A 72,089-nucleotide genomic window follows, 5' to 3' on the forward strand; every position below is an offset into this window, starting at 1 on the left:
TGTTGTGAGCATTCGGTCATGAATGGAAATGAGAGAAATGGTTGTTGTTTCATGTTCTTTTGATGAAAAATGGAGAATAGATGAAGTTGAGCCAAGCAAATGAGCATGCATGTGCCTTAGATGCTAAGGGGAAAATCGGCTAACATGTTGTGTGTATTATGGCCAAATGTGAACTTGGATAATATTGAGTAATGTTGTGCTTTAAAATGATGAAAAGAAGATTATGCTTAAGTGAAGTTATAGGTATGTGATGATTGATTTGTGATATGCATGTTTAAATAACATGCATGCAAAGTATGTGTGAAAGAGTGAATTGGTAATAAATCTGCTTGGGACAGCAGTAGTAACGTGATTTTGGAAAATCACCATAAATTGGGGGAGATGAGTTAGAAGCTGAATAAATTATGCAATTAAAGCTTAATGAGTCTAGTTTCTTATAAAAGAAACCGTGTAAGCAAAATAATTTCCGATGATGAGATATTTGAAGTGATGTGGGACAGGGTCAGAATGACTTCTAGATCCTCTGTTCTGTTTTTATAAAATCATTATAAATTGTACAAAAAATGGTTATAAGATGAAGTTTATATGCTTAGACTCCTTAATGAGTCTAGTTTCAAATAAAATAAACGAGAACATATTTTGAATTTTGTACAATGAGAAATTTTATTTGTAGTGAAGAGTGGTCAGATTAGTCAAACAGTGAAATAAGGGAAACTTTAAGAAAAATATGGTATTGATTTGCCAAACAAAAAATCCTGAAAATTTTATGAGTAAAATATATATGGGTCTATTTTCATATAAAATTAACGGAACTTGATTTGGAGTTTCGTAGCTCCAGCTATAAATGATTTAGTGACTGTTGCTCAGGAAGACAACTTGCAGTGAAATTATGATTATGTGGTAAACATTGACAAAAAATTGTTAATGAGTTACTTATTGATTTCTTATAAGCTTACTATGATCAGTAGGTGTGAAAGTTGAATATATATATATATATTATATTTTGAAAGTGATGCTTGAATAGTCGAATAATGACTAGTTTAAAATCTTTAAATTTTAAGCTCAAGAGCATAGAGGGGCAAATTCAGATAAAAGAAAAGAGCATAGAGCATAGAGGGGAAAAATCGAACAGCCGTTGTAATCATTCGGCGACATTCGAGTAAGTGTTTAAGCTTGATTCCTTTTTATATGCCCAAGAGTTAAATTAATATGGTAAAGGGAATGTAAATTTTATTTAGTTAATGTGCCGAATATGTAATGATTTAAGGCTATAAGCCCATTATGGCTGTTATGCTTAAGTTGAATTGGATTTGGAAATTTGATGCACTAAATGAGTGTTACAATGAATAAACTATGCCGTATATGTGCTGGTAGAGATATCACGATTTGTGGTTATTAAATACCTAAAGGAAACCATGATGTGTATAAAATTATTATTATTAGTCCTTTGTGATAGCCGAATATGGCTTGGCACTAAAGTGATTAAATGTGAACTTCGATGAGGTAAACCATTAAAAGTGTGGTGCTATAAGACTATGGGCTAATACGATATGTGGATTCATTCCGTAAAGTAAATTATTCAGGTATGCGATATGTACTTAGGCATGTTAAATCAATTGGAATTGAATCATGAATGTGAATTAAGAAGCATAGGTAAAAATGCCTATGACATATATGTGAGTAAGGGTAAAACCATCGTAAATTATCGATAAGGATGGGCTATGTGCGGAACCATCTTATAATTGCTAATTTGAAAGGTTGTGTGCGAATGAATGAGCAATATGTATATATTAGATGAATCGTGACCTTTTGGTTCTACTTGAACTAAGTTGCGCGATAAATAATTTATGCATATAACTTATAGTCGAATGGTCACTATGGGTTAGGTTTGAATGGTGAAATGGAAATGTGATATGTTGAATGAGATGTGTTAATATATAATTAAATATGCATGATATTTGATGTGTATCCGGCTTAAAGACCCGCAGCTTCGTCTTTGGTAAAATATCCGGTTAAATCCGCAGAGCTTCGTCTTTGGTATTATATCCGGATAAATCCATGAGCCTAGTGTTGGTATTATATTCGCCTTCGTGCCTAGCGTGCTTCGTGCGGTGATGTGTATTCGCCTTTGTGCCTAGCGGTCTTCGTCTTGGTGATGTATATTCGCCTTCGTGCCTAGCGTGCTTCGTGCCGATGATGTGTATTCGTGCCTTCGTGTTTCAGCGTGCTTCGTCTTGGTGATGTGTATTCGCCTTCGTGCCTAGCAGCGTAATGGGTGAAATGATATGTTTTGTGAATTCGGTGTTCCTTGTAAGATAAGGGTTTAGCGAATGTTAAAGATGAAATGATAGTGTATTGTATCATGCTTATATGGCCTAATGGCAAGTATAACATGTTGGTAAATATGCAATATGCTTTTATAATCGAATGATAAGTTTGAAATGAATGTGAGTGAAATGTTATGCATAAGCTATCAAATGTTAAGTGTGAAAATGAGATGAAAGAAAAGTGTTTGAGATGTATAATTATATATACGTTCGAATGATGTTAGTACTCAATTGATATGAATATGTTATATGGAACTTGTTGATTTGATTATTCGGGCCTTTGAGCTTAGCAGACTATAATATTGGTAAGATACTATTCGGGCTTTCGAGCCTAGCAGGCTGTAAAGCCGGTGAAATGATATCGGGCCTCGAGCCTAGCAAGCGAAATACCGGTGATTTGAGAAAAGCCTATGACTAAGGTTCCTCGTGCTAGATTGTCAAATGAATACATTTAATACGTAAAGTGGGCCAGGTACGCAGTATGTACTCATATGTGAGTTTGATTTGAAGTGAACCATAAGGGAGTAATGTGATACATACGTGAATAAATGTTAAAACTATACCTATGATCATGATACACCGGTCGAGGTGTGAAAGTATGTGAGGTATTTGATAAAAATATGTTATATGAATTGATTAAGTGTGATAAGAATGTTGAACGTGCATTATGTGCTTGTGTATATTCAATGATGGCAATATCCTAGAATTTGGCCTCTTAAGAAATTAAATAATCGAAGTATAATTGCGTTTATTTGTTTGCATTGCTTAAGACTTACTAAGCTTATGAAAGCTTACTCCGTTGTTACATTTATCTATTTTATAGATTGTTGACTTCAGTTACCTGCTCGGGTTAGAGTTCGCAGGAGATATTATCACACTGTCGAGCTCACGTTATCGGTGTAAGTAAATCCTAGTATTTCGAGTCTATGGCATGTATAGGATTTTAATGTTTTGGACCTCGTAAGCTCATATTTGGGATAGATTGCATGTGAAAAGAAAAGTTTTAAATTGATTGAAATTTTTCAGCACGGTTTTTGTGTGATTGACTGAGTTTAAGTCGGGTAACACCTCGAACCCTGTTCCGGTGAGGGATACGGGCGAGGGGTGTTACATAATGGTTCAACATATTTAATTATAGAAGGAGATTCATAACCAACATATATTCCCAACCTCCTTTGAAGACTCATCTTTGTGCGTTGTGATGGAGTAATTGGAACATATGCTGCACATCCAAAAATTCTAAAATGAGAAATATTTGGCTTTTGACTAAAATCCAATTGTAATAGGGAGTACTTATTATAACTTGTTGGCCTTAAGCGCACAAGTGCTGCTACATGCAAAATAGCATATCCACAAGATGTAACAGGGAGTTTTGTTCTCATAAGTGATGACCGAGCTATTAGTTGGAGACGTTTGATAAATGATTCAGCTAAACCGTTTTATGTGTGAACATGAGTTATAGGATGTTCAACTTTTATTCCAATTGACATACATTAATCATTAAAAGCATGGGATGTAAACTCAAAAACATTATTAAGACGAATAGTTTTGATTACATAATCTGGAAATTGTGCTCTTAATCGAATTATTTGAGAAAGTAGTCTCGTAAATGCTAGGTTGCGAGTCGATAATAAACACACAAGTGATCACCTACTAGATGCATCTATCAATACCATAAAATATATGAATGGACCCATATATATCACTTTGAATACGTTCTAGAAATATGGGAGATTCACTCCCAACTTTAACTGGTAATGGTCTAATAATCAATTTTCCTTGAGAACAAGCAACACAAGATAAATCCTTAAATTCAAGAATAATTTGATTTTTTAATGGGTGTCCAATTGAATTCTCGATGATTCTTCGTATCATAATAGATCCAGGATTGTAACACCTATAACCCTTATCCTTCGTCGGAACAGGATTATGAGGAATTACCGAATTTTACGGATAAATTACAGACATTTCACAATTTTTATTATTTATATAAAAAAAATAGTCATATAACACTCATATTGTTCCTTAGATGGGCCATCGAGGCCCAATATGCACCTTAGAAATGACTTGAGACTAAACCGGATACTCAGAAAAATTTTCGCAAAATTTAAATTTTTTTCTTAGGAGTAGGGGACACACGCCCGTGTGGTTGGTTGTGTGGCTCATATGGCCAAGAGACACACATGTGCCTTAGGCCATGTGAGCATTCGATGTGAGACACACGGCCGTGCTACAGCCCGTGTCCTTACCTGTATAACTCTCTGACTTAGGTCACATGGCCAATCACACGCTTGTGTGCTAGGCCGTGTGCAAAGTGAAGGAGTCACACGCCTATGTGCTAGGTTGTGTGTAAAAACCTGGGCATTCTGTTTTGAAATTTTAAGGTGTAGGAGACACACGACTAGACCACACGCCCATGTGACACACATCTGAGACACACGTCCGTGTCTCTGCTCGTGTTGATGAAAATAGGCCATTTTAAGGCCACTTTTCTTACCCTATTTTATTTAAACTTACACATAACATTTTAATACATCAGATAGCCCCAATCAAACAATCAACTCAAACCAAAAATCATGTTTTAAACATAATATATATCATCACAAGACTCAATTGGCTAAACTTACCAAAATAAATTCATTCATTGATTTACCAAAATCTACTACTAAATACATGCATACAAATATATATTTATATATAAGTCATTCACAACCATAATTCAAATTTAGCACTTTTCCAATCCAACCCTATACAAGCCATATAAACCATAAAGTGCATAACAAAATCTACTGGAGCAATCTGGATAGTGTGACTGATGTGTTGATCTGATCATTCGAACTTTTTGAAGATCTACAAAGAACATTAAATAATGCATTAAGCTTAATTCTAACACCCCCTACCTGTATCCGTCATCGGAACAGGGTACGAGGCATTACCAGAGCTTATCGAATCATTATTAATTAGGGGAAAAAGTAAAACAAAGTAAACATGTAATATTTAATAAATTCATATAACATGGTAATTAACTTATCGCTTCTCTATATTCAACATAATTATGCAAAGCATAATTATTCAAATTGATCATGAGCCCTAATACATATTCTTTTCACATTGTTAGTCACATAATTCATATAAATATCAAGAAACATGTATGGCTTCAACTTCCATTAAATTTCTCATATGCATATACTTTTACACATCATTTATTCACATAACTTATAACAATCATATCTATGTATTTTAAATACGCTTTCATAACAATTTGTCTTAATTTCAGACTGTCTCACATTGGAGATTTACCCATCAAATCATTTAAAATACTATCTTTATACAAATAGTACACTTGAGTTGCACAATTCTATAATTATGAACGAACACATTTATAAAATATATTCCATGTTCTTATATCGTAGTCTCATGTCTCCATATATCAAATATATAACCATCATTTTCTTATGTTTCAGATAAATACATATAACCATACATAAGCATGCCATTCACTATTTCTTCCTGTCTAACACAATTTCAAATGACAGATTCATGTGAATGAGCTCAATAATAACCATGAAAATACTTACCACATTCTTTCACACATATTCCACTCATAACATATTATTTTTATATTTGGCTTGATATTTACTAAGCAATATTAGATATTCATTTATTAGGCAATATCAAATATTCAAATTATTCTTTAACATATATAACATTTAATTCAAACATGAATTTATAACATTTTTCATTTCAACAAAGTTTAACATTTACCAAATATAATCGAGTATGTGATCAATTTATGCATAAGTCACTCACATATTTTCCTGCTCCTCCTCTCCACTCCACATACTTAATATATATAACAAACTTGTAAGTAACATTATCTATAATTTTTACTATTTACTTATATGAATATTTAAGCTATCTATCTGTGTCATAGTCACTAAATTATTTTTATCTTGAGCTACAGAACTCTGAATTAAGATCTGCTAGTTTTCCCTGAAACTAGACTCACGTATCTTCTTACCATAAAATTTTCAAAATTTTTGGTTTAACCGATAAGTACAGTTTATTTTTTAAATTCACCCATGTTCTGCTATCTAACAATTCCGCCCTTCTTCACTTAAAATTAATTATCTCCTCGTACGAGATTTGAATAATGTTCCCGTTTGTTTCTCTTGAAAATATACTCATTCAGAATTATAAAAATATAAATTTAAGAAACTAATTATTTTTTTTTAAATTTTTATAATTTTCCAAAGTTAGAATAGGGGAACCCGAAATTATTCTGACCTTATAAAATTTATTATATCTCATGATTTACAATTCTATTGCTTACATCGTTTCATCTATAAGAAACTAGACCCAATAAGATTTAATTTCATATTTCATTCATCCTCTAATTCGATTTCTACAATTTTTGGTGATTTTTCAAAGTTAGACTACTGCTGCTGTCTAAAACAGTTTTAATGTAAAATGTTGATTTCCATTTTACCCCAAATTTCATAGTTCATACAATTCAGTCCTTTCTCAATTAACCGCTCAATTGAGCTAATTAATACTTTATTCTATCATTTTAAACTACTTCATAACCCCTGAAAATCAAAACTTTAGCACTAGACCTTAATTCCGAACTCTTTCATAATTAGGTCCTAAAATCAATTTCCATCAATTTTACTTGATAAAATCATCATATATCAAAATTAAAAATTTAATTTTATATTTATTCATCATATGCTTCCAGCACTCATCCATAGAAACTTTAAAAATTAGCCATGGAATAAAAAACTAATGACATATTAAGTTTGACCCAATTGTAAAGTCCAGAATCTTAGAAATTTCAAAGAGAAAGCAAGAATTAAACTTATATGAAGCTAGAGTATGAAAACCAGCTTGAACCCTCTTCCATGGTTGTTTTTCAGCTGATGAAAATGAAGAGAAATGAAGATAATTAAAGATATACCAATTTGATCCCATTTTTATTTAGCTAATTTTGGCAATTTTCCAATTTTGCCCTTATTTCACCCATTTCTTGATTTTTCTCTGTTATTGCCGCCCAAAATATCTTCTTTGAGCTTTTTTGCACTTTAGGTCCTTTTTATGTAATTAATCACCCAAACGTCAAAATTTTCTAATGAAATTTTACTACTACCTTATTGGCACTCCGTAAATATTTATGGCTCGGTTTATAACACTGAGATCTTGATACCTTTTTTTTTCAATTTCTTGACCAAATAAATCTTTATAAAACATAATTTACTATTTCAAAAACCTTTTAAAAGCTACATTTGGCTCATAAATATTAAATAATATAATCTATGAGTTCTTTTTTCAGATTTGGTGGTCTTGAACCACTATTTCTGACATCGTTGAAATTTGGGCTATTACAACTCTCCCCTCTTTTAGAATTTTCGTCCTCGAAAATTCCTTCGGAGGAGAGGTTCAAATATTTTTTACTAACTAATAGTATCATCAATTTTCAAAGCTAAAACATTAACTGCCACTTCTAACTCATATATCAAGTAATTCTTTTCATATGATTTTTAATTGTTTAAAAGTGTAAACTATTACTTTGTCTTACTGCATCAAAACACAGTTTACCCACTCAATGATATATCACTGTAAATCACAACTTTCTTACCCGATTTAGGCTAAACCAGAACTGATGCTTCGATCAACAGAACTTTTATCTGGTCAAAATTTTGCTAACATTTACTAAACCATTCAAATCTTACATCTTTCTGTAATAACTGTATCATTAGTATAATTATCAATTATTAACACCGAAGCTTTAAATTTTTCGAAGTTGTAACCATCATACCAATTGAAACCATAGTACCATAATAAGGTCAACGTCTCAACCTTAGAAATAAAATAATACTTCAATATTAATAGTACTTCTCAAACAAAAAAGAAAAGACTAAAAATAGTCCCAATAACAACCAATGCAATAACATGATATCCACAATCTGTGATTCATATTACTAAACTTCCATATTCGAATCAAGAGTTATAACAGTAAATGTAATGGTCTCCGACTAATAAATATCTTTCTCGAATATATATTATATTATATTTACAATTCAGAGTTTCAATCAATAAAAGTAGAAAATAACATCATATGAATCTTTTATCAAATCTTCTCTCAAGTATAATTTATTAGAAAATCATAGAAGAGATAAGCAGTACCGCTCATACTTTAATCAGACTTTCAACAATTCCATTTAACATCATGATCAGCCTACCTTTCTATAAAATAGTAATCACATTTGAAAATGAACAATTACATAGATTTCTATATATATACAAATCATGTAGAATACCCAGAAAAGATCGTTGTAAGATATATAATCATAACAGTTCCCGTCAGATATCTTTTCCATTTTACCACTATGCAACTGACTACTAAAATCATCAATAATTCTACATTATACAGCTCACTAAAAGAACTAATTTAGAAGAAATTTCCAGTAAATTCGTTTTGTAGATACCATACCTGAATAAATCGATTACTCATGAATAACTTCTTTCTTAACAGTAACATTGCATATTCTGAATAATCCTCAAAAAATTGTCTGATATCTCAGTCATAATCATTTTTACTTACTAATCCATTCTCTATCCTTTCATTTCACAATTTATTTTTATTCAATCTGTTAAACACAAATCAAAGATAATATTTTACCTTGTAATGAAAATTGTTTACCTTTTTAACAGAGGCCCACTAGACTAAACAGAACACTTAGAGTATACGGAACTGATATAAAGGCGTATTATCATGCACTATTAAACAGATAGCACTAAAGTGTTATACAGATAGCACAGATGTGCTAAACGGAGAGCACTAACGTGCTAAACGGAGAGCACTAATGTGCTAATAATCAAAAAGCTCGCTAGAGTTCCCTAATGGCATGCCACTAATATTCTAGTAGTTCTAAATTCTGTCTACTTGAGCATTAAAATTGAATTTCATACATTTAAATACTTTACAATTTAATCATTGTACCAATAATCCGTATATTTATATATTCTCTATTTTTAATACATGTAATATATTTCAAAATTCACTAGTCATTTGTAATTTACTAATAATTCTTATCATGTATGTCATATATCACTATCCAATTCCAATTTCACTTTCAATTCATTGGCAACTCAATTTAATTTCACTTTCTCATCAATATAGATTTCAATACTAATATTTATCCATCACTCAATTCAATTTCCATTCAATTCAACACTAACACTTACCTCATACTTCACTTACCATGCACATAATTTAAATTTAACATTTAATAATAAATAATTTGAATTATAGTAATACAACCGTATCTTTGGGTATGTCTATACTTAGTGGTATTACAATAATTCAAATTATAAAACTATAATAAATAATAGACATCAAACATGTAACATTATAAGTTATATGTGTTAATTTATATTTAATTTCATATCTCAACAATAGTTTTCCATCAAAGGGCATCACATATCATCTATATTATCTTTAATCAATTCATGAACCTTTGGTTCAAGCTTTCAATCTTATATCTCAATTTCAATTCACATTTCAATTTCAATTCACATTTCAATTCATAATTCCACTTTTTCATACTTTCAATAGTTCAATCGATCAAATTCATTCGATTTTCTCATTTTATTTATTCAACCCTATTAACATAACTTGGACTCAGATGGATACACGGATCCAACCAAACACAGTAGTACGGCACATTGTGCCTAAAACGGTACATAGTACATGATTAGTATACGACACATAAGTGCCTAAAATGACACACGAGGTGCCTAAAATACGACCCATAAAGTGCCTGATATATCCCGTACTCTTCCAAATCCTATGGCATGCCAAGTATATCTGACTAGCCCGACAAGTTAATAGGGAATTCAATTCTCATTTCAATTTCACTTAATATTCATATTTACCCCTATTAATAAGACTCAAACTTTGGCAGATACACGGATCCAACCAACACACCATTATGACACTCAGTGCCTCATCGGCTTTCTTTGAAGTAAAACAAGATAAGATAAAGATGCGGTTTTCGGTACCTCATCGGATTAAACCAAAGTAATAAGATATGAGACGGCACACAAGGTGCCTCATCGACTCAAAGTCAAGTAATGTGATCGACACTTATAGTGCCTCATCGACTCAAGGTCGAAGTATCCCTGAACACTTCCAATCCTATGGCATGCCAACTATATCCAACTCAGCCCGACTAGTTAATAGGGTATTCGATTCACTTTCCAGTTTCTAATCAATATACATTTCAATTAATCACATATATTCTCAACTCAATATAATTCAATTCATTTTTCAATAACAAATATTCAAATTTCATTATTAATCACATATTCATATCAATTTCATCACATTCTCAATTAATAAAATTTTCAAATATAACATATATACAATATTCTATTTCCACATCAATCACATATATCCATACAAAGTCAATTCAATATTGATACTTACCTTAAAATTTTACTTACTATATACATAAATTTAAGTATAACATTTATCCATACCTTCATGAGTTTCGACTCATCATAATGAACTTTTACTCATACATTTGAGTATCATTTTCAACATTATTGGAATTAGCTCAGTTGAAAAAACATCTCTATCTTTAAGTAAAACAAATCACATCAGAGTCGGAAGATATCACATTATCACAGGTTATATAATGGCATGTATTTCTAGACTTCACATATGCTACGTTCGGTCTGAGAACCGACTAAACCATAGCTTTGATACCAATAAATGTAACACCACCTACCCGTATCCGTTATTAGAGCAGGGTACGAGGCATTACCGAAGCTTATTGAATCATTATTAATTAGGGGAAAAAGTAAAACAAAGTCAACATGTAATATTTAATAAACTTGTATAACATGGTAATTAACTTACCGCTTTTCTATATTTAACATAATTATGCAAAACATAATTATTCGAATTGATCATGAGCCCTAATACCTATTCTTATCACATTGTTAGTCACATAATTCATATAAATATCAAGAAACATGTATGGGCTCAACTTTCATTAAGGGTGTGTTTGTTTGCCCCTTGTGTTTGTTTGACTAAAAACTTTTTACATGGGGAAAATGTTTTCAAAATCACATGTAAAATGCCTATGCTTTTAGGAAAAATGTCTTACAGATTTTTTTTCCATAAGAGATTTTCCAACTCTCACCAGTCTTCCCCCTTGCGCCGTTCTTCATCTTCCTTCTTCTCCATCCAGGTACTTTCCTCCTACTTCTTCTATTAGGCTTTTCATTGACAATTACCATACTTCATCAATGATGGTTTTTGATGGGCAACAACAGAGAATTCATTTGTTTATCTTATGATCTGATTGGAAATGGGTATTTTCAGAAACTCACATTTGTAGTATTAATATATTCCATATGCTTTACCATAAACCAAGTGGGTGCTTCCATCCATGAATATCAAAACCAAAGCTTTTTTCGCTGTTCTAATTCTTTCTTCTTCCATGGTGGAAGCGAAGGCCTTTATGCTTCAAAGCTTCATGTTGATCCTGACAAAAAGCCTTCTCCTGAGGAAAATCATCTCAATGGCAAGTCTTTTATCAGGTCATCATTGTGTTTTTTTCCCCATTTTCTTGATCTATTTCTCTTTTCCTAGTTTCAGCTTTTCCTTTTAATGTTGCATTATAGGATAATTTTTTGTTTCAATTATGATTATCAGCTTAATACCCTTTTTAATCTAATTTGAACAGTGTTAATAATGTTATCAATTTTTTGGGGATTTTCCTTTTAGGGGGTTGGTTTCATTGCTCATTTCGTTATTAGGTTCTCTTTTAATGGATATAAATTACCATCAATTATATGCTGGATAATTGTAAGCTAACAAAGTGGTATTATATGCACTGTTCGCATTAGAAAAATTAAACAAGTTGCATGTTTTTGTACTGAGCATTTTATCATTTGTTTATCTTAGGATTTTGTCCATGTTGTACTTGAAGATTGTGGATCTTTTTAGGGGACCAATGTTGGCTTCATTTTGTTTTCTGTTGAGATTGTGTCAGGAGCAAACAAATTTACTTATGTTCTGTCATGTTTTATTGAATGAATAGATGTAAGAATGTTACATTGTGAAAACCATCCCATGATTTATTGACACTAATATCATGCAGTTGAAAACTCTGTTATTTAGTCAATTTATTCGGTTTGGCATGTCAAATGCATCAATGTTGCAATTTAGATTAATGAAGGCATTATTGTTCTGTAATTTCAAAAGGAAAATATACAGATGATTTTATCATTGGTTTGGTCGTGATATATTTCATCGTGTCAAGCTGAGTATATATATAGAAGCTGAATTTGGGTTTTGGGTGTTTGTTTTAATTTGCAGAATGTACAAAAGGCTTTGCTGCAATCAGATGTTCAATCCAAAACTGATAAAACTCCTCTAACAGTGCTGATTATGGTTTGTTTCTAAACTGCTACTTCCTCTTTGGTTCTTTCACCCAACATTACCAGTCTTTTAGTCCCCTTTAAGAAATATGCATCTTGGATTTGAAATGGGTTCCCATTTTTTTACCCTGATGATTTACTTGCTTCTTCCTTCTTGCTAGCATGTTACTAGGAATTTAGTTTTTCCTTCTTTTCACAATTTGTTATACTAGGGAATTTACAAAGTTGAATGATGTTTTCCTTCCTGCATTAAGCAAAAGTTTCTATTGGATGCAATGCTCTTTTGTCTTTTATTTTTACATTGTTTATCCCTAAAAGTTTCTAGGTTAAGTAATATATACTGTTCTTGGTCTCGTCATCTTTCAACTAAAGGGTGGCAGAAAAGAATCCTAAACTGATTACTAACATGTTGCCTTGACATTTTTATATTCTAAAATTGTCATCAGGCTCACAGGCAGTGGTTAGTTTTGTGCTGCAGCAGGAACTTCATGCTGAATTCTCATTAGTTGCCAAGGAGGTGAATCTCTGTACTTGTGAATAATAGTTTCAGCAGCATCCATCAGCCATCTTTCTTTTTAACATCATAGAATCCTTCTTTCCTTCTAAATAATGTTTGGTTTCTCTTTAGGATTCTAAAGATCTTCGCAAAGATGGTGCCCAAGAAATAATAAAGCGCATTACAAAACTTGTGAACGATTCTTTAACTAGTGATGGATCATACAATGTTACTTTATCACAGAAGACGTTCTCAAGGCCATTGACAGTAGCATATCTGAAGGTGGTTGCCAAGGTCGATATTGGGTTTTAGATCCTATAGATGGTACTAAAGGGTGAGCTCTGAAACTTTATATTTAACATAAGTGATTTTACTTTAGTCATAAAGAAGTTAGTGTCTGCTATAATAATGATTGATATCCACTGAGTGCTTGTTGTTTACGATATGCCTTATCCAACACGAGGTAGTAACTTTTATTTTCGGTCTTTAACTCAGCCATGACTGCTGCAGGGAGATGTTTAGATTTGCTTCCAATCTTTTGTTATTTAGTATAGAAGGATTGATTGGAGAGCAAAAAAAGTGGGCTACCTAAACAGTACTTCATGCAAGATAAACCACAAGTCTGTCTTGGTTTTGATATATGTTATATATGGATTTCTTTACAATTTGGTGTAAAAGAAGTTGGCTGCCTTTTCTTTGCTGAAGTTGGTGGTGGGACTTATATGCAGCCACTTGATGGTTCTTCGGTAGTGAAGGTTATAATGATTTTATAATTTATTATAATTTATTGTTATTAATCTGAGTACGTATTTGCAACTTGTACAATTTTATGGGATCCAGGTGCAAGTAAGTGTTGTTGAAAATCCTGAAGAAGCATCATTCTTTGAGCCATATGAAGCAGCACACTCCATGCATGATTTATCTAGTTTGATTGCCCAAGTACACCCCCTCTTTCTTTCTCTACACACACACACACAGAGACACATATAGACCAGCACTTGGATAATGCACTGAAAATGTTGAGATGTAAACAGAAACTTGGTGTCATAGCACTGCCGGTTAGAATTGACAGTCAGGCAAAAATATGGTGCCCTGTCCAGAGGAGATGGAGCCATATATCTGCGTTTTCCTTACAAAGGGTATCGAGAGAAAATATGGGATCATGCTGCTGGGTGTATTGTTGTAACTGATATGGACCAATTTCACTCCATCATTGGCTTTCTTTCAAAGTGCTAAGGATTAGTTGCCTGACATTGGTTTATTTTTCTGCCCTTTCACCTATTTGCAACTCATGGTTTGCAGAAGCTGGGGGTGTGGTTATAGATACTGCATGGCAGCCCTTGGATTTTTCCAAGGGAAAGCATCTTGATATGGACACAGGCATCATTGTCACTAACCAGAAGTTAATGCCATTACTGTTGAATGTAGTTAAAAAATCCCTGAAAGAGAAAGCTCCATCGTCATGATCTATTTTAAAGGCAGGCTTTATCCTTTCCTCTTAATTATACACTTGGACAATATTGTTGTTATTATGTAGTGTACTACTAATTATGCATTTGGATAATATTATTAATTTCTAGTATTAATTGTGATTTGGAAGTTAATTTATAATTATTCAATCCTTTTTTCATTTTATATCACAATTACAAATAATTTATTTGACTTTGGTTGTTTTCAATTTATGACGGTTAATATTCTAGCTTAATAATTGAGTATTATTATATATTTAACTTGATTTATTTATTTATAAATAAATCATTAAAATATATGTAAAAACAATTTAAAATATAAATTTATTAAAAACAATTTAAAATATAAATTTATTAATATATATAAATTTATTAATATATGTAAAAATAACTTTTCCGGAAAATATTTTCAGGTTATCTGCCAAACAACAGAAAATATTTTACACAGATTCATCCAAACACCAAAAAAGTAAATCATTTCCAGAAAAGTAAATTATTTTCCAGAAATCATTTTTCGGAAATCATTTTACTGGCAAACAAACGGAGCCTAAATTTCTCATATGCATATACTTTTACACATCATTTATTCACATAACTTATAACAATCACATCTATGCATTTTAAAAATGCTTTCGTAACAATTTGTCTTAATTTCAGACTATCTCACATTGGAGCTTTACCCATCAAGTCATTTGAAATACTATCTTTATACAAATAGTACACTTGAGTTGCACAATTCTATAATTATGAACGAACACATTTATAAAATATATTCCATGTTCATTTATCGTAGTCTCATGTCTCCGTATATCAAATATATAACCATCATTTTCTTATGTTTCAGATAAATACATATAACCATACATAAGCATGCCATTCACTATTTCTTCCTGTCTAACACAATTTCAAATGACAGATTCATGTGAATGAGCTCAACAATAATCATGAAAATACTTACCACATTTTTTCACACATATTCCACTCATAACATATTATTTTTATATTTGGCTTGATATTTACTAAGCAATATCAGATATTCATTTATTAGGCAATATCAAATATTCAAATTAATCTTTAACATATATATAACATTTAATTCAAACATGAATTTATAACATTTTTCATTTCAACAAAGTTTAACATTTACCAAATATAATCGAGTATGTGATCAATTTATGCATAAGTCACTCACATATTTTCCTGCTCCTCCTCTCCACTCCACATACTTAATATATAAAACAAACTTGTAAGTAACATTATCTATAATTTTTACTATTTACTTATATGAATATTCAAGCTATCTATCGTGTCATAGTCACTAAATTATTTTTATCTTGAGCTACGAACTCAAGTAAGATCTCGCTAGTTTTCCCGAAACTAGACTCACGTATCTTCTTACCATAAAATTTTCAAAATTTTTGGTTTAACCGATAAGTACAGTTTATTTTTAAATTCACCCATGTTTCGCTATCTAATGATTCGCCCTTCTTCACTAAAATTAATTATCTCCTCGTCACGAGATTTGAATAATGTTCCGTTTGTTTCTCTTGAAAATATACTCATTCAGAATTATAAAATATAAATTTAAGCAACTAATTATTTTTTTAAATTTTATAATTTTCCAAAGTTAGAATAGGGAACCCGAAATTATTCGACATTATAAAATTTATTATATCTCATGATTTACAATTTCATTGCTTACATCGTTTTGTCTATAAGAAATTAGACCCAATAAGCTTTAATTTCATATTTTATTCATCCTCTAATTCAATTTCTACAATTTTTGGTGATTTTTCAAAGTTAGACTACTGCTGCTGTCCAAAACAGTTTTAATGCAAAATGTTGATTTCCATTTTACCTCAAATTTCACAGTTCATACAATTCAGTCCTTTCTCAATTAACCCCTCAATTGGGCTAATTTTTTTCTCAATTAATACTTTAGTCTATCATTTTAAACTACTTCATAACCCTTAAAAATCAAAACTTTAGCACTAGACCTTAATTTCGAACTCTTTCATAATTAGGTCCTAAAGTCAATTTCCATCTATTTTACTTGATAAAATTATCATATATCAAAATTAAAAATTCAATTCTATATTTATTCGTTATATGCTTCCAGTACTCATCCATAGGAACTTTAAAAATTAGCCATGAAATCAAAAACTAATGACATATTAAGTTGGACCCAATTGTAAAAGTCCAAAATCTTAGAAATTTCAAGAAGAAAGCTAGAATTAAACTTACATGAAGTTAGAGTATGAAAACCAGCTTGAACCCTCTTCCATGGCTGTTTTTCAGCTGATGAAAATGAAAAGAAATGAAGAGAATTCTAGATATACCAATTTGGTCCCATTTTTATTTAGCTAATTTTGGCAATTTTCCAATTTTGCCCTTATTTCACCTATTTCCTGATTTTTCTCTGCTATTGTCGCCCAAAATATCTTCTTTGGGCTTATTTGCACTTTAGGTCCTTTTTATTTAATTAATCACCCAAACGTCAAAATTTTCTAATGAAATTTAAATACTACCTTATTCACACTCCGTAAATATTTATAAAAATATTTATGGCTCGGTTTATAACACCGAGATCTCGATACTTTTTTTTTCAATTTCTTAACCAAATAAATCTTTATAAAACACAATTTACTATTTCAAAAATCTTTTAAAAGCTACATTTGGCTCATAAATATTAAATAATATAATCTATGAGTTCATTTTTTGGATTTGGTGGTCTCGAACCATTATTTCCGACATCGCTGAAATTTGGGCTATTACATTAATGAAGCTCAGTAAGTTCGTTGGCTTTAATATAAATCTTACCGAACATATAATGACAATTTGTTTAAGTAAACCATTCAATATATTATTCCTGCCAATCACAACTTCACTCCATGAATTCACTTATTTGAGCTCAACATTAATAATAACTAAAATTCTTCCATATTAATTCTATATGACACTTACCAATCCTTGTCAAATCAGAGAATGTTTTACGGATTTGAGTACATCGTAAACAGAAGCCCGAAGGCTACACTGAAGCACATAAGTGCTAAACGGGAACCCATAAGGGTTAAACGGAAGCTCATAGGAGCTGAACGGAAACCCATAAGGGTTAATCTGAAACTCATATGAGTTGACTGAAACTAATGAGAGCTAAACAAAAAGAAAATACGAGAATTCACAACAAATGCTAAACCTCGATTTACTTGGGTACTTTACCATCAATTCCTCTTTTGCACTGAACGACTGTACTCAAACCTGCGTTTTGTTCCCTTTCAATACTTGATTCAATTTCATCATTTTAACACATAATTTTATTTTCAACAAATGTTACAAATAAATGCAAAATACCATTCATCAATTAGCATATAACATTAAAATTTAACAATACGAACTTACCTGAATTAAATTGTAAGTTTGTGGTAGTTAAGGACTATTCTGCTAATTTTTTTTCTCGTTAATCTACGGGCTCTTGATCTAAAATATAAAATTATTCATTCATTAGTACATATTTCAATTCTAATTCATTTCACAATTTTTACCTCTTAATTTTTGAAATTGCACAATTACCCCAACTTTTACAGTTTTTACAATTTAGTCCCTCACTAATTAGCCTATCAAATAAGCTAATTTTTTGCAATTAACATTTTATCTAAATATTCTACGCTATTACACAGAATTTGATAAATAGAATTTAATACAAAACCCTAAGTTTTAATCTTTTTATAATTTGATCCTAAAATAAATTTCTATTAAAATTACTTGATAAAATCATCATATAACAAAATTAAAACTTAAATTCTATGTTAATTGATCATAAAAATCTAGTGCTCATCAATGGTAACTTTCAAAATTACCCATAAAAGCAAAAACTAATGAAATAGAAAATTGGACCTAATTGTAAAAATCTTAAAAACATAAAAATTTCAAGAAAAGAGCAAGAATTGAACTCACTTGTAGAAAAATATGAAAAAGCAGCTTTTAGAGACCTTCTATGGTGTTTTTGGCTGAAGAAATATGAAGAAATGTCTAGATATTCCTTTAATTGCTATTTTATTTGTTTAATTTTGCAAAATTTCCAATTTTATCCTTAGTTCACATTATTTCTTAATATTTTCTACACTTATGTCATTTCAGCTTCTTCACTTAGGTTAAATTACTCATTAAGTCATTCCTAGTTACTATTTAAGCCATTTAATCACTATTTCTAGCAAGTTTTGTACCTTTTTCAATTTAGTCCTTTTTATTTAATTAACTATCAAAACATTAAATTTTTTAACAAAACTTTAATAATAACTTAATAACACTCCGTAAATATTTATAAAAATATTTACAGCTCGGTTTATGAAATTAAGGTCTCGATACCTCGTTTTCGAAACCACTTAACCTAATAAATTCTTTTAAAACACAAATCACTAATCCAAAAATCTTTCTAAAATCACACTTGACCCATAAATAATAAATAATAAAATTTTAAAACTCACTCATTGGATTTAGTGGTCTTGAACAACTGTTTTCGACACCACTGAAAATTGGGCTGTTACAAGGATAACCTAACCGGTCATCCATATAGTAAAAGTATGTGGTTCTACAAACTTCTTGTTTGTAGTAACATGTAACTCAATTGCACTAATATGTGTATAATATAAACTGATGAAAAAGCAAGTAACATTTCCAGAACATATTTATTTCCACATTCAACTTTTGTAATATATAGATATTCAATATTTTTCTTATGCATAGTCTCAATATGATATCCATTAAGACGAATATCTTTAAAACTCAATAAATTTCTTTGAGACTTAGTGGAATATAAAGCATCATCAATGACAAATTTTGTATCTTTAGGTAATAATATAATAGCTCTCCCGGAGCCTTTAATAAGTTTTGAACTACCTGATATTGTATTAACATGGACATTACTTATTGTCAAATAAAAAAATATTTTGAGTATTGTATGTGTTATAGCATTATCTGCAAGACACATGTCTCCATTGATTTTGGGTTCATCGAAATTTTGTTGAATATTCATATTTTTCATAAAAACAAACAAAATATAATATGAGAAACATTGCAAATATTTATTAAATATATAAATTATTTTTAGCAAGAAAATAAAGCATACTTAAAACAACATAAAAATGTCAAAATAACATCAATTTTTCTAATGATTCTCAAAGAAATCTGCCACATCTAGGTGAGTTATATTATTAAGGTCATTGAATTTATCACTTTCGTAGGCATGGTCAGTTTTAGAATTATAGTGAATATCTTCATCTTTTGCCTCAATTTTATCATTTTAGGATATAAAATTTGTCTCTATATGCTTTCCCTTCTTTTTAATGGATGATTGATAAAGTTTCACTAAATGCTTAAACGTACGATAGGTACGTGACCAATGCCCCTTCATACCACATTGGTTGCATATATTCTCAACAATATTTGAAGGATTATTTTGACCACTTCTTTCTTATTTTTCATTGTTATTCTTTTTTTGTTGGTTAGAAGTATCATTGTTATGACCCCCATGATAACGATTACTAATACGTCTTCAACCACGTCCCCCACTATGTCCACGACCATGGTCGCGACCTCTATATTTTCTATTTTCATAATTATTATGTACTACTACATTCATTTCAGGGAATAGTACAGAATCAGTGGGACGAATTCCATGATTTTTCATCAAAAGCTCATTATTCTATTCAGCCGCCAAAAGATATGAAATCAATTCAAAATACCTTTTAAAACCTTTTTCACGGTATTGCTGCTTGAGCACATTAGTAGTATGAAAGGTTGAAAATGTTTTCTCTAACAAGTCCTCATCAGTTATGTTTTCTCCACATAATTTTAGTTGAGAACTAATTTTGAAAAGTTCTAAATTGTATTTACTTACAGTCTTAAAATCTTGCAACCATAAGTGCATCCAATTATTATGAGCTTTAGGGAGAATCACTATTTTCTGATGGTCAAATCGTTCTTTCAAATTTTTCCACAACTTCAGAGGGTCTTTCACAGTGAAATATTCCGCTCTTAATCCTTCATGTAGATGATGACGGATGAAAATCATTGCTTTTGCCTTGTCTTGATTAGATGCTTCTTTGTTTGCTAATATAGTATTTCCTAGATGTAACACCCCTAACCCATATCTGTCGCCAGAATAGGGTTACGGAGCATTACTAGAGTTTACAGATCAAATAGATAAAAAATTTCAAACATTCATATCATATAATATTAAGATCAAAACCAATCAAACTCATACATATTGTCCCTAATTTGAGCCATCGAGTACCAAAATACGCATTAGAAACAAGTCGGGACTAATTCGGAAACTCAGGGAATTTTTTGAAATATATTAAAAATTTTCAAAGCTGCAGGGTTCATACGGTTATGTGACTAGGCCGTGTGACTAGGCCGTGTGACTCACACGGCTAGGAGACACGCTCGTGTCTTGGCCCATATGGGCATTCGAAATAGGGACACACGGTCAAGCAAAAGGCCCCTGTCCAAGACCGTATGCCCTTTCGAAATGGTCTTACATGCCCGTGTGTTAGTCGTGTGGGCTTAAAATGTACCTTAAACAATAAGTTTACCATTCCTTGTAAGCTTGGACATTAAGCAACTCAAAAATCATTCATTTAACCAATTCTAACACAATCAAGCACATCCAAAACATGTCAAAACAATCGTTCTAGGTATCTAACCAATGTACCCTCATTGCTACCACAATTATATCATCAAAGCATCAATTTGATCCAAATTTATAAACATACCAATTTCAATCCATTTTTTACTAAATCATGAACACCTAAACATCAATTAACATACTATAATAAGGCTTCAAAACACAAACACGTGCTTATAGGTATATGCCAACCAATATTAAACTTATAATCTCATTTAAAATAAATTCACAAAATAATTATTATTTAGCCACGCTAGGTACATGCCGACACAAAAGATAGACAACACCACATTTGAGTTTGGGATCGTTGTTGAATGCTAAATCAATGATAAAAAAGTTAAGTACCTAACCTGCGTATAGAAAACAAAATCCTACACTGAATAAACTCAGTGGTATTTCTATAATCTGAATAATTAAAGACAAAACAATATAATATGCACATATTAATTATAGGCATAATTGAATATTTAAAACCACATTTATTCATACAATGGCATTTGTAACACCCTTACCCATGCCTGACGCCGGAACAGGGTACGAGGCATTATCGGACTTAAATACACATTTATGCAAAAACCGAGCCATAAAATCTCTTTTAATTCAAAACCTTTAAAACACATGCATGTCATCCCTTATTTGGGTCTATTAAGCCCAAAACATTCATCGGAATCGATTCGGGACTAAACCGAGAACTTTAAGAAGTTTCAAGAAAACTTAAAAAAATTTCTCATGAAACAGGGTCACACGCCTGTGTGGACATAGGAACACACCCGTGTGCCTTTGGCACGCCCGTGTCCTCAGGCTGTGTAACTCTTTGTTTAAGACGTCAGCATGCATATCGAACCACACGGCCGAGCTACATGCCCGTGTCTCCAGGCCGTGTCCTTTACACGGTTGAGACACACGGTCATGTCTCAGCCCGTGTGGCCAGCACTTAGGCTATTTTCCAAGCCTTCATGTCACCCATAATCTTTTACAACCTTATGCACATCAAAATCGCAAATCATGACATCATTTTAGTGATTAAACACTCTTTATTAAGACACATCCTTAACATTAACATGTCTTCTTACAAGTAATGCATCTACTCATTCAATACTAAGTCTAGACTCCTTATTTCACATTCATAAGATTTGTCATTTTGATGACCACTTTTATCATTATACTATAGTTACCAACTTATTCATCAAGCACTCATGTTCAATCATTATAACCTTGTGTTTATAATGTGCAATTACTATATGGCTATGACCACCTCAGTTGGTCATAGAGCATACATCCAACACACATGTCATATTACTAACCATGCATGGCAAATAAATATAATCACATTATAAATATTAGACATGACATGAATAGCTAGGCTTACTAGCCATAATCAATATGAGCCACATCTCATGGCCATATACATATAACTCAATATAAGCCAACACATTTGGCCAAAGTAAAATAATACATGTCAATCAACTAGATCCCTATACATGCCACTCACTTGAAATTTCTAATATATGCTTCATTATTCCAAATATAGTGACTTGATAGTGTGATGCTGCCTCCGGCAATCTTCGACCCCGAGCTAACATGAAAACACTAAAGGAAAGGAAATGAAGGGAGTAAGCTTTATAGCTTAGTAAGACCGTATGAAAATAATAAGCAGTTTATCAACTTGCTTCTTATGGTAATACAACCCTATTTGCATTTTCACTCATGTTCCAGTCAAGCTATTTTATCGAGTCACAGTCACTAAATTATTTATATCTAGAGCTACGAAACTCCAAATTAAGTTCTGCTAATTTTCCTTAAAACTAGACTCACATATCTTCTTACCATAAAATTTTCAAAATTTTTGGTTCAGCCAATTAGTACAGTTTATTCCTTAAATTTACCCTTTTTCGCTGTCTGACAGTTCTGACCCCTCTTCACTTAAAATTAATTATCTCATAATACGGGACTCGGATGATGTTCCCGTCTATTTCTCTTGAAAATAGACTCATTAAGCATATAAATTATAACTCATAACTTTTTTTTTTTTTACAATTTTCAATGATTTTCTCAAATCAAAATAGGGCTCATTCTAACTCTGTCTCACAACAATTAAAATATTTCATAATATGAAACTCTTTTGCTTACACCATTTCTTCCATGTGAAACTAGACTCATTAGGCTTTAATTTCATATTTTATTCAGCCTCTTACTCAATTTCCACAATATTTGGTAGATTTTTAAAGCCGGACTATGGCTGCTGTCCAAAATTGTTTTAGTGTAAATTAACAATACTACGTTTATCATACCATATTAATTCATTTTCACCACATTGGTAAGGTTACATATTCATACATCATAAGTATAGACCTATAATCACAAGATCATCATAAAATCATTCTCATAAGCATGAATTACCTATTTAAATCTTCACTAAATGTGCATCATAAACTGAAATCATTTCTCATGAGCTTGGCATACATACCTGTGTTACTCAACATGCTTGTATTCATTCCTTACTAATCATATAACATGAATTGAATTCACATCTCATCAATTTCATGTAAGTACCTGTACCACTCACAATATGGTCATAACCTTTCTCATTTAGCTTAAACCGTAACTCTCACTGTTGAACCATTCGGAAAGCTATCGGATATTCACTAAGCTTTTAAACATAGGGTATAATGCCGATGCCATGTCCCAAACATGGTCTTACACTGGCTCATCTATCAAATCGATGCCATGTCCTAGATATGGTCTTACACTGACTATCGAAATTGAGGCTGACGCCATGTCCCAGACATGGTCTTACACTAGCTCTCACATATCCGTGCCGATGGTCTTATACTGACACATCTCGTAGCTAATGCATGTCCCAGACATGTCTTACATTGGCTCTCGTCTCAATGCCGATGCATATCCCAGACATGTCTTACATTAACATGTCATAATGTGGTTGATGCATGTCCTAGACATGTCTTACACTAGCACACACATATCGCCCAAATGTCATGGCATGAATATCTGTTTATTCCTAAGGTTCAACCGGGAGGTTCATCTACATCAATTCTTATCATACATAATCATTTCCACAATCAAGCAATTTATGCTATATCTATTCAAATACGTGTAATAACGATATAGTTATATTATTTACATACGACTTACTCGTTTCTATAGGATATCATATTCCATTGAATTTCTAATGTATTCTACCATCACGTAAATGTTATTAACTTTTGGCATCACTTTCATCATCTCAATATCATCAACATATAATTCAATATAATCGAAGCAAGATAGATTCAAGTATATTAACAATAACATGGATAACATACTTATTTAGTCATACGAACTTACCTCGAATACGAAAACGACAATTTTACCATTAGTCCATAACCTTGTATTTTCTCGATTTAAGCCTGAATCTTGATTTTCTTGATCTATCATTTCAAATATAGCCCATTTAGGACTCACATTATTCAAGTTGACCCAAAAATCATATTTTGGCAAATTTAAAATTTTCCCCCTAAACTTTGCCAAAATTATGCTTTTGCCCCTAGGCTCATAAAATGATTTTTATTCAATTTTCTTACTCTTTAAGCCTAGCCCAACTATTTTCATAACTATAGCAACTCAAGATTTCAATTATTACACATATTTACTCTCTATTTTACAAACTTTATAAAATGATACTTTTAGATGTTTTCATGCTAACACCTTTCACAAAAGTTGTTTATTTCACAACTAAGATTTATTTTCTTCCATAAAAATGCAGCAAACAACATGAATATTCTCATGGTAAAACCCTAGACTTTCAATCATTTTGAAAAATAGTCCCCTCATTAGCTAGATTAAGCTACAAGGGTTCCAAAAGTACAAATATTATAAAAAATAAGCATCTAAATCACTTACTTGTGAGGGTGAAGAGTTTGCTAAAATTTCTAGCTTTCAAGCCCTTATTTTTGCTGGTATTTTCGGTGAAGAAAGATGGAGAAGAAGGGTGGCTACTTTTGTTTTATTTTATTAGTGTTTGCTTATGTCATCAAATACCAACCATACCAAATTTTAACTTTTCAACTCTTTATCTCCCCTTTTGACTGGCCATCACTTATTTAATGGCCTAACTTTACTTTAAAGACTCCCAATTAAGGTTCTCTAGTAATTTGACACCTTTGACTATTAAAATAAAATTTTACCCTTTATGTGATTTAGTCCTTTTTTCGTAATTAAGCATTCAAACGTTAAAATTAATTCACCAAAATTTTCATGCACTTATATAATCATGCTATAACACATAAAATAATATTAAAATAATTTCTTGACCTCAGATTTGTGGTTTCGAAACTACTGTTCTGACTAAGCCCTATTTCGGGATGTTATAGCATTAGCCATACATTACTCAATTCATGAATACATCATAATATACCATACTCAATTTTAATCACTCGCTTTATATAATAGCTTTCCATAATTTGTTCACATATCATTTAAACAATTGCACTATTCATTCCACATTCAATTCATAAGTATATAACTCATGTATTCCATGTATTTACAACATATTTCATATTTTATTTTCAGTTCACTATCTCAATTCCATTTCTCATACCATGCCATTTCAATATCAATTATAAAACTTTAATTATATGTTTACCCCTATTAACACGACTCGAACAAATACACAGATCAAACCAACACACCAATTTGACACCCAATGCCTCATCGGATAATTCAAAGTAGTAAATTAACACCAGTGTCTCATCGAATAAATCCAAAGTAATAAACTGACACCTAGTGTCTCATCGGTTGAACCAAATTAAAATGGCACCCAGTGCCTCATCAACTCGAAGTGGAAGAAATCTCTGAACTCTTTCAATCCTATGGCATGCCATCTATATCTGACTCAGCCTGATACAGTTAATAGTTTAATTTCATATTTCAAAAACAACCAATATCCAATATAAATTTTTTTATACAGTCAAATATACACATGAATCCAATTCAGTTTAAATAATCAATACAATCATAATATATATACCAATTCTTTCAATTTCCATCAACTTTAATTCAATTCAATATCAAAATGCCAAATACTCACCTCAACCACTTACCATAAGCATTAAATCAAAATACAACAATTAATAACTAGATTCGAATTATAAAAATACAAACCAGAAATTCTGATCTATTCGACGTCAACTTTATCTTTCCCCTTTTTGGTCTAGGATTCAGGTACGACGTTAGCTACGGAATTAAAACAATTAAAATTCATTAATACAATACAATTCAATTTCATATTGAATATTTAAAATTTTACTCAATATTTGCCTAATTTTCAATTTAGTCTCTAAATCGAGACTAACTTTATTTCCTTACAATTAATCCTATATTTTCACACAAATTTCACTTTAAATTAAATTTAACTCCCCATTTTCACTTAAATCCATAAATTTCAAATTTTCATAATTCAGTCCCTATTATTCAAAATTTACAATTTATTCTACAATTTAATCCTTTTTCACTTCTAGCTTAAAATATATCGATTTAATCCCTAATACTAAAATTATTTAACATTAGCAACACTTAAAAACTCAATAATTTTTAAAATTTTGACATGAGTCAAGTAATATTTAACACTAAAATTTCAAAATATAAAAATTACAAAAAATGAACTAAATTGATTAACCAATTAAACTTGGAAACTTTGATTCTTTCTCCTTTCTTTCTTTCCCTTTTTTTTATTCCTGTTACGTTTAGCCTTCTTGGCTTTTTTTTATTGATTTACTTATTATTATAATAATATAATATATATACGTAAACATATTTTATTAATATACACATATGTATATTAAATTTACACACGTAATCACTAATACTATCCACTTGTTGAAATAAGGTTTAAATGCTTCTTTAGTCCTTTTAATATTTTTTTAATCTATAATTTAAATTTCACCCTATAGACAATTTAGTCCTTATATTTAATTACTCTTAATTCATGCAAATTCACTTAACCAAAACCTAATTAACTACACAACTAACTTTATAAATATTTTTAATAAATATTTACGAGTTTGATTTACGGGAACAGAGTCTCGAGAATGCACTTTTTGACACCCTTGACTATTAGGTCGTTACACTAGACCTTTAGCATCTAGGTAAATTTCAGCATCTAACACCCATGACAAATAATTCTTGCTTGAGATGTCCAAGGCCGCAAATTCAAGTTTGCCAAGATTTGACATTATAATCACTTGAATCAAAATAAAAAATATTAGTAAAATAATAAGCATTTTCAATCGTAAAATAATTCAATTATATATACCAAATTTGTTAAATAATAATATGTATGTCAAATATTGGCATAGAGAGGAATAGTCATCATAATAACTTAACATAAGTTACATTAATTGAAATTTTTTAATAAAAAACATATATATAATAATAATTATTATTAGATGTGAGTTGTAAAAATAATTGTGTAAATGTTATTCAAAGTAAATATTTTATCTAGAAAATAAAATAAAAGAATTATAAAAATATATATCGTATATAGTTTAACGGAGTTATACAGCAAATTATATAAAGTCGAAATAACGTGAACTTCATTATAAACTCTTAGAAGTTCGTATGATAATGTCTTATAAAATAATCAAAGGAAAATAACACTTAAAGTAAATAAGGAATTTTATCGTATCTTCTTTTCATTTACAAAAGAGTTCTATATATAAGCCATTGACATTCAATGCAACACAAATAAATGAAACTTATTTATCTGCTTCATTAACAGCATCTTTAATAATGAATGGGAGGTTTAACTCATTACTTTCATAAATGCTTAAAGGTTATATACATCCATTTAATGTATTTACAACATGTTCATCTTATTTTTTTTACTTATTATGTACTATGTTCTTTTTCTATTATTATTGTTGTTAAAACTTCTAAAATTTTCATTATCATTATCAACATTTTTAAGTTAGGTGCTTTTTGTTATCATTACACATTATGCCTCATTTAGTTACTAGTGTAATAATACGAGAAAAAATTATTTATTACATGTATATTACAATAGTTAGATATAAAATAAAAATATTTAGAAAAAATTAAAATTAAAATTAGAAAGATAAGTAATAGCTCTCGTAAAAGATAAAATCTCTTCAAAATAAATGAAAAATTTTCAATAAATCATTGAAGTGATTAAATATTATCAATTAAATTAATTTATTAGTAACCCATATACTAAAACATATGTAAAAAATAATACTCCGACTCAAGGCTTTAGCACATTCGGAAAATCACCATAATCATTTCTCTTATTTCTGCTGTAAGGTACTAACTTTTGTCTCTGTAATCTAATTTATGATTGCATGACTTTCTTGAAAAGATTTAAGCAAAACATGACGAAGCACACATTTAGGGAGGGAAATAGACGTGCAAACTCACTTGCCCAATTAGGAAGGAATTTTCCTTGCCTCTGACTGCAAATGTTTATATTTTAATTTATTGCATGTTTGTACTCCACCTAATAATGTTAATTCTATTTTTCCTGACTAGACTAATAGGGTGTTGTTGTACTATACTCTTTATAAAATTTTACCTTAATAAAGTTCTGTTAAAGATATATGACCTAAATTTTTGTTAAAATAAAATACAAATGGTAAGTTAGGGGATCTATGAGGCCGAAGGTCGTGACTTATTGTAGATCTCTAATAAGTAAGATATTGGGTTGGGGTCTGGCTCCCGCGATATAGGCTGCACGAGTGAAATCTATATAGAAGTATACTACCTCTATTATACTACCTCTATTTGATATTGATTAGAATAAGATATTTTAATCTTACCGCATTACTTCTATTTGACTTTGACTAGAATCCTATAAATAGATGTAGTCGTCTCTCATTTTGTATCATTCAGATATCTGTTTGTTCTATTTTTCTTCTTTTTCTTTGCGATACATTGCCGTTATTGACATTCTATTATCACAACTTACTTTTCATACCAAAATAAACATTGTAGATGAGAAGTAATAACATTTCAAATTAGTCACAATGAGCAAATTAAACTCATGATGTAATAACAAAAGACTAATGTTTTTGGAATTGGATATATGGTTGAATCAGTTAGACCATTGATCATCCATTCGGTTCAAACAAATAACATTAAAAATTCAAAAAATATTAATTTTTTTTCTAAATTTTGGTTCAACCAGTTTAATATCAATTCAACTGTTTTTTGCCTAATATATTTTGATTTAAGGGTTAATTCGTTTTTATCACTCTTCAAATCAGTAACTCAATCAATTTTCAATATGATTCAATTTGGATAATACTACAAAAGACACTGGTTGAAATCAAATATTAGTTGACACCAAATCCCTAACCAATATCCCTAAAAACTTTTTCCCTCTCATCTACTTAAAAAAAAAACGATATAAATGAAATTAGGATCACCGCTATATGATAAATGTAAATTAAAGGGTAAACTATACAATCGATCACCCAACTTTAAAATTTTTAATTTAGCCATTAATGTTTGAATTCTTTCATGTTTAGGTCACTTGTTAAATTGATAATGGAAAGTCTTTTATAACTTGTATAATAACACATTTAATCCTCAATACTTATATATTCTACCAATTTGATTATAATTCTAAATAATTCAACAAATTTAACTATTGATATTTACAAATTCTATCAATTTGATTCTTAAACTTTCTAGTAAAAGTTTTCAGCTTTTAAAACAGAGACATTGCACGTCCATAAATTTGTAAAACTCAAAAAAGAAAAAAAAATTCTTTCAACTAACGAGCTGTTTTTTGAGCTAATTTCTAACACCAATGAATTTATCTTTTATTTCCTTTTCTTTCTTTTTTTTATTATTAGTTTTCTTCTAAATATTGTACTTTATAACCCTTTGATTAATAACATTTTAGCTAAAGAAAATGGAAAAAACTTAAAAAAACACTTTAGATTTGTCATTGTTGTTAACAATATGATATCTCCTTTAAGATATATAGAAATAGTCCTCGAAGTTGGAACTTGAAATTGAAAATTAAATATAGAGTTAAAAATATGACTTTAAAAATTTAATTGTTTAAATTAATAATTATATAAGAAAAAATTATGAACATTTAATTTTTATAAGAAAAATGTGAAAGAATTAATTTAATTTCCTTTTATTACATTGATAATGCTTTTTTTTAATTTTATAAATGGATTAAGAGTTGATTATGTGTTTATTGATTTTTAATTTTAAATCCACAATAACCAATAAGTATCATAATGATATCATTTAATGTCAAATTATTTACTAAATTAATTAATTAAAACTAAAATCATACCAATAAGAGGAAAATTATTATTTATAAAATTTTATTATATTATATTTTTAAGATTCGTATTTTCTCACATTAACTTTTTAAAATATACACAAAAGAGGGTTATATATTAAATTTGATAATTTAACTATAAATAAAATAATTAATAGATGTGGGATGTATTTATTCTAAAAGTAAAATGCTTTGATTAGAAAATTTAAAGATCAAGTTGATAAAATTTATAAATATAAAGAGTTAAATTTATGAAATTATTTAAAATTAAATGCAAATTGATATGAAATAAGTATTAAATATTAAATATATTATTATACCAATTAAAATAGATTTTCCTTAATCAATTTTAAGGAAGGGATATTCAAATTTTAATAAAAATTTTTAGTTGATACTAGAGGTGTGCATGGTGGCCCGGCCCGAAGGCCCGCTCGAAATGTGGGAGATTTTGGGTAAAAATATAGGCCCGAAAAATAGGCTTAGGCAAAAAAAAGGCCAGTTTAAAAACGGGCCGGGCCTCGAGTAAGGTATTTTTGGCCCGAACCCTGCCCGAATTCACTACATGATAATTTTTTAATATTATTTTTTATTATTTTCTCCTATTTTGCTACTATTTTACTATTATGTTGCTATTATTTTGTTGTTATTATTTAGATATTGTATAAAACTTATTTTATTGTTAATTTTTTTATTAGATTTGTTAATTTTGTTATTATTTTAGAAACATTTGCTTATTAAGTTGTACCTATTTTAGTGTTATTTAATTATACATATTTTTTAAAATTTATTTTTAATTTGTTGAGAAATATTTATTTGATGTTTTTAGTATTTTTGATGGTTTATATATTTTAAAATTATATAAAAAATAATATAAAAATTAATATAGACGGGTTGGGTCGGGTCGGGCCTGGGTTTTAACATTTTTATTAGAGCCGGACTTGGGCAAAATTTTAGTCTCATTTTTCGGGCCGGGCTCGGGCCTTACAAACGGTCTAAATTTTTAGTTGAACTCTGCCTAAACCCAGCTCGTACCGGCCTGAACCTGGCCCGGCCTGAACCTGGCCCGACCCGGCAGTGCACACCTCTAGTTGATACCCAGTTTACCCTAAATTAAACAAATTTTTTCATTTTCTTTTTGATAATTCGGAGCTTCCATTTTCATTTGCTCAGGTTGTAGCGAATTTTCTACCTTTGCTTCGCCATGGACGACATCCCACCCTATCCCCCAATTGATCCAACCACCTTCGACCTCATCGTCATAGGCACCGGCCTTCCCGAATCCATCATAGCCGCCGCCGCCTCTACCGCCTCTAAATCCGTCCTTCACCTGGATCCCAATCCCTTCTATGGTTCCCACTTCTCCTCTCTCCCTCTTGCCGATCTCCCCTCCTTTCTCTCCTCCCACTCGACCTCACCATCACCACCTCGCTCACCTTCTTCCGACGACCCTAACGAATTTTCTCTCTTGGAATTTGCTACTCGTCCTCTCTATTCCTTTATCGATATCTCCACTTTTTCTCCTAACCTCCTTGATCAACACTCTAGAAAGTTCAACCTCGATGTGGCTGGACCTAGGGTTTTGTTTTGCGCCGACAAATCTATTGAGTTGCTACTAAGAACTGGAACCAACCAGTACATGGAGTTCAAGAGTGTTGACGCCACTTTCGTTGGGGACAACAAGGGCAACCTCTGGAGTGTGCCGGATTCCAGAGCTGCCATATTCAAAGACAAGAGCCTGGGACTCGTGGAGAAAAACAAGTTAATGAGGTTCTTCAAGCTGGTGCATGGACACTTGGCTGGCGAACAAGACGTCAAGATTTCCGAAGAAGATTTGCAGAGTCCGTTTGTTGACTTCTTGAATAAAATGGGATTGCCGCCCAAAATTAAATCGTCTGTTAGTCACAACTTTTTTCGTTTTTTATTTTATTTTAATTTTCCCATCTCTAGTTGCCTCCTCATTGATTCAGTCGTAGGCGTGATTCTCAACCGCTTTTGATTTTTTTTTCTTGTCTTTACAGGTTTATATTGTATGCTATAGCAATGGCGGATTATGATCAAGAAGATACAGGAGTTTGTAGAGATTTGCTCAAGACAAAAGATGGGATCGATCAGTTGGCTTTGTATAATGCATCTATTGGCAGGTTAACTTTTATTGTTTCTGTTTATTTTTCAAGTCAAGTCTTCAACTAAAGTTCAAAAATTTTCAACACCATGTTGAAATTTGAGAAGAAACTTATTATATCAAATTGTGGTCTATATTTATGTTCAATGAAATTATTTATTGTCTTTAGGTTTCAAAATGCATCTGGGGCTTTCTTATATCCTATCTATGGGCAAGGAGAACTATCACAAGCTTTTTGCCGTCGTGCTGCTGTCAAAGGTTGCCTTTATGTAAGTTCTGACGAGGAGAGAATTATTTTCTTTGATAATTTTGAATGCAGTTATTGATGTATTTCCTACCGTTGTAGGTTTTATATATATCATTACATGTTAACCTGATTTTGTGTTTGCATCTGTTTGGCCTGATATATTTTTTACCAACTGCTTTTATGTAAAATGAGTGGATTCAGTTGCTTGATATTTAAATGCTAAGTTGTCTACTATTTCTGCTAATGATTTCCTTAAATTGATGTTTATCTGTGGATAAACTCCAGAAGAAAGTAACAGTGGATGGTGCCTTGAGTTACCTATCATTTCAGAGTACCCAATGGCAACTACAGTTCATTCAAATATCCTCCTATGTCCTAATTGGATAGACATAAAAGGAGTTTATCTGATATAGTTCTCCTCAGTCATATTCACCTCCTCTATGAGTTGGTTGAAGGCATTTGACATCTTTGAGATACCCAACACCAAACAGCAATAGAGTAGTTCCTAGCATAAACTGTGTGACCAACAACCTGACTTTACATGAGATTATTATGTTTTAGCATAAAATTATGCTAATCCATTTGAATAAACATGACACAGGTATTGCGTATGCCGGTTACTGCATTGCTTGTAGACAAGGTATGGAAGCATAAGCCAGACTAAATTATGCTAGATATTTGTTATTCTAATCAGACTGTTAATGACGTTAAGGTAAAAGAACTTCATGTTTTTCCCTTGAAAACTTCTCAGGATACCGGGTGTTATAAAGGTGTTAGATTAGCTTCAGGTCAGGATATATTCAGCCAGAAACTGATCCTTGATCCAACCTTTAAGGTAACATTACCATTAGGATCATCCCCGCCACTTCCACTTAAAGAAAAGCTTCCCTTTTTCAGTCTGAAGGATGATAAAGGAAAGATAGCAAGGGGAATATGCATCACAAAGACTTCTTTGAAGCCTGATATATCGAACTTTTTGGTTGTATATCCTCCAAGATGTAAGATTGGTTTCTTTTGCTTTTGTTGAAGATAAGAAACAAAGAAAAACTAGTAACTTCTTTTTTTTTGCTTCCTCCTAGCATTGTTTCCTGAACAGGTTACTTCAATCAGACTTCTCCAAATAGCTAGCAATTTGGCTGTTTGTCTGCCAGGCATGTAAGTTCCATTTAGTTTCTGAAGAGGATTGGTTTTATCTTCTCTCTGTTTGTTTTTACGTTGATGAATTTTATCCACTGTTATCTTTTCACTTCCTTGTTGAGCTGCTTTTCCTGTGGTTACCTTTGAATTCTCTGAGAAACTGTTTACCTAGCATTTAGTTGTATTGTCTTTCAGACATTAAAAGCTCAATTTTATGGTTTTATTGATAATTAAGTGAATAGAGAAACTTCACCATTATAATTATTTTTATCGGTTGATGTTTTCTGTTCTTATGCATAATACATAGGAGGGAGTAATTTGAGTCTATTTGCTTAAGTCATGAATGTAAGTATTTCTCCCTGTTCTATTCAGGTTTGTGTTATATATCTCAGCATTATGTAATGATGATGATCAAGGAAAGAAGTTAATTCATGCAGTCATGAACACGCTTCTTACAGTTCCTCTAGATTCTGAAAGTAATGCTGCAGTTCAAAGTGAGACTGCAGAAATTGGTAGTGCAGTTCAAGATGAGACTTCAGAAAGTAGTTCTGGAGGTCCAAGTGATTCTGGAGAAGAAAAACCTACTCTACTTTGGAGTGCGTTGTATAGTCAGGAGCTAACTTTGGTATGTTTCTTATGGTCGCTTTTCTTATGTGTATCTTCTTAGTTACTAATATTTTGGTATTGTGACTTTGGGCCTTTTGTTGTGCTTCTTCTTCTTCATTTTTTTAAAGAATAATCATGTTACCTTTTCCAGAAATCTTTTAAGACTTGGGACATGGTTTAGAGGGATGATACGATCTGCCTAACAGTTGTTAGGACTTGGGAGTTTTGTTAATGTGCTGTGTTGATTGTAGTGCCCTTTTCAACAGAAATATATTTTGTTTTCAGGGTCAAGTTGATTTTATCTGTTCAACTCCCATGCCAGATGGTAAACTGAACTACAATGATCTCATAGATACGACTTTTAAGGTACTCAGTTTGCTAATGTTCATGAAATTTAAAATTATATTCTATATGAGTGTGCCATGTTTATAATTCTTCTGGCACAATCTCTACACATACAATTATCCTGTTGGGGTTGCTTTATTTGATCTTTTTATGTGCGATCTTTGTTCTTTGGGATGAAATTTCAGATTCACTCATGCTACATTTGGTTACTAGTGTAATTACATGAGTAAAAAGAATATTTAACACATATGTTCTAAAATAGTTAGACATAAAATAAAGAAGAATTAGTACAAATTTAAACATGCAATTAGAAAGATGAGTAAAAACTCTTCTAAAAAAAAAAGTCCTCTTCAATGTAAGTGAAAAGTTTTCCTTCTCTTTGCTATAAACAAGTCATATGAGTGGCTAAAAGTTACCAACTGTGATTAGTTTATAGCTAACTAATGACTAAAACATGTGAAAAAAATAATACTCCAACCAAATGTAGCATCGAAGTTAATTGAAACATTAACTGTACTGAATTACAGATGTTTTAACATTTCTTATTGTTGATTGGAATGTATTACTGGTTGTGGAATATGATAGATATTTCAGGAGATTTACCCTGAGGAAGAATTCTTTCCGGAGACATCCTTAGAGAATCCTGAGGTTGATGGTGATGCTTCTCCGGAGACATAAAGATTTACTGAATGGAATATAATCTCTACCTAATGGAGCATCTAACAATCCAGATCCTTTTCCAAGACTGTGGTTAAGTGATTGGAGGATGCCGTTATCAAATGATGTATTTGAAGTGCTGAAGAAAAAAGGAAAGGGATTTGAGAGGACATTGTGGTTTACGGATTTTGACTTGGTTTCCCATGTATAAACATGTGTTGTATCCATCTTTTACTAGTTGTATTTTGGTCGGATTTTTTGCTACTTATACAGGTCTGATGTAACAGTAAAAAAACAATTTCCCCACGAAGTATGAAAAAGAGTAGCAGGGGCAGTTATGAGGTTATTTAAGTATTTAACACTTTCGCATCCTGTGGAATTACTGTAAATGAAATGGTTGGCACTTCCAATATTAGCATTTCGAAGAGGTGATGGTCTGCGGTTCTCTCGAATCCCTGAGAATGCATAAATACAGTAACATAGTGATGCGTCTTATTACACTCTCGACGTGAATAATTGCTATATTATTTTGTGTTCTTATTCAGGGGATACAGAACTAGTTCACTACTTGCAAATGCATCACATTTTGGGACTCCCCTTTTCATCAATAACTTGGTCTCACACTGAGGCGAGAACTCAGTTTCTGACCCAAAGATTTGTCAGTCTGTAGCCACACAAAGACGATTATCATGATTATTATGAAGGCGAAAGATAATTAGCATGTTGTGGGTGTTTGTATAAAATAATAAAAAGATCAAAGGATGAGAGTCCCACCTGCGACCAGTATGAGACCCAAATGCTGCGGATCTCATATGTGACCCTTGGATCAGACAAGGCCTCAATCCAGCGTTTAACAAAGCGTTCTTGCCTGAGACACAACCAAAATGGCATTATAATCTACATGTCAATGAATGTATAAAGAAATGAAGCAATTTCACATTTCCTCTCCAAATAAAAAAGAAGACCTGTCTGGTGCAAAGGATCTGTATCTTTCCCCGGCCTGCTTAAAGTTGTTCTCCTTCTCAATAATGCACTGTGACAATACAATAGTTGAGAAACCATAAACTGATTATTATCAACATCACCCACACACACAAGAACCAAACCTTGTCTCTCTTGCCGCTACAAATGGCAGTAGGGATAGGGTACTTCTCAGCATGGCGCGCTGGATCAAACCTTGAAGAGAAATAGTTCACCTAAAGAGAAAAAAAAAAACATCAAAGGCCACAATGCATCAATTAAATGGTTGCCCATCATGGACTTAACATGTCATAACTACCTCCTCATCTCTGTGCATGAAATTCATAAAACCTTCATGGTGATTATTGTGATAAACACATTTAGGAGCATTTGCTGGAAGCTGCAGATAATTGGGTCCTAGGTGGTGCCTCTGAGTGTCGGAATAGGAGAAGATCCTTGTTTGGAGCAACTTATCATCCGATTAATATATACCGGGGACAATGATGGAAGGGCAGAAGGCTAACTGCTCGTTCTCAGCAAAGAAGTTATCTATGTTTTTGCTTAGAACCATTTGACCCACCGGCTGCAATGGCAAGATGTCTTCCGGCCAGGTCTTAGTTACATCAAGCGGGTCAAAATCAAACCTATCCTCGTCAGCGGGATCCATCACCTGAATGAAGAGCTTCCACTCAGGATAGTTCCCTGCTGCAATGGAGTCAGAGAGATCTTGTGTGGCATGGCTGTGATTAGCTCCACCAACTGTTATGGCCTCATCCTCCAACAGGTTTTTAACCCCACAAGTAGGTTTCCAATGGAACTTAACATAATGTTCCTTCCCAGTCTTGTTGATTAGTGTATAGGTATGAACCCCAGAGCCATCCATGTGCCTGTAATCCTGGAGAATACCTATATCATCAAACAGGAAGGTGAACATATGCAAGCTTTCCGGATGGTGCGAGAAGAAGTCCAGAATTCTCCAGTTTTCCTGAATATGGGACTTCGGGTTCGGTTTAAGGGCATGCACCATATCAGGGAACTTCATTCCATCACGGATGAAAAACACTGGGAAATTGTTCCCTACTAGATCAAAATTACCCTGGTTCAAGAAGAACAAGCATGGATAAAAAAACTAACAATGTTAATATGCTGCTGTAAGGTCCAATATTACCTCTCGAGTGTAGAATTTCACGGCGAAACCTCAAGGGTCTCGCAGAGTTTAGGGACTACCACGTTCATGGATAACAGTGGAAAATCTAACAATGAGTGGTGTCTGGACTCCAGGACCACGAAGGAAATCAGCACATGTGAGATGAGATATGTCATGAGTGACCTCAAAGAACCCTTTTGCACTTGCTCCTCTAGCATGAACTACACGTTCTGGAATGCGTTCTCTATCAAAATTAGCACCTCCAGGTTTTGTGAAAAATGCTACAATGAACAAACATGATATAGGCACACACCAAGTATCATATTAATTACCTCTTGCTCCGACAGTGAGCGATGAGTTATTGTTCCAAACTGGTGCACCAGAATTGGTGGTCCAGAATGGGGAATTAAAGGCACTTGAAGGACGATGCTGCGTCAAAAAATAGCTCTTATAAGAAGATAAATAATGATTCTAGAAGATAAACTAGTGGACTTTGTTCGCAAATTGATACACAATACAACCTCAAAAAGACAAATACTAATCCAATCTTACCTCCAAGGCAGGTCGATCTGGTACGAGTAATGAAAACTAGAACACAATTCACTATTATATAAAACGTAAGTCAATAATTTTGTTCTTAAGTTTCAACCACTGAGATAAATGTTCCTAGCAAAATTAGAAGACATAGAAACAAAGGAAAATGAGATTCAGCAATGAAGAAGGGGTAATTTTGTTAGATATAATCCACCAAAAAGTGCCAAAAAGTGGAGTAACAACAACAATAGCAAGCTTAACAAATGGATAAAGTTAGTAGTTTGTACCTTGTAAGGATCCATGAGGAGAGAAATAGGAGATAGAGTGAATCTGTTTGTGTTGTGATTAATATACCCGTTTTGTCTGCCTTAAAATTTAAATTAATTGACAAAAGTGAAAATGCAATAAAAAGAAAATAATATATAAAGTTTGAAGGCCATAGGTGAGATGAGCTTATCCTGTTTTCGTGGTTTTAGGGATAACCAATACCAATGCAAATGCAACAAAATGACAATTAAAAAGAAAAACCAATGGCAACAAAATGAAGTCGGACTAATTTCAATTATATATTTCTTTCAAGTATTCCCAATTCAAGCACAGCCACAGCCATTAGACATATACAAGATGATGAGACAATTATTGCATCCTGAGTTTGGAAGTTATCATCTCATATCTTCGACTAAATTAGGTAATTATGTCGTTTTTTAAATTAGGTTTATAAGCTGGTTTTTTAAATTTAAGGAAGTAGGTTGTTTTTAGAGAAAGAAATGGAAAGTGCATCCAGTTGGACGTGCTTTCTGTTTCTCTCTCCTAGGGTTAGGGTTTTTAATGTTTTTAGGTTTAAGATTTTAATACTTTTAGGTTTAGGGTTTTTGAGTTTAGAGTTTCTTAAAAAAGGTTTGGAGTTTTCGATTGAAACCAGAAAATTTCAAAGGTAGTTTTGAGGAGTTGGGGATGTGATAATGCATCTTATAACACATACATTTCATATGTCGTGGCAGGATAGAACTATCACATCAGAAACCCATTTTGGGGAAATATGGTTTCGAGGTGATTGTGCTAGATAAGATCAGGGGTCGAAGTCCAAGTGGAGGTCCCAGTCAGTGACCGTGATGCGATCACGGGTTCAAGTATAATCAGGGGCCAGTTGACGGTCGTTACACGGTCACAAGTTCAAGCTTTTTGGATACCCCACAAATGATGCCTTATATATACCATACAAAAGATTGAGACCATAATCATAGGGAAAAGCGGATGGATTTCCGGTGTAATAAACATAATTTTTTCCTTTATTTCCACGTAGTCAATATCTTTAACCTTTCATTTTTATCTGAAGGTTGACACCTTGGTGGACACAAGAGGACTCTCAGAGGGCGAGCAAATGTTTTGATGAAAGTAGAGGTCAAACTTGGGTCGGCACGGTAGCGGTTGTAGTTATTAATGAGTTGTTTAATAATGGAAACCACTATCAGCCTGAAAGGAGCATTACCTTTACTCCACCGAAATAGTCGCTTCAAGCCTAAGAGTCTTGCGTCCACAATGGTGTCGACTTTGGATAAGAAGGAAGGTTAAAGATATTGGTTGCTTAGAGATGAAGAAAAAAATTATGTCGATTATAGCAAGAAGACCCATAAATTTCCCTTATGATTTTGCCCTCAAACTTTCGTATGTTATTTATAAGGCAACATTTTCAATTTTTCAAAAAGTTTGAATTCATGGCCGCATAACTACTAGCAACTGGCTTCCCCATTATACCTCAATCTATGATTGCATAACTACCATCGATTGAGACCTCTACATATACTATCACTCGTGACCGTACAAAGCAAAATCACCTCGTAACTCGACTTTCCCAGGATAGACTTCGGAGGTAATGGTCCCATCTTAGCATGATATATGAAATGTGTGTGGCTCGAAGCAATGTCACATCATCAATGACTCAATAATACCTTAAACATCAACAAAAAAATTTTAGCAACATAATTTTTAACACCAAGAAGTGTTTATAGATGAAAGATGAAGAGGCTGTGGGAGAAGATTTTTGAGGAACAATGAAGCATGAAGTGGAAGACCTCTTTTTTAGGCGTAGAGGAAGGGTTGGATTTCAAAGTAAAAATTTCCCGCAGCCCAAAACGCGTTGCATGACTAGCGTCTTTTAGGAATATATTCAAAACGTGCTTAAAAACAGTTGAAAAATTGGACAGGCATGTACTTTTAAAGAAAAATGCTAGAGAAAACACACCCAACCGGGTGAGCTTTCTCTAACATTTTTTCTACTGAAAATTAAAAGCAGTTACCCCAGAGAACATTTTTGTATAATTGATGCATGTTCTGAGGCGCCAAATACTATTGGAAGCACTATTTTGATGAAATTATATAAATTCAGGAACACACTTTCAAATAATACTTTGTATTTCATTATCCTTGTTCGGCGAATGCGTGTATTCATAAACGAATATTGATGCATGTATTCCCTCTCTCATTGGCTTATTTTCCTATTAACGACACATACTTTACATAACTTAGATACACAACAAATTAATATAAAAAATTGAACTGTTGAGTCTCGAAACTTGTGTGTACTTCTTCTAACAACCCTCTAATATTTTTTTTGGTATTAATCTAATTCGTGACCTATATTGAAATGAGTCAACAAGTGAAATCCATTATTTACTACAACAATCAAATATGTAATATAGAGGTCGGGGTGGCATTTGTAGGAGCACAGTCCATGGAATTGATGTTCAATCATACCATTCAATTGTGTGAGATACAAACTAGAATTAGGAAAAAAGTCGGAGGATCAACCCAGGGAAGAATTTCGAGGTTGCAATGTAGATATCTTGCTTTCGTTGATCACTATAGGTATGACCTATTTGAAGTGAATGACGATCTCCAGCTCAAGATGGTCATATTATCGCATGTCTCAAGCGAAAATGTTATAATTGAGTTATATGTCGAGTTTGCTGAGGTTGATGGATTTAGCCCATCTTTGGCCACCATTGCGGCGAATGTTGGAACTGGAGTTGAAGTAGAAAGTCCTATTATACGGTTGTGCATTGGATTCACTAGCTTGTTATAAATCTCCTACTATGATATCCACGAAACATCTATGGGTAGACACTTGTCAGTCTCCTGCATGAATCTAAAATTCAGGAGCCAGTATTAGCCAGGGTATGAGCATAACCCTAATCTTGACATTCGGGCTCGACATTCAATCAGTGCGTTTGATTTTAAATTCTATGTAGGCTCGCTGCCATGGGCCGAAAGCACTTATATTGGGGGTTCATCGACGTACACAAGACACCAAACTAGTGCAGATTTTAGCGGCATATGGGTTACAGAAGAACCGATGACTTACTTCTTTCCACAAGGACTGATGAGGGTACATCGAACCCCTTATTAGAAGGGGACAATGAAGGCACAGACGAGGAAGAATATGCGGCTGAGGAAAAAGATGTAGATAAGGAAAAAGATGTGACCGATGAAGAAGATACATGTGAGGAACAAGGGACAACGAATGCATTTGACGGAGAGGAGTCAGACCCTTAGCCAATCCAGCAGTACAGACTTGATGGTTCGGAGGTGGCATTATTTTTCGAGTCAAAGCTGGTTCCAATAGAGCCAGGACCTTGCGGGTTTGACGTTAACGACTTGGACAATGCTCTGGATCCATATCCGTGATACATGGCATATGAACCTCTGCCTCACATGACCAACATTGACCTATCGGTCGAGGGTGTTTCCGTATTACAATCTGGTGACGTAATACCGCTTAGTATTAGTTAAACATTAGCCAACCAATGAGCTAATATTTGCTTCTATTTTTCTTTACATACAAAAACCATGTGAGGACATCATACAAATGATATTAATGTAATTTATGAATAATTTTAATAACCAAATTGTTTGAAAAAATTACAAATGTACAAATGAATGTACTATATTTAGGGCACCAAAAATAATAGTCCTGACATGTCTCGCTCATGGTCGCAACATCACCTCTGCATTTTGAAAAACTTTACGTTTTAGTCCTTCAATTAACATCGGTGTTTCATAAGAGCTTTCATAAGCTCGTTTATAACCTGTAATTTATTTAATAATGCATTTATTAAATTTTGAAACCTTATAACTTGTATAACTTGTTTATTATATGTGCAAATGAAATTGTAGATTGCTCCGACAATAAATGTGAATGCATAAAGTAAGGATAATTAGGTAAAAATATCACATATAAATGTTATAAGAAATTAAGGTATAAACAAAAATAATGTTCAGATAAAAAATCACACATAAGTGTTATAATAAATGAAGATATAAACGATAAAAGTTATCTGATTATTGATGTGACTCAATGATCACATGTAAATGTTATAATAAATTAAGGTATAAATGACAAAAATACTTAGATAAAAAAATCACATGTAAGTGTTATAATAAATGAAGATATAAACGATAAAAGTTATCTGATTATTGATTCGACTCAATGAATTCAATAACAAATAAGAGGTGTGATAGAGTAATCGCGTTGAAATTTGAATGCACAAAGTAAAGATATTTAGGCAACAAAGATCACATGTCAGTGTTATAATAAATGAAGGTACAAACGATAAAAGTTTCAAATTATTTATTGGACTTAATGAATTCAACAAAAATTAAAAGGTGCGATGGAATAACACGCCGAGCTATGAATAAACAAAGTAAGGATATTCAAATAAAAAGATGGCATGTAAGTATTATACATATATAAACAGCAAAAGTGATTTGATTATTGATAGAATTCAAGGAATTTAATGAAAAATTAGACATGAAATGAAGTGATCAAGCTAAAATTTGAACGTACATAGTAATGATATTTAGATTAAAAAATTATTACATTTAAGTATTAAGGTATCAACGACAAATGTATTTTTATTATTGTTGACTCAACTTAATGACTTCAATAAAAATAAGAAGTAATTACAATGATGAAGTAATTGTGTTGAAATGTTGTCACCCAAAACTAAATAAAAGATATAAGGATTGAAAGGAAAAACAATCTATTTCATCCGGATTAACTAAAATCCAAATGAGACCTATATATATTATTAAGTATGACTCCTATTTTAGTAAAATTTGAGAAATAATCTTCTAGTTAAACTCTGTTTATTTGTATCAAACAAACTCTGATTAGTCTAGATTATTTTATTATTATTTGACCCATGAATTTAGCCTATAAATAGACTCTTTTACAACCTTAGAAAATACATCCATTAGAGATTAGAACTCATAATACATTTAGAGATTTTATGTTTATGTTTTGAGGGTTTTTTGTTTTCGGGGTTTAGTTTTTTATCTCTATCTTTTGTACTCTTCGTTCTTTTGCCATTATAGTAAAATTATTTTTGCCTGTGGTTTTTTATCCTCTTTGGAGGGGATTTTCACGTTAAATTTGCGTATTCAATTTCTTAATTTCTTCCGTTATTTTTATTTGTTCGTTGTTTAATCGGATCGATCCCCAACAAGTGGTATCAGAGCTAGTTTAATTTTCATAGATCAGCCCATTTAGAGATGATAGCAACAAGGTTTGAAATTGAAAAGTCTGATGGTGAGATAAATTTTAATTTGTGGCAAGTTTGAATGATGGCAATTCTAGTTCAAACTGGCTTAAAAAAGGTTGTTACTGGGAAAAACATGAGAATCTAAATCAAACAGAATGAGAAGAGCTTGATGAAAAGGCCTTATCTGCAATCTAGTTGTGCCTCACAAATACGGTATTGTAGGAGAAATTGATGTAGAAGACCTCATCTGCATTGTGGAAAAAGTTAGAAACTCTTTATGCAACTAAGTCTTTGGCTAACCGTTTAGTGTTGAAACAACGTATATTTATGTTTTGCATGAACGAATGTGAGCTTCTTAGAGATCACATCAGTCAATTCATTACTCTTTTAAATAATTTAAAGAACGTTGAGGTTTAAATTGATGATGAAGATCAGACTATGCTATTATTGTGCTCTTTACCCCCTTTATACAAGTCTTTCAGGGAGACCTTAATTTATGGTAGAGACAAACTCTCGTTCGAAAATGTGAAGAGTCATTTGTTGAATAAAGACAAACTCGACAATGAGTTTGGTTTAGATAGCAAGGCAGATAGGCAAGCTTTCGTTTTGGTAACATCAAACAAACGAGACAAAAGGTGCCGCTATTGTAAAAAGTTAGGTCATGTCAAAGCAGATTGTTATAAACTGCGAAATAAAAGAGTTGCTGAGAGTAACGAGGAAGATGTAGCTAGTGCTAATTTGGTCGATGAAAGCGGTGATGATTTCTTGTTAGTTTCAACAAGCGATAACTCCAAGCTTACGTTCGAGTGGATCCTAGATTAGGGATATTCTTTCTACATGTGTCCCAATAGAGAATTGTTCTCCACATACAATTTAGTTGAAGGTGGAGTTGTGTGCATAGGAAACGATTCATCCAGTCAGGTAATTTGTATTGGTACTGTTAAAATTAGGATGCATGATGGGACGATTAGGACACTCTCAGATGTCAGGTATGTACTTGATTTATGAAAGAATCTCATCTCCTTGAGTATTTTAGACTTGAAAGGATGTAGAATGAACATCGATTCGAACAACATTAAAGTATCTCATGGAGCTCTCATTTTGTTAAAATGTAAAAAAACTGGTAGTCTTTATATTTTGGAAGGTTTTACAGTGACCGGTGAAATCGGACGTCCCTCGTCCATTATGGAGTCGAAAAAAACTCGTTTGGAGCGGAGGCAACTTGGTCACATGAGGGAAAAATGTATGATTATTTCGTTGAAGAGAGGTTCTCTCTTGGATGCAGGTTTTGAAAAGTTAAGGCACTATATTCGTGAAAATTAGACCCGAGTTAGTTTTGATTTGACAGTGTACAAGTCGAAGGCTAGAAGTCTTCTAGTTTCTAAGCACAGATTCAACTCAGATAATTCCCTGCATAGTTCAAGATAGCCCATAGCTGGCTTTGGCAAAGATGGCGTTATGGAAATATGAGTCAAGGTGGAGATTTGTTAAGTATGACTCCTATTTCAGTTAAATTTGAGAAGTAATCTTCTAATTAAACTCTGTTTATTTGTTTCAATCAAACTCTGATTAGTCTAGGTTATATTATTATTATTTGACCTATGAATTTAGCCTATAAATAAGCTCGTTTACAACCTTCAAAAATACACCCATGTTTACATTTTGATTTGAGGGTTCTTTGTTCTCGGGGTTTAGTTTTTTATCTTTATTTTTTATACTTTTCGTTCTTTTGTCATTATCTTTGCCCGCAGTTTTTTATCCTCTTTAGAGGGGTTTTTTCACGTTAAATTTGTATGTTCAATTTCTCAAATTCTTCAACTATTTTTACTTGTTCGTTGTTTAATCAGGTCGATCCCCAACATATATATATACTTAAATCTAGGCATTAAAGGTCAGGCTAGCCAAACAACACATTCAACTTGCTACAAACACATACCAATTCTAATAAATAATCAGAGTACTCAATATCTACGCACTTTAACAAAGCTGGCAAGCCAATTTGATTTTTTATAGTATATAAACACACATATAAGCAACTCCTTGCAAGAAAGATACATTTCTCATTCATTCATTAGCAAAGGACCAAAATGAAAAAACGTTGTTGCAAGATTATTAATGTTGTCCGGAAGAAAAAGAAAATTAACATTGGATAACACGAAATTCAGACTCTAAACTTTGATTTTGCATCATATAGCGAATTGACGAAATTGCAGACACTTATTAAAATTAAAAAGAAAAGAAAATAACTAGCAGCGATCACATTTGTTTTGCAACACCACGAAAAGTCATGCATTTAATTTTTATCGTCCTCATCAGCAGCAGCACCATCATCATCATCATCATCCTGCTCTGGTGGTGGAGGTTCATTTAGATCCAACAAAAAACTGGTTTTGGGCTGATTGAGATCAATATCCAAGCCCCTCCTCCCTCGTCCTCGTCCTCGCCCTTTACCTCTCCCTCTCCCTTTCCCCGACGAAGAAGCCTCCTCGCCTGCAACAACAACACTCATGTTCGAGTCTTCACTCATCTTTTGCATGGTTTCAAGAGCCAAGTTCAACAGAGTGGGAGCTAGTTGCTCCCTCGGGTTAGTTTCATCATCATTATTAGTTTCAGGAGAGCCCTCAGTTGGCGTAAATGTTGGCGGAGGCAATGCTCCTGGGGTTTCCCTTTGATGGGATTTCAGATGCCCGAACACCGCCTTCCAGGACGTGAAATTTTTACTACATACGTAACATGTAGGTTCACCTCTTGGAATTTCCATTTCCCTTTTCTTCCTTGCATTTGATCCACTGCCACTGCCAGACCCAATCTGAATAGCAACATCAGTAGTGCTCCCTCTTTTTCTAGAGGAAGAACCCTGGCCCTTCGGATCATCTATCCCGGTCTCATTAGCGTCATCAATGCTCATATTTTGCCCATCAACAGATTCAACACCACCACCCACATTATCTCCTTCATCATTTTTCTCAGTGGTGCTGCTCTCGTTCTCACATATCATCTGCTTAGAGGAGGGTTTGTCTTTGGGTGATTCAGTAGGAGTGGTCATGTTTAATTGATTGTGTTGAGATATCACAATGCCTGGATGTTGCTTGTGTTATATACTAGTTTTGAATTTAGCAGCGGTTAGTTCCCGTTAACCCCATTTGTAAATCAAAAAGTTGCATCTTTCCATGTATGGATATATCTCGCTCAACGTACGGTGAGGATGGCATATCATATTCCATCTTAGAAGGTCACATTTGTTAAAAGAGCATTTTTGGTATGTTTTCTTTTAGATGTAAATCACATTATGTGATTTCCATATATGGAAAAACGGTATTATAAAAATCCAGGCATGCACTTAGCTAATATTTAGAATAATCTTCCTCAACTTGCCTTGTAAATAAGCACAGCCTCCGTGTATACTAAATAGTTGAAGATGCACTAATTAATTGGCTCAAGTTGGTGCCAAATAAGGCAAATTTCATACGTGTATAACTTACCAATTAAGAGTAAGCTTAGCCAAAACACCAATGTATATTTTTAATGAAAAACAGACATATATAATTTGGGATTAAGGGAAGTGTATCGAATGGTAGCGTTATTAATTAAATTAAATTATAAGTTTTTAAAGATGACTATTAGTTGCATATTAATCTTGATTTTGCCGGTTATAGTTTATATTTTTAATAAAGAAGTCGTAATTTGAGATTAAGTGGAGTGGTTCAAAAGATATACTTATTAGGTAGTCACAATGGATCGAGTTAAACTATAAGTTCTCAAACACAAACATTTGCAACACATTGATATTGAATTTGTCGGGGATGGTTTATATTTTTAATAAAAGAGGTGAGATTAAGGGAAGTCCAACAGCTATATTTATTAGCTAGTTGCATGAATCGATTGAGTTAAGTTATAATTTCTCAAAGACGCATATTAGCAGCACATTAATCTTAATTTTGACGGCGATAGTTTATATTTTTTTAAAAAAGGTAATAATTTCATATTAAGGGGAAGTTCAATTGCATTATTTATTAAGTAGTTGTAAGAATTGATCGATTTAAAACATAAATTCTCAAACACGACCATTAGCAGCACATTAGTCTTGATTTTTTCTCGGCGATGGTTTATATTTTTAATAAAAGAGGTAATAATTTGAGATTAAGGGGAAGTCCAACTACTATATTTATTAGCTAGTTGCATGAATCGATCGAGTTAAGCTGTACATTCTCAAAGACGCATATTAGCAGCACATTAATCTTGATTTTGACTGCGATGGTTTATATTTTTAATAAAAGAGGTAATACTTTAAGATTAATAGGAAGTCCAACTGCTATATTTATTAGCTAGCTACATGTATCGGTCGAGTTAAGCTATAGGTTCTCAAAGACGCATATTAGCAACACCTTAATATTGATTTTGTCGGTGATGATTTATTTTTTTAATAAAAGAGGTAACAATTTGAGATTAAGGGAAAGTTCAACTACTATATTTATTAGCTAGATGCATGGATCGGTCGAGTTAAGTTATAAGTTCTTAAAGATGCATATTAGCAGTACATTAATTTTGATTTTTGTCGTCAATGGTTTATATTTTTAATAAAAGAGGTAATAATTTGAGATTAAGGGGAAGTCCAACTGCTATATTTATTAGCTAGATACATGGATTGATCAAGTTAAACTATAGTTTCTCAAAGGCACATATTAGTAGTACATTAATATTGATTTTGTGGGTGATGTTTTATATTTTTAATAAAAGAGGTAATACATTGAGATTAAGGGGAAGTCCAACTACTATATTTACTAGCTAGTTGCATGTATCGATCGAGTTAAGCTATAAGTTCTCAAAGATGAATATTAGTAGCACATTAATCTTGATTTTTGTAACACCCCTTACTTGAGTTCAACGCTGGAACAGGATACGAGGTGTTACCGGACTTAAACACATACATACAAACGTTTTCGGGTCAAAAAATTTCGCTCGAATTTTAAAACTTTCAAACTTCCTCTAAACAACCCTAATATAGACCTACGAGGTCCAAAACATGCTTTGAGATTGATTCGGGACTAATCCGTGCACTCTAGAAAACTTGTAAAATTTCAGGCAGACAGGGGCACATGCCCGTGTGGAAGGGCGACACGCCTGTGTGTCTTCTTAACATGGCCATATTAAAGGCCCGCGTGGCTCACACGGCCTAAACATATTGGGATTATAACACCCCGTACCCATAATTGACATCGGAATAGGGTACGAGGCATTACTGGGCTTACATCGAATCATTCAGTCACATTTCACAACAACAACTTACATACAATTTAAAACTTTTGTACATTCATCCATATTGTCCCTTATAAGGTTCTATGGTACCTTAAAACATGCTTAAAAGGGGTTCGGGACTAAACCGATAACTCGAGAAAACTTTAGAAAACTTAGAATATTTTCATCACTGCATGGGTCACACGCCCGTGTGCCTAACCGTGTCACTCACACGGTCAAGAGACACGCCCGTGTCTCAAGTCTTGTGGATACAAGGCATACATACTGACTTCCTCACACGGGCAGACCACACGCTCGTGTTCAGGCCATGTGCTCGGCCGTGCCAAAACTAGCTTGTATTCTGTTTGTGACGTCAGCAATCAATAAGGGGCACACAGCCAAGGCACACGCCCGTGTCCGCAGCCCGTGTGGCAAAAAAAATTCCAAAATTAAGGTGTAGACTTCACACGGCCAGGGCACACGCCCAAGGTGCAAGCCGTGTGTCACACACACCGAAGGTGCATTTCTTACAATTTAGTCCTTATTTCATTAAAACACAAATTACACAATTTCATTCAATTTTCATGCTAGCCGAATTTCATATAACTTCATACCAGCCTAAAACTTTCATTTATTTTACATTTTAACCACACATTTACCACATTTCTCAATTTAATCCCTAATAGGTATTTTTACCGAAAATCACTTAACAAAACTTGTATATTTAACACCAAGCTTCCATTTTTCATCATCAAACATTCAAGAACACAAACACTCATCAATGGCATATCAAAAAATCATGGACACTTTCAAAAATTAAGACATGGGCTAGACAGAATACGAAGTAACGATCTAAAAAACGTAAAAATCATCAAAAACCGAACTCAAATCATACCTCAATTTGATCATGCAAGTGTTGAAATTTTAAAGGCTTCAAATGCTTTCTTTTTCTTCAATATTCGGCAGACAACAACACAAAATGGCTAAACTTTGTTTTTGTTTTATTTAGATATCTAATATACATTATTTTATTATTTTTATTATGACATAATTCGTTAAACATTTAACTACTACATGTCCATCAATATCCACTATCAACATTAATGGTATAATTACCATGCAAGGACCCTTACTTTAAAAGCCAAGGTCAATTAACACCTTTAACAAATAGCATGTAACTTTCACATTTTATGCGATTAGGTCATTTTTCGTAATTAAGCATTTAAACGTTAAAATTATCTCACGAAACTTTCACACATAGCAATTAACATATTCTAAACACAAAAAATAATATTAAAATAATTTTTCAACCTCAGATTTGTGGTCCCGAAACCACTATTCCGACTAGGGTCTAAACTAGGCTGTTACAACTTTTCCCCCTTAGGGATTTTTGTCCCAAAAAATCTTACCATTGAAAAGGTTTGGGTATTGTTTTCTCATAGCATCCTCGGGTTCCACGTAGCTTCTTCGACCCTGTGTTGATGCCATAAGATTTTCACTGATGAAATTTCTTATTTCTTAGTTCTTTGATCTCATTAGCTAGAATTCGAATAAGTTTCTCACCATACAACAAATCTGGCTGAATTTCAACTTCTGTCGGGGAACTAACATGTGATAGATCAGACCTGTATTGTTGATGCATCGATACATGAAACACATTATGTATTTTCTCTAACTCAGACGGTAAAGATAGTCGGTAAGCCACTGGCCCGATTCGTTCAATAACCTTATACGGCCCGATAAATCTCGGACTTAACTTTTCTTTTCGACCAAATCTCAATATCTTTTTCCATGGTGACACTTTTAAAAACACTTTATCCTCGATCTGAAACTCAATGTCTTTTCGTTTGAAATCTGCATACGATTTCTGACGATCTGACGTGGCTTTCAAACTTTCACAGATTAGTTTCACTTTTTCTTCAGTCTCTCGGATCACATCAACCCCGTGAATCTTATTCTCGCTGAGTTCGGTCCAATACAATGGAGTTCGGCATTTACGACCGTATAAAGCTTCGTATGGTGCCATATTAATACTAGACTTAAAGCTATTGTTGTAAGCAAATTCAATCAATGACAAATACTTCTCCTATGTACTTTCAAACTCAAGAATGCAACAACGTAACATATCCTCGAGTGTCTGAATAATTCTCTCGGATTGACCATCCTTCTGTGGGTGAAATTCCATATTGAAATGTAACTTTGTACCCAGTGCATCTTACAACTTCTTCCAAAACCATGACGTAAACCTCAGATCTCTATCCGAAATAATAGAAAGAGGTATCCCGTGTAATCTCACTATCTCGAAAATATACAGCTCAACAAGCTTATCAAGAGAAAAATCCATACGTACAGGAATGAAGTGAGCTGCTTTCGTCAATTGATCCACAACAACCCATATTGCATCATTCTTTCTCGGAGATAGGAGCAAACCCGACACAAAATCCATAGTCACTCTATCCCATTTTCACTCGGAAGTCATGATCGGTTGCAACAAACCTGACGGTACTTGATGCTCGGCTTTAACTTGTTGACAAATCAAACACTTCGAAACAAACTTTGAAATATCACGTTTCATACCATGCCACCAATAAAGCTATTTCAAATCATTATACATTTTTGTGCCACCCAGATGAGCAGATAAACGACTATTGTGTGCTTTGTTCAAAATTACTTGTATCAACTCTAAATTTCTTCGAACCCATATTCGGCCTCTGAATGTCAAACAATCATCTGAATCAACTTGAAACTCTGAATCAGGGTTTGAATCACATTGAGCTCGTTTGGCTAACATCTCATTATCAACTTTCTGAACTTCACAAATTTGTTGTAAAAACAACGGTCTAGCTTTCAACTCGGCTATAATCGAACAGTCCTAAAATGAAGTCAACTGAGTATTCATTGCACGCAAGGCAAACAAATATTTTCGACTTAATGCACCGGCTACGACATTAGCCTTTCCCGGATGGTAATCAATTACCAGCTCGTAATCTTTTAACAATTCAAGCCATCTCCGTTGTCGTAAATTCAAATCTCTCTGAGTCATCACATACTTCAAACTCTTATGATCTGAATAAACATGACATTTTTCATCGAACAATTAATGATGCCAAATCTTTAATGCAAACACAATAGCTGCCAATTTTAAATCATGCGTCGGATAATTCTTGTCATTCGGCTTCAACAGTCTCGAGGCATAAGCTATGACTTTGCCTTCTTGCATCAATACGCAACCCAAACCATTCAACGATGCATCACTATCAATCACGAATTCTTTACCTGTTTCTGGCTGAACCAACACTAGAGCTTCAGTCAAAAGAGCTTTCAACTGCTCAAAACTTTTCTGACACTTCTCAGACCATTCAAACTTCACATCTTTCTGAAGCAATCTCGTTAATAGAGTCCCAATCATTGAAAAGCCTTTCACAAACTGTCTATAATAACTGGCGAGTCCCAGAAAGCTGTGAACTTTTGAAACATTTCTCGGAGGCTTCCAATCTATTATTGCCGAGATCTTATTTGAATCAATTTGAATACCCGATGCGGACACCACATGCCCCAGAAAACCAACCTCGTGCAACCAGAATTCACATTTAATGAATTTTGCATACAACTACTTATTACGTAGGGTCTGTAACACTATTATCAAATGCTCAGCATACTCAGTTTCATCCTTTAAATAAATCAAAATAGCATCTATGAACACAACAACAAATCGATCTAGATACGATCTGAAGATCCGATTCATCAAATCCATAAATATAGTAGGTGCATTCGATAATCCAAAAGGCATAACCAAAAATTCATAGTGACCATACCTCATTCTGAATGCAGTTTTTGGCACATCGGAGTCTTTAACTCTCAACTGGTAATAACCCCATCTCAAATCTATCTTTGAAAACACTGTAGCCCCTTTCAATTGATCAAACAAATCATCTATTCTGGGTAAAGAGTACTTATTCTTGATTGTCACTTCGTTGAGTTGTCGATAGTCTATACACATTCTCATCGTGCCATCTTTCTTTTTCACAAACAACACTTGAGCACCCCAAGGCAAGAAACTCGGACGTGCAAAACCTCTATCGGTCAATTCTTGCAACTGAGATTTCAATTATTTTAATTCTGTCAGAGCCATTCTGTATAGAGCTATCGATATAGGCGTAGCTCCCGGCACTAACTCAATGCCAAACTCAACATCATGAATTGGTGGTAAACCAGGTAATTCTTCTGGAAATACATCCGGATACTCACGCACACTGGCACTGATTCAATATTCTTTTCAGCCACTTTTGTATCAAGCACATAAGCAAAATAAGATTCAAAACCTTTTCTCACATATTTTTGAGCTAATATCGATGAAATCACTGCTGGTAAACCATTCAAGTCTTCCGACTCAATTTGGATAATCTCATTACTTTGACATCTCAAATCTATCGTCTTTCGTTTACAGTTCACAACAACATCATGCAGTGTTAGCCAATCCATACCCAGAATTATATCAAATTCATCAAACGGTAACAACATCAGATCAGCCGGAAAATAACAACCTCTAATCATCAATTGACAATTCTTGCACACTTTATCAACCAACACACATTTGCCTAAAGGGTTCGATACTTTAATTACGAATTCAGTAGACTCTATAGGCAAAGTCTTACTGGATACTAAATTCACATATTGATCCAGGATCTATCAATGCAATAACCCTAGTATCATAAAGAGTAAAAGTACCGGTAATAACATCTGGCGCTGCTGCATCTCCCGTGCACAGATAGCATAAGCTCGGGCCGGTGCTCTAGCCTCTAACCTCACAGCAGAGTCTTTAGTTGTTCTTTGGTTACCATTCACATTTCCCGAGTTTCTGGGTGGTCTTCCTCTAGCCGCAGTGTTTCTCGGCCTCGCACTCTGGACATTATCTTTTTCAGCCAACTCGGGGCAGTCTTTAATAAAATGCTCCAACGAACCACATTTAAAACAATCCCGTTCTTTAAATTTACAATCACCGAAATGTCTATTTCCATAATATCCGCACTCAGATCGGTTCTGTCTCACATTGCCAACATTAGCAACTAATGTAGCTTGAGCCCTAAAACCCACTGGTTGCTTTTCATGATCTCTGGTTGAACGTCCCGCTGATGTATTGGAACGATTAAATGAATCTTGAAATTTCTTCGTTACAGACTGGTGTGACTTACTAGTTGATCTTTTTCTTGAATCTCTTGCTTCAAAATCAGCTTTTCGTTTTTCTTTGCTATAACCCTCGGCTTTGCAAGCCCTCTTAACTAAGACAACAAATTCCTTAATTTCCAAGATTCTAATTAACAACTTTATATATTCATTCAGTCCATTCATGAATCGTTTGCACATGATTTCCTCAGTGGACACATATTCTCGAGCATACTTGCTTAATCATACAAATTCTCATTCATACTCAGCAACGGTCATCCGACCTTGTTTCAACTCTAAAACCTCTTTATATTTTTCATCAAGGAATAACTGACTTATATACTTTTTACAGAACTCCGATTGAAAGAATTCCCACGTGACTCGTTCTCTTGGTACTACCGATATCAAGGTCTTCCACCAATGATAAGTATTATCTCTGAGTAAAGACACCACACACTTGATACATTCATCGGGAGTACAAGACAATTCCTCAAATACACGAGTTGTATTCTCGAGCCAGAACTCAGCTCTCTCAGCATCATCATCAATTGTCACTCGAAACTCTTCGGCCCCATGTTTACGAATTCTATCAACCGGTGGCTTACTCAACCTTATTGATCTACCACTTGTGGTGCAACCGGAACTTGCTAGGGAATAGGCGGGGGTGGAGGTTATTGAGCGGCTGGATTCATCCGAACAAATTTCACAAACCACTCATTCAAAGTTTAGAAGAAGGCTTGCTTCGCCTCTCCTTCGAAGCTATTCATCATTGGCCTAGAATCGGCCGGCACTGCTCCTCGAACGAGAGGAGGCGCGTTACTTTCAACATCATCAGCTACCACTCATTCGAGATTCATTTACTGTATGAAAATACATTTTTAATCATCAGGAATCATCACACTATCACAGTTTGTTTATATGGTATGTATAACTAGAATCTCACATGCTATGTTAATCCTAGAATCAACTAAATCATAGCTCTGATACCACTAAATGTAACACCCCATACCCGTAACCGACACCGAAACAGGGTACGAGGCATTACCGAACTTACATCGAATCATTCAGTCACATATCACAATAAAAACTTACATACAATTTAAAACTTTTGTACGTTCATCCACATTGTCCCTTATAAGGTTCTATGGTACCTTAACACATGCTTAAAAGGGGTTCGGGACTAAATCGATAACTCAAGAAAACTTTACAAAACTTAGAAAATTTTCATCACTGCATGGGTCACACGCCCATGTGCCCAACCTGTGTCACTCACACGGTCAAGAGACACGCCCGTGTCTCAAGCCATGTGGATACAGGGTGATGCGTCGTTGAGAGCACCAAAAATATCCTATTCTCTATGACGTTACTTCCCCTAAAAGATAAAAATACATAAATAACTCAAATTAGTAGGCTCAAGCTCAAAATAAACACATGATTAATATATAAAAACACGTCATTTTAGAGTATTATCAAATTCCCCTTACTTAGCCCATGCTTGCCCTCAAGTATGGTTCCTATCGACTGTGAAAGCTAGATTCTGCCATAAAAGAAATACCACTCCAAAGTTTCATAAAAATTAGTTAAAAATGCATTTGAAAAATAAAGAGACCTCTAAGCTTGCTTTAAGTAAAACAGAAAAAGTTTTCCAATTAATTCACACAAAAATTAAGATCGACTTGAGTTATGCTATTTAGGTAAATTACCAAACCTACTAAAACACCTTAATTATTTCCTCCTTTAGTCCCCGAAGTGCAACTTTATTAGTACTTATTTTTCTTTTTCTTTTTTTTTTTCCTTTTTTTATTTTTTTTAAATTTTATTATTATTTATTTACTTAGGAATATATTAAACCTTTTGACACGAAGAGAGATGACAACCCAAGCACCCCACCCCAGTTACTCAGCCCAACATACTCCTAAAATTATTTATTTTTGATTAGCGGAGTTTTACCCAACACGTCGCACAACCTTTTGACGCGAAGTAGAATGACAACCCAAGCACCCTATCTCGGTTACTCAGTCAGTCACGATTTGAGCTATACTCATAACCTCGGCTAGCCGAGTTTTACTTGTCACGTCACACAACCTTTTGACGCGAAGTAGAATGACAACCCAAGCACCCTACCCCGATTACTCAGTTAGTCACGATCTAAGCTGTACTCATAACAATGGAAAACATTTATTAAAAATTAAACGATTTTAAAATTCTTGAGAACTCAGGAAAGAAAAAAATTTAAGTGTCAAAAATAAGTTTTAATAATCACCTAATAGCCATGAATATTAATTAAGCATGCAATCATTTTAAGTGTTCACTTTATATTAAACTTGATCAATTTTACGAAAAGCAGGATAGAATTAACCCTATTAATCACAATTATTTTTAGCCCAATAAAAATAAAACAGTAGAGATGGCATCAATTATGGGAAAAATCATAACTTCCTTAGAAGGTAAGAATCATGCTTGTAGGTCAAACAGTAGGCAATTCCTGGTAAAATCTTGGGTATGAAAAGCGGCAGGATATTCTTAAAATAAATGGGCAGAAACGAGCACAAAACAGCAGTAACAACAATATGACAGCAAAAATAGCAGATAATAACAGTAACTCCCCCCACTTAAAACACATAGTCCGCGATGTGAAAGTAAAAGGAAAACAAATAGGTGGAGAAAAAAAGTTTAGAAAAACTCCCCATGTAGTTACTGTCGGTTGGCGCACACGGTGGAGAAGAAGATGGCAAAGCGGCAAGAGGTGGAGACGGGGTGGGTGACGTGTGCAACGACAGTTCGGCTTCGGGTTCTCACCATGGTGGTTGAGAAATCGGCGGTGGGTGGTGGAGGAGAAATGAGTCGGCGGTTATGGAGAAATTTGGGGAAAAAAATGTAAGGTTTGGGGGTGTTATTTGCTGAAAATGGGTGTTTGGCTGTAGGTTTTGGGGATTCTAGGGCTGGAATAGGACTGTTTGGCAGCATGGATATGGCATTTTGGGCTGGGATAGAACTGTTTGGTACCATGGATAGGGTTGTTTTGGTGCACACTTTCTGTTTTTTTTTCTTCGTATTTTCGCTCCATTTCACCTAGATGGAAGAAGAGAAATTTATTAATATTTAACTAAAATAAAATAAAATAAAATAAAATAAAAATAATAAATAATAAATAAAAAGAAAGGAAAATAATAAATAAAAATAAAAATAAAAATAAAAAGAAAGATTGGGTCGCCTCCCAACAAGCGCTTGTTTAACGTCGCTAGCTTGACACCTTAACTAGAATTGGAATTGTTCCAAATGAATTCTTTCATTTGTATAGGTTTGGAAATTCTCATTTTTTAACACGTCCACCATATTTGGGTTTAATCGTCCTTGCGCCTCTTTCTTTGGTTCCGTATTTTCCTCCAAGGGTTTGATCCCTTTTAAGTCGGCAATGGTCTCATCATTCTCCAAAAATGTGTATTGAAATGTTCGGGAAGTGGTTTTAATTTCAGATATGGTGCCTACACAACAGGAGGTAGAAGTTTAGTATTCATGGGGCCAATAATTTATTAACAGATTCAAAATCATCAAACATCATTTTAGATTTATCTCCATAAGATGACTCAAAAGTTTTTTCTACTGATGAGTCAATTATGTCTACACGGTTTACTTCCAAGACTTCACTTGGGTGACTAATAGTGCCATAAACGTTAAACTTCACGATCTCCCAGTCAAACTCCATCGTGAGGGTTCCGCTTCGTACGTCAATTTAGTATTCGCAGTACTAAGGAAAGGTCACCCCAACAAGATGTCTAAAGACCCAGGAGCGTTATCCTCCTCCATTTTTATCACATAAAAATCTGCAGGGAAGATAAGCCCATTGACTTTGACTAATACGTCCTCGAGGACCCCTTCAGGATGCACAATGGACTTGTCTACCAACTGAATGGTAACACCTGTCATTGTCAAAAAACCCGCGTTAAGTGATTCATAAATAGAATAAGGCATTACATTTATGGATGCCCCTAAATCGCACATAGTCTTTTTAATTCCTAAATGGCTAATTTTGCATGGAATAGCGAACATACCCTTATCTTTGCATTTGACTGGCATTTTTCGCTGTAGTACTGCGGAAACATTCTCACCAACACTTACATTTTCATTACCAGTTAGTTTTTGTTTTTTGATACAAAGCTCTTTGAGGAATTTGGCATACCTTGGAATCTGTCTGATGGCATCCAACAGTGGTATATTGATCTCGATATTTCTGAATGTTTCGAGTATCTCCTTGTCTTCCTTACTTTTTCGACACTAATTTAATCGTCCTGAGAATGGAGGTTGGATTTTCGGTAGTGGGGGTTTCGCTCGGATCTGTTCATCATTTTTGGGTTTTTCCCGGGCACTTTCTTGGCCAAGATTTCTGCCAGGAATTGGTTCCAACACCTTTCCACTTCTCAGCGTTACTGCATTTGCATTGTGCCTCGGGTTTGGTTCTGTTTGCGATGGCAGCTTCCCTTGAGAGTTCATCTTCTCAATTGACGTGGTCAATTCTCTTATAGACGCTTCAGTTTTCTGTTGAAAATGAAGCATATTAGCTGCTAATTTATTGACCAAAGTTTCTAGGGAATTACCTAAACCTCATGGCTGTTGTGGAACTCGGTTCTGGTATGGTTGGTTATATCTTGGGTTGGCCCCATGACTTAAGTTAGGGTGATCCCTCCATCCTAGGTTGTAGGTATTTGCGTAAGGGTCGTATCGCCTTTGTGGTGGCCCAGGAAAATTTTCCACAGCATCTAAATGGGCCATAGTATCATCACTCAAACTGGGACATGCATCAGTTGTATGTTCAAAGGTAGCACATATTCCACATACTCGGGCTGGTTTGACTTTTACTGCAACAAGAGAGCTTATAATATTTGTAAGTCTATCAATTTTATCTTCCAAGGTTGAATTACTTAGTTGGTGAACCCTTCTAGGGGGTTCAGGATTAGCTCGAAACTGCTGAAAATTTGCAGCCATTGTGGAGATTAAGTCTCTTGCTTGGTGTGGAGTCATGTTGACTAACGCTCCTCCACTCGCGGCTCTACCATATTTATCTCTATGAGTTTCAAGCCTTCATAAAAGTACTGGAGCAGAGACTGTTCCGTTATACCGTGTTGTGGGCAACTTGCACACAACTTCTTAAATCGCTCCCAATAGTCGTACAGAGTCTCTGCGGCTTTTTGCCTTATGCCCACGATTTCTCTTCTTAACTCAGTCGCTCGTGATGCAGGGAAAAACCTGTTAAGAAATAAGCGAGATAGATCAGCCCAAGTTGTAATGGATCTAGGAGGCAAATAAAATAACCATTCCCTAGCTGAATCTGCTAGGGAAAAAAGGGAAAGCGCGCAATTTAATTTGATCCTCAGTTACCCCCTGAGGTTTCATACTCAAACAAACCATATGGAATTCTTTTAAATGCTTGTGGAGGTTTTCATTTTGTGACCCACGGAAAGTTGGCAGTAGCTGAATCAAGCCTGACTTTAATTCAAAATCAGTATCCATAGTAGGATATGCGATGCATAGTGGCGGTTGTTCTATCGGCGCTTCGGCCAGTTGCCGAATTGTCTGAGCCATAGGTTGAGGTGCTAAATTAGGGCTTTCGTCAACCCTAGTGTTAAACACTTCTTCAGGTGAATCGACTTCTTCTTCTTTACTTTCTAACGTTCGAGTAGGGTTTTCGTTAATCCTATACTCTACTTCGTCGTCGATTCTAATTTCTGGCGGTGGATTGCTTTGAGTTCCAACCACCGCTGACTGCTTTTTCCTTAGTTTTGTTTCCTTTCGATTAGCTTTCGCAGTCTTTTTGATTTCTAAGTCGAACGCAAGAGTGCCTGGAGCAGATCTGGTCATAGAAAACAAAGAAAAACAAGATTAGTATGTTGCCGATCCCCGGAAACGGCGCCAAAATTTGATGCGTCGTTGAGAGCACCAAAAATATCTTATTCCCTATAAAATAACGAAAAAAGAAATAGTAAAGGGGAAGTAGGGTCGAATCCTCAGGGACCGGATTATACGAATGCTTGTTTCTCGAAATCCTGGGCAGAATCGTGCCTAAGAAAACCTGCGTTCCTAGAAAAAATAAAAAAAAAAACAGAATTTAAGAATTGATTTTGGAAGTGAAAAATAAAATAAAAATAGAATTTAAAGTTTACTGAAATTATGATTACGAAAATAATAAAAATAATAAAAGAGAGTTTTAAGAGAAAAGAAATTCTTATGGGAAAGTTCCAGCCTCTGGTTGTCTCATTCCGCCTTGGGCTCAATCCTTGGCTTTTGGATAATCCTTCTCGACTCAAGTAAACCAGTTATAGTGGAAGAGGACGCCTACGACCACCAGCTCCAAAGATTAGACTTACGAGTTTTAGGGAAGCTGACTCTAGCTAGTAATCTATGCTAGATCAACGCTTCTCAATGGCGAATCCCACGCCATTTTGTCTCTTTGGCTCGCCAACCTCTGACGTAGTAAGTTAACGAACCGACTATGCAATCTTTCCAAAACATACAAAGCGGCCGCCTTTGCATATGCTGAAAAGGTTACTTTTTAAGGGCCATGGACGGAAGTGTCAGCCCGTAGTGCGGAGAAACAATAAATACTTGGCGAGAAGGCTAAGTATGGATTCTAGACCTCAAGAACCCTTTTTGGGGAAATATTGACAACTTTTGGCTAGAAGGGTTTTAGTGGCTCATGATAATGGTGGGAAAGCAAATAAAATTATGGAAAAAGAAATTTTTTTGAAAGGAAAAAATATGGAAAGAAAAAAGACTTTTGGAGGGAGACTGTTTACAGAAAAGATGAACCCCTCAATAGAGTCACTTCACCCCCTATTTATAGTGCTAGGGAGATAGTCTAATTGAACTTAAATTCTAAAAAGATAAATACATTTAATTAAAGATAAATAAAGATAATTAAAATAAAATCCCAAAATTAAATAATCCTAATATTTATCTTAATATTAATTATCCTAATATAAATAAAATAAAATAAAATAGAGTCTTCCAAAATAAAATCTCTTCTATTTGCTTTTAAGTCCTTGTGCCTTTCATGTTCTCACTTTTGGCACCATATTTGTCCCACGTTGCATATTGGCTCATTTAATCTCCAAATTGACGCTTTTTCCCTTGAATTTACTTTTCGCCTCCAATTTAGTCCCTAAAAGATAAAAAGACATAAATAGCTCAAATTAGTAGGCTCAAGCTCAAAATAAACACATGATTAATATATAAAAACACGTCATTTTAGAGTATTATCACAAGGCATACATACAGACTTTTTCACACAACTAGACCACACGCCAGTGTGTTCAGCCCGTGTGCCTTGTACACGCCCGTGTTCAAGCTGTGTGCTCGGCCATGCCAAAACTAGCTTGTATTCTGTTTGTGATGTTAGCAATCAATAAGGGGTATACGGCCAAGGTACACGCTCGTGTCCTCAGCCCGTGTGTCAAAAAAAATTCCAAAATTAATGTGCAGACTTCACACGGCTAGGGCACACGCCCAAGGTGCAAGTCCTGTGTCACACACGGCCTAGACACACGCCCGTGTGTCTACCCTTGTGAATGACTCAAGGCTATTTTCCAAGTCGACTTGTCATCCACACTTAATACACACAAGTACATATTCACTAACCATTAACATAGCACACTTCAAAACATGAATTAGGCTATCAAAACAACCTCATTTGAGTCTAAATCATACCATTCCTATCATAAGCTAAAACATGCTTCATGACTTATTAAATCAACAACTAAATCACTTACCACAATAAACCATCACCTAGGCATTATATATGCATCACATATCATGAGCCAAATTCACCATTTAAAGCCAATCAAAATGACCACAAGTACACTTCATTTACAAGCCAAAATATACTATTATGACACTAGCCTATACATGCCATATACCAATATATACGTAACTTCAAAAGTACCAAAATATTGATTGATAGTGCGATGACGCTTCCAGATGATCCCCGAATCCGACTTAGCTTCGATGATCTATAAAACAGTGAAAAATAAACACAGTAAGCTTTAAAAGCTTAGTAAGCCATATAAAAATAAGTTATCTCATGCATCAATATCTTTCTCATCAATTTAGCAAGTTATACTTGGGCACATATAAATGCATAAACAAATTCACAAACCTACTTCATGATATACTCATTCAATTCTATAATTGAATCCATCTAATACTTTCCGTTTCAATACTCAAATGAGTCTCGTACGTACCTGAGTCACTTGATTCACTTACACTTTCTTTTCCAGCTTAACTTTGCCTGTTGAACCATTTGGAATCGTTAAGGATACTCGATAATCACTGATATCTCATACAATGCCATATCCTTGATATGGTCTTACATGTTAACACGTATCGATGCCACTATCCCACACAGGGTCTTACACGAATTCGATTAACGATGTCGATGTCCCATACATGGTCTTACACGTAATCGTAATACAATGTCACTGTCCCATATAGGGTCTTACATGTAATCACATCTCAATACTTAATGTCATGACATTTGTATCCTATACTATTCCTAAAGTTCGTACAGGGCTTTCGGATGGCGCAACTTTGTCGATTCTTGCTCGTATACAATCATTCAGAATTCATGACAATTCAATGACAAAATAAAGCATTCATGGCAATTCAATGACAAAATAACATAAGCATTTCAATGTAACGATATTTATTTGCATATGAACTTACCTTGCACGGAATGAACAGAAACAACTGCTATGCAACTACTTTTGATTTCCCCCGATCTAATTCTGTTTTCTTTGGTTCTTGATTTAATTACAATTAAAATTAACTTATTTAATCACTTATTTATTCAAATTCACTCAAGAGCACATAAATGGGCATTTTTCACTTTAGCCCTTAAAGTTTCACATTTCTTACAATTTAGTCCTTATTTCATTAAAACACAAATTACACAATTTCATTCAATTTTCATGCTAGCCGAATTTCATATAACTTCATATTAGCCCAAAACTTTCATTTATTTTACATTTTAACCACACATTTACCATATTTCTCAATTTAATCCCTAATAGGTGTTTTTACTGAAAATTACTTAACAAAACTTGTATATTTAACACCAAGCTTCCATTTTTCATCATCAAACCTTCAAGAACACAAGCACTCATCAATGACATATCACAAAATCATGGAAACTTTCAAAAATTAAGACATGGGCTAGACGGAATATGAAGCAACGATCTCAAAAACGTAAAAATCATCAAAAACCGAACTCAAATCATACCTCAATTTGATCATGCAAGTGCTAAAATTTTAAAGGCTTTAAATGCTTTCTTTTTCTTCAATATTCAGCAGACAACAACACAAAATGGCTAAATTTTGTTTTTGTTTTATTTAGATATCTAATATACATTATTTTACTATTTTTATTAGACATAATTCATTAAACATTTAACTACTACATGTCCATCAATATCCATTACCAACATTAATGGTATAATTACCATGCAAGGACCCTTACTTTAAAAGCCAAGGTCAATTAACACCTTTAACAAATAGCATGCAACTTTCACATTTTATGCAATTAGGTCTTTTTTCGTAATTAAGCATTTAAACGTTAAAATTATCTCACGAAACTTTCACACATATCAATTAACATGTTCTAAACAGCAAAAATAATATTAAAATAAATTTCCGACCTTGAATTTGTGGTCTTAAAACCACTATTCTGACTAGGGTCTAAACCAAGCTACTACAGGGACACGCCTATATCCCGAACCCATGCGAATTTATTTTTTGATTCGAACCTACAGGGATTTTCACACGGCTTGGCACACGCCCGTGTCCATGACTCGTGTCCCTTACACGGCCATGCATGCCTGTGTCTCAGTTCGTATGCAAAAACCTTAACATTCTGTTTCTGACGTCAGCAACCCCTTAAGGGTAACGGCCATAGTACTTGCCCGTGTACTAAGCCATGTCCTCCGCACGGTTGGGACACACGGCTGTGTCTCCATCCGTGTGGTTACTACTGAGCATTCTGTTTTGCCAAAATTAGGTGCAGAAGACACATGGCCTGACCACACGCCCACAGGACAAGCCGTGTGTCACACACGGTCTAGACACACGCCCGTGTGTTTGCCCGTGTGGACAAAAACAAGGCTATCTACCAAGCCTTTTTGCCACCCTTACTTACACTAACCTACACAACATCAAACATAACCAAACAACCACAACCATGAGAATCTTCATCAAATACATTTAATAAAAATCAATATTAGCCAACATTAATGGCCTATACAAAATGAATATCACATCCATCATATGAGCTAGCACTTGTGGCTAAACTAACTTGACACTAAGCAAAAGATTCAAGTCCCTATACATGCCACATTCAAAACATTTAAACTAGCTATACTAAAAGCTTCAGGTGATAGTGTGATCGATGCCTCCGACGTCCCTTGATCCCTGATGCTAACATGGCAGAATTATACGAAAATGGAAAAGAGAGGGAGTAAGCATAAAGCTTAGTAAGTTGCTTGTAAATAAGTAACATTATCAACCATGCATAATTAAACACATAACATATTATAAATCAACACAATATTCTTGAGTGAAAAAATGTAGATATCACAAGTATAAGCCAAAGATTACGAAATAGTCCCGAAATTCATTTTCATAGATAGAACTTACTTATGTTAATTCTTATCATTAAGGCAACACAACTAGGCTCATATCTCATGATTTTCGAATAAAAACCTGTACCACTCACAACATGAATACATCATTCCATATTTTTATCATCAACTTTAAAATAACCCGTAAAACCATTTGGAATACTAAAGGATATCCGATAAGCCTCACACAAGAGGGTAAATTGCCGATGCCATGTCCCAGACATGGTCTTACACTGTCTTACATGTCAAGGCCGATGCCATGTCCCAAACATAGTCTTACATAGCTCTCTTCTCAATGCTGATGCCATGTTCCAAACATGGTCTTACACTGGCTCACATGTTGAGGCTGATGCCATGTCCCAGACATGGTCTTACACTAGCTCTCGTCTCAATGCCGATGCCATATTCCAAACATGGTTTTACACTGGCCCACATGTCGAGGCCGATGCCATGTCCCAGAAATGGTCTTACTCTAGCTCTCGTCTCAATGCCAATGCCATGTTCCAAACATGGTCTTACACTAGCACACATATCACCCAAATGTCATGGCATGGATATCCAGTCTATTCCTAGGTTCAATCGAGACTCAACTACATTAATTTCATCATGCATTATTCATAAGCAATTTCAACCATATTACACAAAATTAATCATTCAACACATAATAACGATAAAGTTGCCTTACTTATGTACAACTTATCTCGTATATAAAAAGTGGGCGACTAGTTGGATTTAGTCTACTAGCTTGGCCTTCCCCCGGTCTAGGCCCGGATTTTGTATTTCTTGATCTCAAATGATAAAAATTCACTAATTTAATCATCATATTAATCAATTCATTTCATAATTCATATTTTGGCAAAATGACCATTTTGCCCCTAGACATTCAAAAAATTACTATTTTACCCCTAGCCTCGTAAATCGATTTTTATCAAATTTTCTCACTAACCAAACCTAGCCGAATTCTTTTTATACTAGAAGCAGCCCACAATTCCCATTATTTCACACATTTACCACATAATTTATAACTTATGCAAAATGGCCCTTAGTTAGGGTTTTCATGAAAACTACTTCACAAAAGTTGTTTGTTTAACAACCAAGATTCATTTTCCTCCATAAAAATTCAGAAAAAAAATGAATACTCTCATGTAAAAACTCTATACTTTCAATCATTTTGAAAAATAGTCCCCTCATTAGCTATATTATGCTACAAGGGTCCCAAAAGTACAAAAATTATCAAGAAAGACCATCAAAAAAACTTACTTGTAAGGGTAAAGAGTGGCTGAAATTTTGGAACTCCAAAACCCTTATTTTTGCTGGTATTTTCGGTGGAGAGGAGGAAGATGAAAGGTGATATATTTTTCTTTTTATTTTATTATAAATCTAATCAAATCAGTCACCAAATTTCACCTAACTTTGACCTTACACTTTTCTTTGTCTCTATGATCAGCTATTAACAACTTGGTGGTCTATTTACTAAATAAAGACCTCAAATTTAATGTTCCATAGTTATTTGACATCTTTATCTAGTAGAACAAAACTTTCACACTTTATGCGATTTAGTCCTTTTTCGCAATTAAGCATGCAATTAAGCATGCAATTGCTAAAATTATTTCACCAAAATTTTCATGCACTCATATAATCATGCTACAACACATAAAATAATATTAAAAATAATTTCTCTGACTTCAGGTTAGTGGTTCCGAAACCACTGTTCCGACTAGCCCCAAAATCTGGCTGTTACAATTTTGTCAGTGATGGTTTATTTTTTTAATAAAAGAGTTAATACTTTGAGATTAAGGGAAGTCCAACTACTATATTTTTTATCTAATTGAATGAATCGATCAAGTTAAGCTATAAGTTCTCACAGATGCATATTAGCAACACATTAATCTTGATTTTTTGGGTGATGGTTTATATTTTTAATAAAAGAGGTAATAATTTGAGATTAAAGGGAAGTCCAACTACTATATTTATTAGGTAGTTGCATGATCAATCGAGTTAAGCTATAAGTTTTCAAAGACGCATATTAGTAATACATTAATCTTGATTTTGTGGGTGATGGTTTATATTTTTAATAAAAGAGGTAATACTTTGAGATTAAAGGGAAGTCCAACTGCTATATTTATTAGCTAGCTACATGTATCGGTCGAGTTAAGCTATAGGTTCTCAAAGACACATATTAGCAATACCTTAATTTTGATTTTGTCGGCGATGGTTTATTTTTTTTAATAAGAAAGGTAATAATTTGAGATTAAGGGGAAGTTCAACTGCTATATTTATTAGCTAGTTGCATGAATTGATCGAGTTAAGCTATAAGTTCTCAAAGATGCATATTAGCAGCACATTAATCTTGATTTTTGTTGTCAATGGTTTATATTTTTAATAAAAGAGGTAATAATATGAGATTAAGGGGAAGTCCAATTGTTATATTTATTAGCTAGTTGCATGAATTGATTGAGTTAAGCTATAAGTTCAAAAATACGCATATTAGCAGCACATTAATATTGATTTTCTCATCGATGGTTTATATTTTTAATAAAAGAGGTAATAATTAGAGATTAAGGGGAAGTCCAACTGTTATATTTATTAGCTAGTTGCATGAATCGATCGAGTTAAGCTATAAGTTCTCAAAGATGCATATTAACAGCACATTAATCTTGATTTTTGTCGTTGATGGTTTATATTTTTAATAAAAGAGGTAATAATTTGAGATCAAAGGGAAGTCCAACAGCTATATTTATTAGCTAGATGCATGAATTGATCGAGTTAAGCTATAGTTTCTCAAAGATGCATATTAGTAGTATATTAATCTTGATTTTGTGGGTGATAGTTTATACTTTTAATAAAAAAAGGTAATAATTTGAGATTAAGGGGAAGTCCAACTGTTATATTTATTAGCTAGTTGCATGAATCGATCGAGTTAAGCTATAAGTTCTCAAAGATGTATATTAACAGCACATTAATATTGATTTTGTCGTCGATGGTTTATATTTTTAATAAAAGAGGTAATAATTTGATATTAAGGGGAAGTCCAACTGCTATGTTTATTAGCAAGTTGTACGAATCGATCGAGTTAAGCTATAAGTTCTTAAAGATGTATATTAGTAGTACATTAATCTTGATTTTGTGGGTGATGGTTTATATTTTTAATAAAAGAGGTAATACTTTGAGATTAAGGGGAAGTCCAACTGCTATATTTATTAGCTAGTTGCATGTATCGATCGAGTTAAGCTATAAGTTCTCAAAGACGCATATTAGCAGCACATTAATCTTGATTTTGTCAATGATGGTTTATATTTTTAATAAAAGAGGTAATAATTTGAGATTAAGGGGAAGTCCAACTATTATATTTATTAGCTTGTTGCATGAATCGATCAAGTTAAGCTATAAGTTCTAAAAAAACACATGTTAGAAGCACATTAATCTTGATTTTGTTTGCGATAGTTTATATTTTTAATAAAAGAGGAAATAATTTGAGATTAATGGAAAGATCAATTGCAATATTTATTAGCTATTTGCATGAATCAATTAAGTTAAGCTATAATTTCTCAAAGACACATATGAGCAGCACATTAATCTTAATTTTGTTGGCGATGGTTTACATTTTTAATAAAAGTGTTAATAATTTGAGATTAAGGGAAGTCCAACTGCTATATTTATTAGTTAGTTGCATGAATCAATCAAGTTAAGCTATAAGTTCTCAAAGACGCATATTAGAAGCACATTAATCTTGATTTTGTGGGTGATGGTTTTTATTTTTAATAAAAGAGGTAATAATTTTAGAATAAGGGGAAGTTCAATTGTATTATTTATTAAGCAACTGAGAATCGATCGATTTAAGCTATAAGTTCTCAAAGACGAATATTAACGACACGTTAATCTTGATTTTGTTGGTGATGGTTTATATTTTTAATAAAAGAGGAAATAAATTGAGATGAATGGGAAGTTCAATTGCAATATTTATTAGCTAGTTGCATGAATCAATCGAGTTAAGCTATAAATTCTCAAAGATGAATATTAGTATTACATTAATCTTGATTTTGTGGGTGATGGTTTATATTTTTAATAAAAGATGTAATATTTTAAGATTAAGGGGAAGCACAATTGTTATATTTATTAGCTAGTTGCATGTGTTGATCAAGTTCTCAAAGACACATAGTAGCAGCACATTAATCTTGATTTTATTGGCGATGGTTTATTTTTTTTAATAAAATGGTAATAAATTAAGATTTAGGGAAAGTCTAATTGCTATATTTATTAGCTAGTTGCATGAATCGATCGGGTTAAGCTATAAGTTCTCAAAAATTTATCTTAGCAGTGAAACAACTAGCCCAGTGTAGATCATACCGGTATGTTGTTGGCGTATAATTATGTAAGCCAGATTAGTAATGGGGTGAATTATCAGTTAGAGTGTTGGGATGGCATGTTGGGTGAGTTTATCAAGATGCCCCTCATAGGGGCATCTTGTTGGAATTTTCCATTTGGAAAACTTTAGGGATTGACAGACTCTTTTATGACACGATCCATCAACTTGGATGTTCTGGGTGAACTTGCTAGTTCGCGGAGTGGTAGAATTGTTTTATGTGGAAACGATAGGTCGGTGAGCATCGTTAGAGTTCGGTTAAGACCTAGTTGGAATTGAACTAGAGTACTGTAGATGACAACTTGATTTGTTTAGGTAGTCGAATGACATGTTTAGTTGGCTGCTTTAGTGCACAAGCAATGTTTTACCACTCTGATTAGTGGTAGTAGTTGTGTTTGGCAAAAGATTAGATTTCAAACCTTATTAGGCAAGCTTAGTCTTTGAATTCAAGGACGATAGTGAAATTTTTTACCTTCCCATTAAGCTTATTTCCATTGTCTGTGCTATAAAAAAGGGTGTCTATAACTAGCATGTTTCACTTTTGCTTTCTTTCTGTGTTCTCTCTTACATCTTTAAGAAATTTCTTTCAAGTTATCTTCTATAGAAGAGATGAGGAAGGTTTCTAGGGGTTTGTCAAACGTCATTGATAAGTACCAGCTGACTAGTAATTTTTGGAAAACCTTAGGTTAATGTCGAAGGAATTTGCATTTTTGCATTAATACATGAATAATCAATTTATAGTAGATAAATGGCTTGATAATTATAATTGTTTCTTATTTAGCTCAAGAAGCTAGAGAAAGTCTAAGTGATCAAGGAAAATGACCAATATAGTAGATTCTATCCTGAAGGTTATGGTGAGTTCCTTTTTGCTTTCTTTGGATTTTAAAACTTTATAATATGGAGTTGTGTAAAGTAAGTTGTCTCCACTGAATATATGTTGATGTGTTGTGTATTAACGAGTAAGTGTTGTGTGTGTACATGGCCATGGTCACGGTTAATACCTACCTTGTGTGTGAGCCCAGTACCAACTACTTGCGATATGTGAAAATGTGGAAAGAAGCTTTATTTGTGATGTCTCTGGTAGGGCAGCTTTATTGCAAACTGGACTGGTAGATCACGGACCGATCTTGCGGGAAAACACGTGTTCAATTTGACAAGGAATATGAATAATGATATGGTTATGACTGATATGGGATTCTAATTTCTGAAGTACGGGTATGAGGTTGGCACAAGATTGGGTCACAGGTAAACTTACATGATTGAGAGAATTGGGCATGAATTAATGGTATGTGTCCACAGAGATTTTTGCGTGGTATAATTGTGATGTGTGCGCCAATGAACTGTACTGGTAGATTTGGCGTAATGTTACTATAGGGTGGAGTCTCGAAAAATGTCTTTATCTTTGAGTTGATTAGGGATAACCTGATAAATATGTTGTGTCTATTGGGTACTCGTCAAATAAGCTTACTCTATTACTTTTCTTTCTCAGAAGATTGATTAGTAGAAGAAGAAATTAGTAGAAGGGGGCTACGCCAGAACTGTGTCTGCAAGTGAGAGACTTGACTATTTTGTATCATGCATGGTTGTTCGACGAAAGGCGTATACCAACGTTTTGTGTTTAACTTCTGCCTTTACTTCACAAATGAATTGTTTTGTCTTATAAAGTGTAATTGTCCCTAATTATAATTGTGATCGCCAAACTTCCTTGATTTGCAGTTTCCAAAAGTATATTTTCCTAAGGATATTCGCCTTTGATGGTGGATTTTGATTAATAGGATTTGAATCCAATACCTCAAAATCTTCTTTCTCGCTATACCATTTAAATCAAAGTTATATTTGATTTTCATATCAAATACATTCACATTATGTGATTTGAATCCAATACCTCAAAATCTTCTTTCTCGCTATACCATTTCAATCAAAGTTATATTTGATTTTCATATCAAATTTTTTTATAGATTTGTTACAAAAAAAATTTTCACGCACAACAACTATTTAGTATATTAAAATAATCCTATGAGATTGCTTAAGTTATTTTAATATCAATTTTTTTTTATAGATTTGGTACATAATTTTTTTGACCCACAACAACTATTTAGTCAGTAGCAGAGCCAAGGGGCTGGCAGGGGCCCCATCCCTCCCTAAAATGAAAAATTTTCTATTTAGGCCCTTTATAATTTATAAAATTTTAAATTAATAATGGTAAAATTGCACTTTGGTCTCTTCAAAAATGATAAAATTTTGATTTAATAATTTTAAATGATAAAATTTTGATTTAGTCCTTTAAAAAGTATAAATATATAGACTATTAAAATGGTGATATTACATTTTTACTATCGTAAGAATATACAATTTAATTCCCCCCCCAAAAAAAAAAATTTCTGGCTCCCCCACTTGATCTCTGCTAGACGTGCGAATGTTTGACTAGAAAATAATATACCAAAGATATAAGAAATCAAAATAGTGGTGCCCATAGGTATATGAGTCAAATTGTAATATAGTAAAATGTTATGGCAGAACACAGAGAAATATTTCGAGAATCATATTTAAGGGAGGATGAATTAAATCTATGGAAAATCTCTTCACAAGAATAAGTCTAAATAGTAGTAGTTGAATTCTATATT

At 33.4% G+C, this 72,089-nt stretch overlaps 3 protein-coding genes and 2 pseudogenes across 4 annotated transcripts; 3 read left to right on the forward strand and 2 right to left on the reverse strand.

Annotated features, from left to right (window-relative positions):
* The first annotated feature begins 11,491 nt into the window (after positions 1–11,491).
* LOC108466232 (uncharacterized) lies at positions 11,492–14,879 on the forward strand (annotated as a pseudogene). The gene is made up of 7 exons (XR_001868616.2): positions 11,492–11,584; positions 11,719–11,936; positions 12,304–12,421; positions 12,718–12,792; positions 13,226–13,296; positions 13,408–13,609; positions 13,771–14,879. The product of XR_001868616.2 is annotated as an uncharacterized LOC108466232 (transcript).
* On the forward strand, positions 13,878–14,741 carry LOC108466233 (SAL1 phosphatase-like). Its single transcript, XM_017766576.1, has 4 exons — positions 13,878–14,030; positions 14,116–14,214; positions 14,326–14,491; positions 14,578–14,741. The coding sequence occupies exons 1-4, from the start codon at positions 13,878–13,880 to the stop codon at positions 14,739–14,741; spliced, it is 582 nt and encodes a 193-aa protein (XP_017622065.1).
* Positions 14,880–31,841: 16,962 nt separating the features above from the next.
* Positions 31,842–36,205, forward strand: LOC108467000 (rab escort protein 1). The gene is made up of 9 exons (XM_017767432.2): positions 31,842–32,635; positions 32,764–32,886; positions 33,037–33,136; positions 33,716–33,754; positions 33,866–34,112; positions 34,194–34,269; positions 34,624–34,876; positions 35,143–35,223; positions 35,788–36,205. Exons 1-9 carry the CDS (start codon positions 31,947–31,949, stop codon positions 35,878–35,880), a joined length of 1,701 nt encoding a protein of 566 aa, XP_017622921.1. The 5' UTR covers positions 31,842–31,946; the 3' UTR covers positions 35,881–36,205.
* Positions 35,945–39,193, reverse strand: LOC108467001 (catalase isozyme 2-like; annotated as a pseudogene).
* A 6,932-nt stretch (positions 39,194–46,125) lies between these two features.
* LOC108466234 (uncharacterized) lies at positions 46,126–47,105 on the reverse strand. Its single transcript, XM_017766577.2, has one exon. It carries the CDS (start codon positions 47,084–47,086, stop codon positions 46,334–46,336), a length of 753 nt encoding a protein of 250 aa, XP_017622066.1. The 5' UTR covers positions 47,087–47,105; the 3' UTR covers positions 46,126–46,333.
* Positions 47,106–72,089: the final 24,984 nt, after the last annotated feature.

This window comes from Gossypium arboreum, chromosome 7 (assembly GCF_025698485.1).
Source record: "Gossypium arboreum isolate Shixiya-1 chromosome 7, ASM2569848v2, whole genome shotgun sequence".
NCBI lineage: Eukaryota > Viridiplantae > Streptophyta > Magnoliopsida > Malvales > Malvaceae > Gossypium > Gossypium arboreum.

Excerpts from the sequence above, each read along its gene's own strand:
- LOC108467000 (XM_017767432.2), top strand. The coding sequence starts at position 31,947 with ATGGACGACATCCCACCCTATCCCCCAATTGATCCAACCACCTTCGAC. Across the intron at positions 33,137-33,715 it reads CTGTCAAAGGTTGCCTTTAT|GTATTGCGTATGCCGGTTAC; the intron begins GTAAGTTCTGAC and ends AACATGACACAG. Across the intron at positions 33,755-33,865 it reads CTGCATTGCTTGTAGACAAG|GATACCGGGTGTTATAAAGG; the intron begins GTATGGAAGCAT and ends AAAACTTCTCAG.
- LOC108466234 (XM_017766577.2), bottom strand. The coding sequence starts at position 47,086 with ATGACCACTCCTACTGAATCACCCAAAGACAAACCCTCCTCTAAGCAG.
- LOC108466233 (XM_017766576.1), top strand. The coding sequence starts at position 13,878 with ATGCAAGATAAACCACAAGTCTGTCTTGGTTTTGATATATGTTATATA. Across the intron at positions 14,215-14,325 it reads TATCTAGTTTGATTGCCCAA|CACTGCCGGTTAGAATTGAC; the intron begins GTACACCCCCTC and ends TTGGTGTCATAG. Across the intron at positions 14,492-14,577 it reads CCAATTTCACTCCATCATTG|AAGCTGGGGGTGTGGTTATA; the intron begins GCTTTCTTTCAA and ends CATGGTTTGCAG.